The sequence below is a fragment of the Telopea speciosissima genome, unplaced genomic scaffold, assembly GCF_018873765.1.
Source record: "Telopea speciosissima isolate NSW1024214 ecotype Mountain lineage unplaced genomic scaffold, Tspe_v1 Tspe_v1.0015, whole genome shotgun sequence".
NCBI lineage: Eukaryota > Viridiplantae > Streptophyta > Magnoliopsida > Proteales > Proteaceae > Telopea > Telopea speciosissima.
Genome location: NW_025317351.1, coordinates 205,803 through 277,891, shown reverse-complemented (window position 1 = coordinate 277,891; position 72,089 = coordinate 205,803). Strand labels below are relative to the sequence as shown.

General features: G+C 41.6%; 1 protein-coding gene and 1 pseudogene across 4 annotated transcripts in view; both read left to right on the top strand.

The window, feature by feature from the left end:
• The first annotated feature begins 13,021 nt into the window (after positions 1-13,021).
• Positions 13,022-40,117, top strand: LOC122647235 (annotated as a pseudogene).
• A 31,024-nt stretch (positions 40,118-71,141) lies between these two features.
• Positions 71,142-72,089, top strand: part of LOC122647233 (zinc finger CCCH domain-containing protein 11) — a 7,933-nt gene continuing 6,985 nt past the window's right edge. Inside the window, exons 1-4 of one of the 4 annotated variants that reach the window (XM_043840682.1) lie at positions 71,142-71,449; positions 71,558-71,642; positions 71,737-71,873; positions 71,971-72,063. In XM_043840682.1, the coding sequence (XP_043696617.1) occupies positions 71,282-71,449; positions 71,558-71,642; positions 71,737-71,873; positions 71,971-72,063 (483 nt within the window). In that variant the 5' untranslated portion in view covers positions 71,142-71,281. Of the gene's footprint in view, positions 71,450-71,557; positions 71,643-71,736; positions 71,879-71,965; positions 72,064-72,089 lie in introns of all 4 variants that reach the window. The other 3 variants (XM_043840681.1, XM_043840680.1, XM_043840683.1) reach the window with 3 other exon arrangements.

The window sequence follows — 72,089 nt, the reverse complement described above, 5'->3', positions numbered from 1 at the left end:
GTAAAGGCCTTCCAAAAGTCTTACTATGTGCAGTATGGTGGTGGGGCGAACGAGATCGCCGATAGCTACAGCAAAGGTGTGGGTTTGGCAGCTGAATTTATTGATACTTTCATCCTTGTCTACACTGTTTTCTTTGCTTCTGATCCCAAGAGAAGTGCCAGAGACTCCCATGTCCCTGTAAGTTCATCTTGGTGGGTGGGACAACCAGGTTTTTTTATCGCCGCCACAATTGAATTTCTTCCTTCTTCCTCTTTTCTCTTCTTTATTTTTTAGTCATTCCCTCGCAGTGCACATTCTAATTTGTTGCACTATTTTGAAGTGAAGCATTTACTCTAGTCTTTATGCATTTCTTTTTATGTGTGAAACTCGATTGGGTTTTTAGAATCGATTTGTGTTTAAAATCCTTAGTTGGCCTGGAAGATGTATGTAAAATTGCGCGTGGTGATTATTCAGCTTAAGCAGATGAGTCGTACGAAACTACAGCTGGCACGTATCTTTGATGCCACCTCCTCTATATAAATATTTTCCATTGACCTTTTTTGGTTTGCACATGTGACCAATATAAGGCTGGAGCTGTGTCCGTATAACAATGATTAACATCTATATAGCTAATATAATGAAGAAGCTTAATTCTATTCATGTGGTAAGCTAGGTTGATTCTAACAATGTTTTAGGCTGGAGGTCATGGGTAAGCAATTCCTTAACAATATTTCACATTTTAGAGAAACCAGGGGGGTAGACGGCAGCGTCAACTGCATCATTCTTGGGTTTCCAACTTCCACTAATGATTTGGTGGACTCCCTAGGCAAGGATTGGTTTTTTTATTAGGGTAAATTACACGACTACCCCCTAAGGTTTGCCCTAAATACAGTACGATCCTCTATGTTTCTAAAATATACACTGTGACCCCCTGAGATTAGGTTACTTGTTACAGTCAACTCCAGTCCGTTAGATCATTCCCGTTAGTTGCTGACGTGTTGGTCATTGATGCCTTAAAATGACAAATATACCCCTAATGGGGTGTGAGCTTACTATTTTGCCCATAGGGCAGCCTGAACTTCACACGATCGTCTCTGCTTCTTTTTCTTCTTCATCTTCTTCCCCCTCCTGGAAACTCACCTGCCCCCACTCTTTGCAACCCCATCTTCTTGCTCTGCTTCACTTCCTTTACCTGGATTGTTACTGGATGAGGAGCGGGCGCAGGAGGAGGAAGAAAAACTGGTGGACAAAAAGGAGTTGCAGACTTGCAGTGGCGAAGCAGGGCTTTGGCACTTTCAACGTCAAGAGCTTCGGTGCTAAAAGTGATGGACGAAACGACGATAGCAAAGTAATTATGTTTAATTCCTATTCTTTTTTCCTCTATAAATAATTTATTCTTCTTCTTCTTCTTTATCTTGATAAGTTGTGGAGATCTTTAACCCTAAATTTCGTTCTAACTTACGCAGGCCTTCATGGCGGCGTGGAAAGCATCATGTGAATCTTCAGGTTTTGTGAAGCTTTTCATACCAAAAGGGACTTTCTTACTCAGTCCTGTTAAATTCGTTGGTCCCTGCAAGACCATTGATTCCATTACCGTTCAGATGCAGGTTATCATCTCGTTTCTTCATTTCTTTACTTTCTTTTCTTCTCATACAGATTGAATTTGTCCATTAATGTGTCTATTAATTCTCTCTACAAGGTTTGTTGAAGGCAATCGCAGATCTGAACAGGTAAAGTTCTTCGGATGATTGGATCAAGTTTGGATGGGTGGAAAAACCTGGTTGCAAGCTCAAAGGGCCAATCATAATTATATAATTGTTCTCATGGGAATGAAGAATCTCCATTCATCTATGAATCATTGGGGAAATTGATTCAGGAACTATAAGGAAGAAAGCTTAAATCTTTCAGCTCTAAGTGAGAAATAAGGGAGAAATCAGAAAAGAACAAAGATGCAGAGAAAGAGATAAGAGAAGAGGAACAAATGTGAAGGGAAATGGGAAGGTGGGTATCTGTAAATTATAAGAAGGAAAGTTCCGTTTCACTGTTTCTGTTCTTGATGAGCCACAATTGTAGGAAGGAAAGGCACTGAGTCTTGGCCTTTCTCTTTTCCGGCCTATGGGATCCTCATTAGACGGTCGCCGGAGTTTGCGAAGCACTCACTGGTGCTGGTATAGGACGGCGTCGGACCTTGAGGCCTCCACTGTGGGTCCCATAACCTCCCTGTGGCTGTTGAAGTCTCCAAGAGGGGGATTCGAAGCTGTTTTAATTGAAGGGCAAAATTGGTATTTAAAGTTTATTATTAACACCGTCCACTTAAAGGTGCTGAGTTATATTTTAAAAACACGGGGGGTCGTACTATATTTAGGGTAAACCTCAGGGGGTCGCCACGTAATTTACCCTTTTTATTATTATTATTTTTATTATGATCCGAGTTTTCATTGTTATTCCTATCAGAAATATTGCTGTTATCAGCCTGTTTCTCTTCTTTAATAAACTCACTAGTACTTTAAAGCAACAGCCGATCTGTAAAATCCGCAACAAATTTGAATTTTTGGAACTTGTGTGATTTCAGGTTCCAGTCCTGTGTCGATGCTTGCTTCAATGTTATGGGCTGCATCGGTCGAGGTACTGACCAACCATCCGACACACCTATGGAGGATTCCGGGAGGAGTCTTCTCAACCTCGCCTTTCTGTAGTCGAGAACCCTGGTGGGGTCCCGCATCCGAGCTACTCGCGGATATGCTACCCGGAGGGGATGCAGAGCCTATCCCTTAACTAACTTATTGTAAGTATGAACTTATTTGTGTATTCGTATGCCGATTATATGACCAATTAGACTTTTAGGAGTATTCTCGTCATTTTATCCTTGTGGGACCCACATCCCCAAAGGGAGGTTCCAATTCCAAGTAATTACCCGTACTAATTTACCCATGATGTCATGTGACATCATTCTATAATTACATTAAGGTAATAAGTACAAAATTCTGGTTAAAAACAATTTTAAAAATTAGTTTTAAAAGCTGATTTTACATTAAAAGACCAAACATGCCTTAAGTAACTTAACCACTATAAATAGAAACCAGCTTCACTATTCATTAGTGTAAGAAGTTAGAAATCAGTTTTAGAAATATTTAAGATTCAAATTACTATCCTACCCCTTAGTGCTTAAGTAATATATATACATAACCCCTTTTACTATTTCTACTTCTCAATCCTACCTAGACATAAGGAGAATCGAAACTTCGTCTTAAGAGGATTTTGGGGAGAAAATAGAGAAGGGAAGAAAGGAAAGGAGAACCAGACTTGGGAAGCATCGAATTGGGTCTTAGTTGAAGCGGAAATCCTCATTTGAGAAGTTTGGAGCTGAAATTGAAGGCTGCACTTCCAATCCTTGCTGCTACATATCTAGGTAAGCCTTGATTCTTGCAGTCCCCATCTCTTCTTGCCTATTTCTTCCCTTATTTTCCCCAAGATTGCAACCTATATGTTGCTGCCATTAAAGCCTCACGACTTAAGCTTATACCATAGGAAATTCACTTACACAACCTGAAATTAGGTAAATTTTATTCGTTATACCTGAAATTTCAGGGCTGTTTCTACTTAATCTAATTTCAGGTTCCATGAACCAATTTATAAGCCCTAAATCATTAATTTGAGAAGTAATTAACCTAAATCCCTAATTTTAGTATTAAATCTGAAATTCAACAAATTAGTGAAATGACCCACCTTAATTATTATCTCAAACTAGAAATTGGGACTGTGCATGTTAAGATCTGCCCATTTAAAGTAAAACCCCCACTGCCCCTCGAACCGGACAGCCGGTTCAGCCTTTCAGCCATTTGTGACCAAAATACCCCCGATGCCTTTGATCGATCTCGGCTATACTCTAACCTCCAAACATTGCTGATTTTCTGTTGATAGGGACTGCTTTCTAGTCTATTCTGCTGGTTTATGCTTTGTCTTGGGCTATTTTGGAGGGTAATTATTGAGACCTTACCTACGAGAGACAGTAAGGGAATTCCGACCTTAAATCTTTGAAGTGTTTATCATTTTAATTTGTTTTGTTCTCGATTGCCATGTCATACATCATCAAAATTATCCTATTCATATAGTTTATTAGCTTTTATTTATTGCATTAGAATCGCATATGATTTAGGTTGCATTGGCATCTTGCATTGCATTGAGATATCTACCAATTCGATGACTATTATTGGAAAAGTATTGTTCTATTAAATTCAGCTTATACATACATGTGTTATTATGCATAGATTGCACTGGCTAGGTCTGTTTTATCATAACCAAGATTACGCTCCCTTACCAACAAGGGGTAAGGTGTTGACAACCCGTGGTACAGCCAAGGGTATGCCGGGTACCATTCATCGTCCCATGTTAGCGTGTGTACTCCGCTTTGGGGAACAAACAAGGGGTTGGTCATTGAGGGTCCGTTGGGTTAGCCATGCCGGTGATATGCTTTCTGGCGCGGTCCTCACCGTGGTAGAATGGTTTCGCTTCGGGTGACCGATGTCCTGGAACTGCCTGGTGTCATGTTTTCCGGTTGGTCATTAAGGTCATTGGGTTAGCCGCCTTGTGTCATGCTTTCCTGGCGGGGTTCTCTTCGAGGTTAGCATCTACTACATGTGTAGTACTTATACCACATGTGACTTAGTATTCATGTTAGGACATGCTACTTAGGACATTCATCATAATCGATGCGATATGTTTGCATGCATTCCCTTATTGGCTCGAGTTGAGAGCTCACCCCTCGTGATCACTCTATTTTTTACGATGAAACTTCTATCGCCGCTTTATGCTCCTTCGGGGACTCCTCCGCTCAGGATTCTCCTATTGATCGCGGAGTTGGTCCTTATAGTTACGGTGGAGCACGATGCTTCGTGCTCTCCGCGACGACGCTCATTCTCCCGATCTCCCAGCATGATCGGCTCCTCCCTTCCTTTTGTTTATATTACTTTTGTAGTACTTATGTACATAACCTTTTTGGCTTAGTTAGTGTTGCACCTTCATGCGGAACTAACGTGTAACCCCGATGTAAAAGCATATTCATATATATATATAAATACAACTGCTACTACTAGTTTCCTTTAATTATCGTCTTATTTCATATTAAATTGCTTCCACGCTTCTTAATTTAATTATATTGTGATCAAATCGCGAATAGAGAACTGCATGGTGATCTTGGTTGATGTCGGGACATCTGGCACACTTGCCCTTATGAACCGGGCCGGGGTGTGACACGATCACTGGTTTACTCAGTATTCTTTTTCTTATTAAAAGAATTGTATGCCATATGTTTGCCTATTCTATTAGGTCTCAATAGCATCTCTATGTGAAATGTTATTTTCCAATGCTCTCTATAAGCTCTAAAGCATGATGGAACTGTTCAATTCTTCCTTTCTGATATTAATTCTGTGTCATAGATCTCTTTATGTATGTTTCATTTACGGCAAATTAAGTGCAAATTGTGCTATATTTTTTCAATTGACAGGTTGAAACAGCTGCATCTGAAAGGGAGCAGTTATTGCTTGTTAAATCTCAGAGCTTGAAGCCAGGTAGATCATATTGTGAATTAAATAACTGGGTTGAACCTTCATATGTGCACATTATCTCTTTCTGTTGAACTTCGTGTTTGCTTGGCCAAATGGACCAAGAATCTGAATTACAAACAAGACACCAAAGTGATTCTGACATCCTCTCACAAAAGAAAGAGGAATCTCTCTTTCTTCTTATATATTTACTTTCCTTTTCCTTTGATGTAGGATGATTAATCTAACTGATGAGGTAGCTGAGGCAAGGTTGAAACATCTGCAGGTAAGTGGCTGAGGAAGGTTCCTTCGGAGCTCTTCTGAATTGAAAGGTACCGCATGATTTTGTGATAGAAACACTGACTTTCCCAGATAAAGTGTATTTTAAGTTGAAAAAATTTGATTGAATACCCATTCATAGTGATTCAGTCATAAACTTATAACTTGAGAGGGAGGGAGGGAGAACAACTGACTTCCCCCGATAAAATATATTGCTGGACTTAATACCCATTTTTCTGTTTTGGTTCATCAGTCCTAAACAACATGAGAGAGAGAGAGAGAGAGATGGGTAATGGTTTTTTCAATTGGAATTTGAACTGGGCAGGTGCACAGGAGGAACTTTGGGAGTATTATTTGATGGTTGTATATCGTTCAAGCTGACGGTGAACTTTTATGGATTTAAGACCAGCACTGCTTTTCGGAGCTCAACGTTAGATGATGGAAAAAAACATAAGGGAGGAAGCGAACGTGGAAGAAGAAGAAGCCGTTGAGGAGGGGGAGGAGGAAGAAGCCTCGTCTACAAATTCTGTACTGCTAAAACCCTGACTGGAAAAAATCCTTAGAGTCATGAGACGAACTCTGTTAAGGTTCGCTCCCCTCTATACTTGCCGCAATCTGCTCTACCCTCCGAATTGCAGAAGACCAAACCCTTTTTCTGCTTCCATCATCAATGTCACTTCAACTCCTTCTTCGAAGCTGAGGAGGTGGTTCTTCCCATCCATCAACAAATGCCCTCCTCCTGTTCCCGAGACCAGGTTAACCCAACCACAGAATAAGAAAGAAGTTCCGCTCAATTTCGAAAACATCAGAACCGAAGGTAGAAGAAATTGATTCAGGAAATAGGACAGAAAATTGATTCAAGAAATAGGCCTGTCCTATGCATCTTCTTCTACCCCCAATCCCTCCCTTACTATTGCAGCCATCACAATGGCTTCTTCTATGTTTAATTGCTTGCAATTTTATGATCTCTGTTCTTTTCTATGGCGCAAAGTTCAAAGTTCTTGTTTCAGTCCTGAGGGAAATTACCTTGTCGCTACTTCTTGGGACAACCGGGTTTTTTGATCGCCACCTCAATTGAATTTCTTCCTTCTTCCTCTTTTCTCTTCCTTATTTTTTAGTCATTCTAATTTGTGCTATTTTGAAGTGCAGATCGTAATCTACTCTGTTCGCATTTCCTTCTTCCTCTTTTCTCTCCTTTATCTTCATTGAGCTCCAGAAGCAAGCATATTAAGGACCGGTTTCATATTCGTCAGAATCCGTTTTCTAAACCATTGTTGAAATCATCTATGCGTTGCAGTTGCAGAAGCCAACTGCAGAGCCGCCAAGAACAATCCACCTCTTTGCAGCCTTTTGTTCTCAGAACGCCTTTTTGTTGCCTAAATACCGCTCCCCACATGGGAGGCGCCTATACTACCATTGCCGCCGTCAAGAACAATCCATCTCTGGTTTTGTTTCATTATCTTCATCCTTGTTTACTGCACCGCCGGTATCTCTGATGGGTAATCCATTTTGTTCCTTTTTTCTCTGTTTTCTGTTGTTTACAATTTGATTATAAACAATTGTGTGTGTGTGTGTACAGGAGGGCATATTGACCCAGCAGTGACGTTTGGGCTTTTCTTAACCCGTAAAGTTTCACAAATCCATGCTGTGACGTACATGGTTGCACAATGCTTGGGTGCAATGTGTGGTGTAGGGCTAGTGAAGGCCTTCTAAAAGTCTTACTATGTGCAGTATGGTGGTGGGGCGAACGAGAACGCCGATGGCAACAACAAAGGTGTGGGTTTGGCAGCTGAAATTATTGGTTCCTTCGTCCTTGTCTACAATGTTTTCTCTGCTACTGATCCCAGGAAAAGTTCCAAAGACTCCCATGTCCCTGTAAGTTCACTTGTTGTACTTGGAAAATAGAGTATTAGTAGAAGCGATATAGAAAGCATTCTCAATTCTCTTGTTAACCCCTATGGAAAAACGTTCTAATTGAGAACTTTTGCTCCTCTTAATTTACCGTGGGTGAATGATAACCTTATTCTTTTAGGAAAGAGAAGAAACTTATGATACAACACCAACAGAGGGGCAAGATGCTCCATCAGGTAAAACCTCGATAAAACTCCTAGTCCAATACAGTGAGGCCCACTATTACCTGTTTGCATTTTCATTAGTTATTGTTGTTCAATTTCAATGCCTTGCTTACAAATTACCCTTTTATTTTCCTTATTTTGTTTTTGTTTTAATTGCTATGCTTAGGTTATTCTCTGTATCCCTTCTTTCTTATATTTTAAAAAGAAAGATAGTCATTGAAGAGAAAGGATTTTTTTTCAAGTAATGATTAATAACTCTCGTCTCTCTCTTTTTTCCCTCTAAACAGTTGCGTGTGTGTGTGTACAGGAGGGTATAATAACCCAGCAGTGATGTTTGGGCTTCTCTTGGTCCATAAAGTGTCACTAATCCGTGCTGTGATGTACATGGTGCCACAATGATTGGGTGCAATGTATGGTGTAGGGCTAATAAAGGCCTTCCAAAAGTCTTACTATGTGCAGTATGGTGGTGGAGCAAACGAGATTGCTGATGGCTACAGAGAAGGTATGGGTTTGGCAGCTGAATTTATTTATACTTTCATCCTTGTCTACACTGTTTTCTTTGCTATTGATCCCAAGAGAAGTGCTAGAGACTCCCATATCTCTGTAAGTTCATCTTGGTGGGTGGGACAACCAGGTTTTTTTATCGCCGCCACAATTGAATTTCTTCCTTCTTCCTTTTTTCTCTTCTTTATTTTTTAGTCATTCCCTCGCAGTGCACATTCTAATTTGCACTATTTTGAAGTGAAGCATTTAATCTAATTTTTATGCATTTCTTTTTATTTGTGAAACTTGATAGGGTTTTTAGAACCGATTTGAGTTTAAAATCTTTAGTTGGCCTGTAAGATGTTTGTAAAATTGCGCGTGGTGATTATTCAGCTTAAGCACATGAATCGTACGAAACTATAGCTGGCACGTATCTTTGATCCCACCTTCTCTATCTAAATATTTTCCATTGACCATTTTTGGTTTGCACATGTGACCAATATAAGGCTGGAGCTGTGTCCGTATAACAATGATTAACATCTATTTAGCTAATATAATGAAGAAGCTTAATTCTATTCATGTGGTAAGCTAGGTTGATTCTAACAATGTTTTAGGCTTGAGGTCATGGGTAAGAGATTCCTTGACAATTTTTGACATTTTAGAGAAACCAGGGGGGTAGACGGCTGCATCAACTGCATCCTTCTTGGGTTTCCCAACTTCCACTAATGATTCGGTGGACTCCCTAGGCAAGGATTGGTTTTTTTATTAGTGTAAATTTATAAAACCCTGACCGGAAAAAATCCTTAGAATCATGAGACGAACTCTGTTAAGATTCGCTCCCCTTTATACTCGCCGCAATCTGTTCTCCCCTCTGAATTGCGGAAGACCAAACCCTTTTCTACTTCCATCATTAATATCACTTCAACTCCTTCAGAGCTGAGGAGGTGATTCTTCTCATCCATCAACAAAAGCCCTCCTCCTGTTCCCGAGACCAAGTTAATCACAGAAGAAGAAAGAAGTTCCGCTCAATTTCGAAAACATCAGAACCGAAGGTAGAAATTCCTTCAGGAAAATAGGCCTGTCCTATGCATCTTCTTCTACCCCCAATCCCTCCCTTGCTATGGCAGCCATCACAGTGGCTTCTTCCATATTTAATTGCTTGCAACTTTATAATCTCTGTTGTTTTCTATGGCGTAGAGTTCACGTTCTTGTAACGCCCCCAAATCCGTCAAGGAGTTTAGGTCGTTAACGGTCCACAAGATCGATAGTCTTAGCGAAAAGGAGCCAGAATGTGAACCAAAATAAATCATCATAGCCTCAAATTATTGTAGCAGCATATCTAATAACTCTTCTCTTAAACATAGCGAAAGTCTCAAATTTAAACCATAGATCCTTATTTCTGTCATCCTCAAAATCTAAAACTAAAACCTTAATAAAATTCTTCCTTAAAGTCTCAAAATAAAACATTATGTCTAAGAATTTTCTGAACTATTAAAATCCTTAATATCCTCTAACAGCAAATATAATGGTGTCCAACATTATCTCTACGCAACTCCTCCTCTTTGTCCGCCCAATCACCATATACGAGTTCAGGTTCTATGGATTCATTATCTGGAATTTGTAAGGGGGTAAGTAATGTAGCTCACAATAGGAAAAGGATCCTATTAGAGGCCAATCAACAGGATCTAAATACAGCTGCTGGTTTGGCTAGGCAGTTTGGGGCTGTTTAGGGCAAATCTAGGGTTTAGGCTAGGGTTATGGATGAAAGTAATACATGGTAATGATCAGTAGGTCTAGGGGGTTATTTTGATATAAAAATATTGGGATTTGGATCAGTTTAAAATTCCTGCAGAATTAGGGTTAGGGTTTCGGGTTTTAGAAATTAAGAAAAATTACCAAAACTAGGGTTTTGAGTGGGATCTAAGGGCTGGGACTGAAGTCGAGTTTTCTAAACAGTAAGGGGAAGGTTCGACTGTAATATGGGCTGAATTGAATGGCTAATTAGGTCAGAACAGGTTTTGACTATTTAGGGTTTAGTGGAGATGAAGGGGAATTAGGGTTTAGCTATGGAAGAGGAGGCAGCAGGCTAGGTTGAATGGAGGGGTTGATGTAGTGATGTTGTGTCTGAAGTTTGAAGGGATTTGGCTGATAGGATGTGGCTGGACTGAATTTAGAACACTAGGGTTTATGAAATTAAAACAGAAAATAAAGGGATCGCATGGGGAAGGAGAAGGAATGATAAAAAATAGAAATTAAACTCAAACTCACCACTGAATCCACCGGCAGCAGCTTGAATGATGAAGGATGAAACCACCTTCAGAGAGAGATCCTCCCAGCCGTCACGGCGTTAGGAGTCGCAGGAATCCACCCACCCTTTCCACCTTGAAATCCACAAGGATGCACACTCAAAGGAGCAGAACAACAGCAGCCGTCGGCCAGCAGCAGAAAACAGTCTTTTAATTCAAATTTCAATGTGTGGGAGCCCTCCACGATTTACTATATTCATAAGATGGCTTCATGCCAAGTCCTAGTACAATTTAAAGTCTTTTCCTTCAAAAATCGTGGAAGGAAGAGATTTAATCTAACTTAACTAATTTAAAACAGTAAAAGACCTATTTAACCCTACTAACTTAAGTTAAAAGATATCTAACTTAAAATAACTAATTTAAAAGAAGATTCCATATTAGCTAATAGGATATAAGGACCTATTAACCAATAGGAACACTTCACTTAAATTAGACCAATTGAACCAATTGGGTGCAACCAATTCTAAACCGGTTCAATCTAAAAATAGGAAAATAAACTAAGTATTGGGCTAATCCCATATGCAACCTATATACCCCTAGTTTAGGCTCATTAAAGTGGCCTAATACATAAAAAAACCCTTGGGAACAAAGGCCCAACATGTATATAACCCAACCCTAGGCCTATTTCTAAAGAAATAAGCCCTATTTGGTGATGATTCTGCATCAACTCTCCCCAACTTGAAAAAATTCGACCTCGAATTTTGTAGTGATGAGGGGGAATCAACATGTGACCAGCAGCTTTGACCATCCCCAAACAGAATTTCGGTGAAGCAGGAACATTGGGGATAAAATCTCCAAGGCGTGGAGGTTTCTCTTCGAAGAACCATGGTGGCATAACAAATTCTATGTGTTCGCTTTCTGAATCAGCAGCAACTGTGAATGTCCTGTCCATAGAGTCTTCAGTGTTAGCAACCTTCTTATTGAACACTTGAGACACAAGCTTTACCTTTTCAAGAACAGCATCTTGAAGGTTATTGTCTTCCTGTAGAGTGTTCTCAACCACCTCTTCATCTTCTGTTGTTTCTGCTTTGTCTTCTTTGATTTCTTCGACATTGACCACTTCAATAGGGTCTTCTACATGTCGACTTTCCATCTTTGAAGCTATAGGGGCTGTCTTTTTCTTTTCATCACAATTCACTGCCACTTCAGCTTTATCTTCAACTTGTGCTCTCTCAATTTCCTTTGGCAATGTAAATTTGTATTCTCTATACATGTCTTCTTTGTAATCCTTGTGCCTATCCCTGTCTTCCCTATGCCTTCTATGAGGTTGGTGAACTTGGGATTGGACCTAATATCTATCCTCATCTAGGGGAATGTTGATGTCCCGATGACGAGTAACCTGTCGTTGCGCAATCAGGTGCAACCTTTCAGTGATAGTCCTCTGTTTAGCTCTGATCTCTTTAAATATAGCTTTTTGCTCAGCAGTGAACTTTTGAAACATCTTGAACATTGCTGCCATAGGATCAAGTGGTTGTGGCAGCACCGGTTTGCCATGTTCAGCCATGGCTCTGATACCAAGTTAATGTAGCTCACAATAGGATAAGGATCCTATTAGAGGCCAAGCAACAGGATCTAAATACAGCTGTTGGTTTGGCTAGGCAGTTTGGGGTTGTTTAGGGCAAATCTAGGGTTTAGGCTAGGGTTATGGATGAAAGTAATACATGGTAATGATCAGTAGGTCTAGGGGGTTATTTTGATATAAAAATATTGGGATTTGGATCAATTTAAAATTCCTGCAGAATTAGGGTTAGGGTTTCGGGTTTTAGAAATTAAGAAAAATTACCAAAACTAGGGTTTTGAGTGGGATCTAAGGGCTGGGACTGAAGTCGAGTTTTCTAAACAGTAAGGGGAAGGTTCGACTGTAATATGGGCTGAATTGAATGGCTAATTAGGTCAGAACAGGTTTTGACTATTTAGGGTTTAGTGGAGATGAAGGGGAATTAGGGTTTAGCTATGGAAGAGGAGGCAGCAGGCTAGGTTGAATGGAGGGGTTGATGTAGTGATGTTGTGTTTGAAGTTTGAAGGGATTTGGCTGATAGGATGTGGCTGGACTGAATTTAGAACACTAGGGTTTATGAAATTAAAACAGAAAATAAAGGGATCGCATGGGGAAGGAGAAGGAATGATAAAAAACAGATATTAAACTCAAACTCACCACTGGAATCTACCGGCAGCAGTTTGAATGATGAAGGATGAAACCACCTTCATAGAGAGATCCTCCTAGCCGTCATGGAGAAGAAGAGAAGCCATATCCCATTTGGCCATAGACATAGGTGCTAAACCGTCACGGACATAGGTGCTAAGTTCATGGAATTTCAGTAAGTTCTTCATCTCTAATCCTATTACTCCATTTAGAGAAGTAGAAAAGCCATATCCCATTTGGCCATGGCCACGGCCATGAGAGCTCTACTTCTTCTCCCTCAGTCTCCTCTCTCACAGAAACTTCCAACCACTACTTCCTCCCTCACTTCCCATTCTCCAAAATGTTCGCTCCTTAGCTTCCCATCTCTCTATGCGAAACCACTCTATCCCCTGACAAAACAGAGAAACGATTTCCGTGTTAGGGCCGACAGCGGCGACGACAACTACGACCCTGATGAAGAAGAAGTAGAAGAAGTCGACAACAAGAAGGACTACGATGTCGAGTATGACCGCCTCCTCAGCGGTGCTGCCGTTGCCTCCACCACTGAGAGCAATGTCGGCGATGATATAGAGATGGTGCAGAGTAAGAGCTTTGTTTCCATTCAGGGTTGGGACTCGGATAAGGTGGTGGATTATAGGATTAATGAGGATAAGTTCCATAAGGTCAGCTTGTTTGACTGTGATTTCTTTATCAGGAAGCCGCCTGATCCTGACAACGATGTCTATGATTTCAGAGAGATGTACGTTACACCTCCGGACACTGATATTTATGCTATACCTAAAGTTTTAGCTCCGATTCCTCAGAAGTATATTAGATGTTCAAAAAGTGATTATGGATGCTACAATGTTACGGAGCCACCAATTGATGCACCCTGAGATCCGCTATACAATAGTGAGAGGGAATTTATGAAGGTTTTCTTAACAAAGCACTACAGAAACAGAAGATCTGGTGATCCAGAATTTTTTTTTGGTACCAAAGAGAAGAAAGAATTACATGGCCCCTAGCAGGGAGCAACAAAACAAAAAAACTAAGACCAGCCCTTAAGGCATAGGGGCCAGTTCAGTAAGAGTGACAGAAATGAGACCCCAGGAAACAACAATGTGCCTGTTCCTTGGGGAGCCAGTACAAGAAGAGGGAGGAGTTGAGGCTAATTTGGCCTTAATTTCAAAAGAAATGGAATCCCAAATCTGCTGATATGAGCGAGAGTTAGAGGTCCATTTCCTGATATTACGCTCCATCCAAATGTAATTAAGCATAGCACAAAAAGCAAGCTTCCCAACAGTGTCGCATATAGAAGAGCCTGCATAAGTCATATCAATCCAAATCCACTCGCGGGAAAACGGCAAGATTCTGCGGCGGGCAGGCCAGCATTTGAGCAGGACTCCTTTCCAGATTACTTTGGCAGAAGGGCACTCGAAGATTAGATGGTCAATGTCTTCCACATTGTTCCAGCAAAGGCAGCAGGACTGAGGGACGTGGTGATGTCGAAGGAAGGCCTGGGTTGGAAGGCAGTTGGAAAAGATCCTCCAAGTGGTGAAGCAATGCCTAGGGATGTGATGCTTGAACCAGACAAGCTTCCTCCAAGGAACAGGCGGACCCTTAATGTCACACCCCGGCCCGGTTATTAAGGGCCAAGTGTGGCGGGATGTCTCTAACATCCAACCAATCCCCAAGGATCACAAGTGCAGTACCCTATTCACAATCATTGCTCATAGATACAGTAATCAGAGGCAACAGAAACAATTTAATTAATAGAGATATCATTAGTAAGAGAAGTCTAAATGATATTTCATTTATATAAATGATAAGGCTTGTGATACAACTATACAGTTCTCAAAGGTAGCACAGAGTAAAAGTATACAATAAACTATTCTATAAATATATAAAGCATAAAAGAGTGGGGAGGTAGCCTGGACTATCAGGCTAAGATCAGGAGGTTGCCCAATCATCACGTGCGCACGAAATATCGTGCACTTCAAACTCCAGCGCCGCAAATCCAACATTAGCAGTAACTAAATCACCTGAAAAATAAGGATATCCATAGGGGTGAGCTCTCAACTGAGCCCAGTAAGGGGGGTACAAGCATACAAACACAATAAATCCATGATGCATGTGCTAAACTAACATGTTCCTAGCACAGATACTAAGTCTCATGGGGTATAAGTACTACTACTAGTGGTAGATGCTAACCTCGGTCCCAGAACTAACCCTTCGGTCACCCGAGCGAAACCATTCTACCACGGTGAGGACCCGCCAGTTCCGGAACTAACACATCGGACCCCGACAGACCCCCAAATGACCAACCCTGCCTGTTTATTCCCACAGCGGAATTAGGGACCCGCTAACATGGGACAGAAGATGGTATCCCGGAACTAACACATCGGTCTCTGCCACAGGTTGTCCAACACCTTTCCCCCTGTTGGTAAGGGGCTCGATCTTGGGTAATGAATATCAACCTAGCCAGTCACGATCTAAAAACATGATGAGGCAAGACATGATCTGAGTTATAATTTACCGAATTCCATCATCATAATTTCACATCATATAAATAATCAATGCAAATGCAAATGCAATGCAGTATGTCTTTGTGCAACCTATTTTACATGCAGTCTAATGCATTAAATAAAAGCTAGAAAACTACATGCTCCAGGTATAGAGGTAATGATGCATGAGCATGGCATTCAGCATAAAGTTGAAATTAATGTGATAAACACGCAGGAAATTAAGGTCGAATCCCCTTACCTGTAGTTGTAGCTAGCCTAGGTGAATAAACTCCAATAGGCAGGTAAGAACAGACCAAGACAGTCCTAAATATGAGACAAGAATATTATAGATTAGTTATAGAAGGAATTCTAGGTCAGTTACCCACCAACAATCCAACAAACCGACTAGAAAACAGTAGAAACAGCCCTAAACAACATACCAAACACCATGCAATAGGTTCTGGGATGGTCCAAGGTCAAGTCCCAAGGGGTCTAGGTCATAAGGGCATAAAAATGGGGGAGCCGGATGCAAACTTCCAGGGAGCCGGTCAACCTCCCCTGGGCCTGCAACTCCATCCGGGAGTGTGTCCGAATTTGGGGTTTTTCCTTTTTTTGGGTAGATCTTCACATACAAGGAAGAAACTAAGTGTTTTAACATTATATAAAGGTGGGTCTACCTATATGGGAGTTCAATTTTATAAATAACTTCATAATTTTGGTAATTATTCAATTAAACCTTATTAATTAGTTTAGGGTTTATAAATTGCCATCAAGAACAGCAATACAACTTTCAGACTTGGTAATTTCCCAAATTTCAGGTCTTAGAGAGTCAAAAACTGTTTCAAATTAGTCTAATTATGCTCAATTTCACAAACCCAAGCTTGGTCTCCAAGCTTTAATGGCAGAAATTCTTAATAGGTGAACTAGAGATGGAGAAGAAGGGAAATAAAGAGGAAGACAGCAAGTATCCAAGGCTTACCTCAGTTATAGGAACAGATTTAGAGTGCAGGTAGCTTCCTAATGGAGATTCTTGGTTCAGCTCCAAGTGTTGAAGACAAGCCCTAAGGTAAGCTTCCCTTTTTTCCCTCTCTTCTTCTCTTCTCTTTTCTTCTTTCTTTCCTTCTCTCCCAAGCTGGAACGAATTTCTTTAGCTCCCTTAGACTTGTGAATAGTGATCAATTGGAAAGGCTTTTGATATTTATCTAACTACTTAAGCACTAAGGGGTAAATCTGTCTTTTGGACAGAAATTAGATTTAAACTAATTTCTAAAATAGTTTATAAATCTGAATTCGTATTTATTGGTCTATTCTATCCATAACTTGATGCCGGGCGACATTAAAGGTCATCCGAACACGGGTAATTGTCTGGAACAGCATTCCCCACTGGGGAACTGGGTCCCACAGCGACAATTTTACTAAAATACCCTTCTAACCCTATTTGGTCGTACAAAACGTTATATAAATATATTTTAAATTATACTTACATTGTGTTTAATTAAGGGGAGGTCCTGCACTGTCCACCAGCTAACCCGACACAAGTAGCTCAGTGCGCTGGGTCCCACAAGGTAAAAATTACTATTCTGCCCCTAATACACTAATTAATTAAAAATACAACATACATACATCGTAAAATGGGATTCTTACCTGGGATTCGGCCTAAGACAGAGAGAGGCTTCGCAGGCCATCAATCCAGCATGCCAAGCTTATGTGTTATCTTCCGCTAGACACCTCAGACTCATTTAAGGCCACAGTAGTTGGCTGATCGGAATGCCTTTACAGACGAGTCATGAGATAGGTCTGAATTTCTTAATCAAGATGGCCCACAACTTAGAGGCTAGTATGGGCAAAGTTGAACCAGAACTTGAAATCACACAGATTCCAAAAGTTTAAATTTATTATGAAATTTGGCCGGGTTTCACACTTGAGGCGAATAGTATCCCAAGCTGAATTAGAGGAGAAGGAGCCAGAGCTGCTGGCTTTCCACAAAACACAGTCACCCCTGGTAGTGGGCCTTTGAGGAATGGATGCAAGATCATTCCAAATGAGAGCAAGGTCCTGGGAGGCCGGAGGGGGAGGAGACCAACCTACTGGGCCTAAGATATCAGCAACTAAGGAGAGCCTGTGTAGGCCAGTGGCATAAATGGTACGAGGAGATATCAAGCTGATGAGGATCCCCTTAGGGTGCCAGTGGTCGAGCCAGAGATAAGTAGAGAGGCCATCTCCAATCTGATTTCTGATGCTGTGAAGAACCAAATGTCGGGAGTCCAAGATCTTGCGCCAAACCCAAGAAGAGTCTGAGGAAGCAGAAGCAGACCAGATAGAGTCCTGACGGAGAGAGTTCGAGTAGATCCAATCAACCCAGATGCTCTTCTGTTTAGACACAATTTTTCATAAGAGCTTGATGATCCCTACTGAATTAACCTCTTTGATTCTTCTAATGCCCAGACCTCCTTCCTTTTTGGGAAGACAGACAGCTGCCCAGCTAAGAGGGTGAAGGAATCTAGAAGTCTCCTTACCCTTCCAATGGAAAGAGGCGAAGAGGGATTCCAAGGACTTGATTGTAGCTTGGGGAAGACCATAGATGCCTGACCAGTAGATATAGGAAGATTCTAAGACTGAACGAATAAGAACCAACCTGCCTGCATAGGATAGGAGCTTGCCCTTTCCATAACTGCAGTCTTTTGCGGATAAGATCAAGCATCGGGGTGCAGTGATGAGCCCTAAGCCTGGAAGGGATAAGAGGGAGGCCCAGGTACTTGACAGGGAGGCGACCCTCAAGGAATCTAGATTGTTGGCGGAAAGCCAACTTGAGAGAGTCAGAGATTCCTGTTAAAAAAAGCTGAGACTTTGCAGGATTGAGCCGAAGGCCGGACAGCTCATAAAAGTGCTGGAGACAAAGCAAGGAGGCATCAAGGGAAGCCATAGACGCCTTGGAGAAAATCATCAGGTCATCAGCGAAGGCCAGGTGAGTAAGCATGAGACCTTTACATTTAGGCAAAGGGGGGATGAGCCTCTGATCCGTGGCAATTTGGATTTTCCTGGAGAGAACTTCCAAAGCCAAGGTGAACTAGTAGGGGGATAAAGGACAGCCCTGCCGAAGACCCACACTAGCTTCAAAGAACCCCGCCGGACTGCCATTGATCAAGACTGAAAACCTGGGAGTGGTGATACAAGCATGGATCCAGTTGACAAAATTTGCAGGAAAACCCATCTTGATCATCACTTGAGATATGAAATCCCATCTGAGAGAGTCAAAAGCCTTGTGGAGATCAATCTTCAAGAGGATAGAGGGGGCATGGTTTTTCCTCTCAAACCCTCTGACAATCTCGTGGCATAGAAGAATGTTGTCAGAGATGCTTCGCCCAGGAATGAAGGCTGATTGGTTGTCGCTGACAAGGAGACGCACTACACTCTTAAGTCTTCGAGCAAGAACGTTGGCAATAAACTTGTACAGCAGGTTGCAAAGGGCTATAGGCCTGAATTCATTCATGGTAGAGGCTCCCTCCTTCTTTGGAATGAGGCACGGGAAGGTGTGGTTGATACCTTTGACTTGATTCGGATTAAAGAAGAAGCTTTGAATGGCAGCAATAAGATCCAATCTGATAATATCCCAGGAAGCTAAGAAGAATCCCATACTGAACCCATCTGGCCCGGGAGCACCCGACACCTTTAGAGAATGAATGGCAGCAATTATCTCATCTTCTTTAGGAATTGAGCCCAAGGAGTCAAAGAGAGGCTGAGGCAGGAATTTATTGAGCAGGTCATCCGAGAGGGGAGTGGAGTATAAAGGAGTACCACTAAATAAATCCTTGAAGTGCTGAACAGCCAAGTGTTTAATATCTTTTACTGTAGTAGCAGAAGAACCATCTTGAGCATTGAGCTTGACAATGGAGTTATAATTGACACGTGCTTTCAAAAGAGCGATGGAAATAAGCAGAATTAGAGTCCCCCAATTCTAACCATTTTATACGAGACTTCTGCTTGAGGAAACTTTCCTCCTGGGCCAGAAAAGACAAGAGCTCCAGAGATAAGGCTTTTTCCTCAGCAGCAAGGGCACTATCAAGGTGGGAAACCTGCAGCTGAAGCTGAACAGAGGCAAGCCTTGCCTTGCAAATGGAGACCTGCTGGGGGATATTTCCAAAAATGTTAGCATTCCAATCCTTTAGAGCAAACTTGACATTTCTGAGCTTTTTGGAGAGGGCAAGGAGGGGGGTAGAAAAAGCAAGAACAGATTTGTCCCAAGCAGCCTGGACAGTGGGGAGGAAAGTAGGGTGGGAGGTCCACATGTCAAAGAACTTGAAGGGCTTGGGGCCAAAAAAAGTAAGAGGCTGAATAGCAAGGGTGATGGGGGAATGGTCAGAGATATCTGGGTTGTCAAAAGAAGCATGGGAAGAGGGAAAAGCAGAGAGCCAATCTTCATTGACCAAGACCCTGTCCAACTTGCAAGAAATCTGATTAACTCCAACTCTTCTATTGCACCAAGTAAACGGGAATCCTGACCACCTCAAGTCATTTACCCCAATATCCTCAAGACAGTCATTGAAAGAACCCATTGCTTCAAGATCCAAGCTGTGACCACCTTGCTTTTCGTGGCTGTACCTGATGACATTGAAGTCACCACCTAAGCCCCAAGGGCAAGCCCCAATATTGCTGGCAAGAGATCTGAGATCAGTCCAAAGAGGAATTCTCAGAGAATGACTGTTGAAGTCATAAACAACAGTGAAAAAGAAGGAGAAATGGCTTAGAACATCTGAGAAGGAGAGATGCAGGAACTGAGCAGAGGAGGAGATGAGATGAATGGAGACTTTCCCAGGGTCCCAAAGCACCCAAATTCTGCCATTGGGATGATGCACATAATTGGTGAGGAGGGACCAACCGGGGGCTAAGGAGCGAAAGATAGAAAGAGAGAGGTTCTTTTATGTGGGTTTCAAGGAGGCAACAAAAGGAAGCACTAGAAGAGCGCAAACGAGCACGGACTACAGCTTGCTTGGAGGAGGAGTTCAACCCCCTAGAATTCCAAATGAAACCTTGCATCATTGGAAAGAAGCAGGGAGGGGCAGCAAAGGCTCTGAGAGCCGGGACAAAACTGATTTAGAGCGAGATTCGCTACGTGAACGCCTGCGAAAAGAGCAGCCAAAAGGGGAGGTTGGGTGGACGCAACAAGAAGGGTTGTTGCAGGGGATGGGAGGGATGATGGAAACCATCGCGGGTGCAGAAGACAGGGGCCCAGCCGGGTTAAGAGAACCGGGTGGAGAGAAGACCCGAGAACCCGAGAAAGTAGAGGAAGATGGATTAAGAGGGGAGTGGTCCAGCCCTTCGGTTGAAGGAGACGAGCCAGCCAAAGGATCAAGAGCCATCGAAGCCACGTGGGCAAGGGGCAAAGAGGTGGGGCCCAAGGGGTTGCAACAAAAAGCCAAGTTCAAATTTAAAGAAGTGCCATCTTTCACAGTCGAGGCAGAACTCAAGGCAAATGCTGCCTGGAGAGAAGACGAAGGCAGGGGGACAGTCGAGGTACTAGCAACAGACATCAACGGGCAGCTTTTCAAGGGGTTTGGTGAAGACAAAGAAGCTGCAGCAACAGGGGAGCCAAGAATGGAAGGCTCCAAGGCAGGATTTTCCGACATCCTGGATCTGCTGTGAGGAGCAACATCAAAAAGGGGCTTTTCGGGGCATGAGCCAAGCTCGGAGCCGTCATCGTCCTCAGACAGGACCCTGAATCTGTTCGGACCACAGGGTAAAGGATTGATTGCCGACTGGTCCTTCGGCTTAGCCACAGATCGCCGGCAATTACAATGACGTATTTTGGTTCTTAGCTTACCACGAGAAGCAGGACGATCAACGCAAGATTCCGGCACCCCAGCAGCCAGAACACAGGGAGCAGCCGCAGCATCCAGCACCTTGGGAGTGCAAAGTAGAGAATCGTGCCCAAAGGTTTTGCAGACCTCACAGTGAGGTGGTTTCCACTCGTAGTGTATTTCTTGTTCAAAGGAGTAGTCCTCAGCCTCCTTCACAGAGATAAAGGAAGGGAGGGGCGACGACGCCGAGACCTCAATGCACAGCCGAGCGTAAGCCAGTCTATCTTTCCTCCTTATTCTCAAATCAGAAAACAGAGGGGTGCCAATCACGGAGCCAACGGAGCTGAGACCCGCAGTGCACCAATAGTGGAGAGGTAACCCAGGGAGGGTGACCCACAGAGGAATGGAAGTGGGGTCAGGTCGCCGGAGCTGCAGTCGAGGGTGTCATTGCCTCAGGAATAAAGGTTTCTTGCCAACCAACCAAGGTCCTCCCTCCAGAACACGAGTTTTGTCGGCATCAGAGGAGAACTTGAAAAGGAAGTAGCCATTGGCAAGGAGGAAAACATCCAGAGCACCACTCACCCGCCATTGCTTATAGAGCGAGGACTTGACTAAGAGGAAAGGTGGTCTGGACCCAAGAAAATGGCCTACCAGGGAGCTTTCCCAGAGCTTAGCTTCACCGTCAAGACATTCAGGGGGACAGAGAGCCACAGGGGAGGAACCTACGAAGACAGGGGAGATGAAGTGCAAGGGGAGGCCTTCCGAGAGGGGAGCAGGAGCAGGTCGAAGCAGGTTATTCCAAGGGGACTGACGATTCAGAGGAGACGAAGGAGGGGGAGGAGGAGAAAAGGAAGGGGATGGAAGAGCAGGGGGAGGAGGTGAAGACATCAGAGGAGGATCTTACTGGTGAGTCAGCTCACCGGAGATGAATGTGCCATGCTCCAGGCTGTTCAGTTTTAGAGAGGAAGGAGAAGAAGGAAAAGAGAGGGAAAGAGAAGAGCACATACGGTTGTGTTTAATCTCTTATGTCTCAAACTAGAGACAAACTTCCTTATATTGAAAAAGAATAACTAATTACACAGGGGCCCCTGGCCTTATACAAATGACAGAAGAAACATAAAATACATGTGGTTATATACAAGAATACCCTTAAACTCCTATTCTTAACACTCCCCCTCAAGCTGGGTGGTATATGTCATACATACCCAGCTAGTTCAATAAACAGTCAAAGTAATGAGTGCTAAGTCCTTTGGTGAAGATATCGGCCACTTGTTCATTCGTCTTCACAAAAGGGGTACAGATGGTCTTTGACTCAATCTTTCCTTGATAAAATGTCTATCAACCTCAACATGCTTGGTCCTATCATGTTGCACTGGGTTGTGGGCAATACTTATGGCTGCCTTGTTGTCACAATATAAACTCATAGCTCGATAGCCTCAAATCCCAATTCCCGAACAAGTCTCTTCACCACAAGACTTCACACACTCCGTGAGCCATAGCTCTAAATTCCGCCAAAGATTGACCTAGCCACCACAGTTGCTTCTTACTTCTCAAGTAACCAAATTCCCACCAACAAAAGTACAAGATCCTCGAAGCTGGATCTTCGATCGAAAATGATCCAGCTCAACAAGATCGCATGCTTCGATCCTCAAGTGACCATTTCTAGAGAAGAGAAGACCTTTTCCAGGGCATGACTTTAAGTATCCGAGGATCCTATACACCGCATCAAGATGTCCCATTTTGGGCGCATGCATAAATCGACTTACCACGCCAACAAAGATAGGCTATGTCCGGTCGGGTAAGGGAAAGATAGATTAGTCTTCCTACTAATCTCCTCGATATTTTTCAAAGCATCTACAAGGGGCTCGCCACAATCTTCTCCTAGTTCGCATGATTCTCGATCAATAGGAGAGAAGGTCAGTTTACACCCTAAGTACCTTGTCTCTGTAAGTAGATCAAGGACAAACTTCCTCCGACAAACACCGATCCTCGCTTGGATCTCAAACTTCAATCCCTTTAAAATACTTCAATGGACCAAGATCTTTGATCTCAAACTGCCGAGCCAAGTAAAGTTTAAGCTTTGTGGATTTCAGTTTCATTGTTCCCGTGACCACAATGTCATCAACATATACAATAAGAGTCGTAATAGTGTTGCCCTTCCTTTGTATAAACAAAGTGTGATCAGCTTGGCTTTGATGTATCCATTCTCAGAATAGCTTGCACTAAACCTCTCAAACCAAGCCTTAGGAGATTATTTAAGGCCAAAAAGTGCTTTCCTGAGACGACACACTTTTCCATTGCCACTAGGATGCTTGAACCCAGGGGGAGAGTGCATGTAGACTTCTTCTTCTAAGTCACCATGTAAGAAAGCATTCTTTACATCAAGCTGGTATAATGGCCAATCAAGGTTTGCGTACCATCGAGAGGAGTACCCGAATGGAGTTATGCTTGGCCACCGAGCAAAGGTTTCCGATAATCAATGCCATACACCTGGTATAGCCCTTAGCAAACTTGCCGCCAGATCTCTCTACGCACTATCGGACTTAAACTCGACCGTGAATACCCATCCGCATCCAACAGAACTCTCCCCTTTGGGAGTTCAACAAGATCCCAAGTGTGGTTCTTCTCAAGGGCCACCATCTCGGTATTCATTGCTTCTCTCCATTTTGGATCAGCCATGGCCTCTACTACATTCTTAGGAATAGAGATGGAGGAGATAGCCACTGTGAAGGCAATACATGTAGGGGAGATAGAATCATAGGAGACAAACTTGGCAATGGGATTAGTACAAGCTTCGAGTTCCTTTGCGGTGAGCAATAGAAGATCTAAGTCCCGAGGGTGTAGAAGTAGAGGAAGGTATACCTGTCTCGTGATGAGGAGACGAAGGAGGATTTTGGCGTGTCTTCTTTATAGGGAGCCATGAAGGAGGATTTCTCTTGTCCTTTCAGATACACAAGTAGCTCCCCCGCTTCTCTGTTCACCCTCAGACTCGGAGACTCCCCTCAACAACGAGATCCTCGGACCTTTTCTTTCCTTTGTCAAATCTAAATGGAGAAATAGGGGACGAGAGAGGGGAAGGAAATGATAGAAACTCAGGAGCCTCTTCAACCTCACTACCACGACACTCCCCCGAAGAGGCGACTCAAAATACGGGAGATGTTCAAAGAAAGAAACATCTTTGGAGAGAAGCCACCGACGGGTAGGAGGGTGATAACATGTGTAGCCTTTAGAGGTAGAGGAATACCCAAGAAAGATGCACTTCGAGGACTTAGGATCCAATTTAGTGTGGGCAGATTTGCTAAGATGGACAGCAGATGCAACCAAAGACCCGTGGGGGAAGTGAAAAAGAAGAAAAAAGTAAGGGTAAGACCGCAAGAGGTACTTTGAAGTTCAAGACACTGGAGGGCATATGATTGATAAGAAAGACTGCAGCCGAGTAAGGCATCGGACCAAAAGGTTTTTTAAACATGCATTGTAAACCAAAGAGACCGGGCTACTTCCAAAGAAAGGTTTTTTCTTTCAAAGACCCCATTTTGTTGAGGGGTATCAACACAAGCCACTTGGTGGATAATGCCATGGTCAGAAAAAAAGGACTCCAAACCACCATACATATACTCTCCACCTTTATCAGAACGGACAATCTGAATACGAGTTTGAAACTGAGTGTAAACCAACTCATAAAAGTTTTTAAATGCAACATAGACATCACTCTTTTGTTTCAAGAGATAAACCCAAGTAACTCGAGAGAAGTCATCAATAAAGGAGACAAAGTAAGCGGAAGCCACGTAAAGAAGTAACAGGGAAGGGCCCCAAACATCGGTTATGAACAATGTGAAAAGGTGAAATAGATCTATTGCTAGAAGATGGATAAACTGCCTTACAACTTTTCGCAAAAAGACAAGGTTCACAATGAAAAACATTATTGATGGAAAAGAGGTAAATAAATGTGGCAACATTTTTCTCATAATGTAAAAGGAAGGATGTCCTAAACGGCGCGCCAAAGCAAAATGTCCTCCTGTGTATGTCCGCCATGTTGCCCACACACATAAGATTGAGCTATCGTCACAGGGGAAGCACAAGTGTCCAGAACATATAATCCATCAGTCTCACGTCCACTGCCAATCACCCTCTTACCAAATCCTGAAAAAGACATTGGGTAGGAAAAAAGGTGACAAAGCAGTTCAAAGATTTAGTCAATTGGCTAATGGAAAGAAGATTAGTGGTAAAGTTGGGAACATGAAAGACAGATTTCAAAGGGATAAGTGGAGTAACTTGGACATCTCCCTTACCCGAGATGGAAGAAAGGGAACCATCAACAATTTTTACCTTATCTTTTCCAGAACAAACTGAGTAGGAGTTAAAAAGCTGAGACCTACCAGTCATGTGATCCGTGGCCCCTAAGTCAATTACCCAGGGTGTGGTGGCAGATGAAGTAGAGACCTGTAGAGCAGTGGAAGTAGTGGGTGCAGTAGAGGAGGATCCATCCAAGTGTGCTACAATCCGACAAAAAGCTGCTATGTCTTCTTTGGAGAGGGAGGATGAATCAGACTCATGAACCCCAACATGGGCTTTAGGCCCATTCTTCTTCGGTCCTTTTTGTCCTCCAGATGCAATAGAGGGTGGTTTCCCATGAAGATCCCAACAAAACTCCTTCTTATGCCCAGACTTGCCACAATAGTCATAGGAGAATCGGCCTCTACCAGCCCCCTTAGTGAAGGGAGGACGGTCCTGTGGAGTGGATGAAACAAGAGCAGAGCGCTCAACAGTGGGAGTGGTCTCCATAGCACTTCTACGCGTCTCCTCACTCTGTAAATAACCACACACCTCCCCCAGGGAAGGAAGACTTGGTCGGCCAAGTATCTGTACCCGTATGGGTTCAAACTCAGAGTTAAGACCTCCAAGAAGGAACAGGACCCTCTCCTTCTCAAATAACTGATGCACTTTAGGCTCATCAACAGGACACAACTGGAGATCTCTGTAGTGATCATACTCCTCCCAAAGTCCCACAACAAGGCTATAGTACTCAGAGATACTTTTGTCATCCTGGCGCAGGCTAACAATCTGTTGAAGAAGTTGATAAACCTTTGTAGAGTCCCCCACTCTATCAAAAATACGAGCAACACTATCCCAAATATCTTTGGCTTCTCCTCGCTTCATAAACCTTCTTCCAATCTCCTGGCTTCATTGAAAAAATGAGCCAAGTCATCACAAGGAGTTCTCGGTTTCCCATTTAGAGTAACCTGGAACATCAATGGAAGGGGCCTTAAAGCTCCCGGATATATATCCCAACTTCCCCCTACTTGAAGGATAAGCTTCATTGACCGTGACCAATCCAAGTAATTGTTACTATCAAGCTTAACAATGGGGAGCCGAACATTTGATTCTCATATGATGGAGGGATTGGCAAGGTCTTTATGTAATGGGAAGTTCGGATGTCTCAACAGTTTTTTCACCCATTGTGGTTTTAAAACAAACACTGAGAGGAGCAATCAACAAGACTTCAAGCAAGAACAATAGATTCCCAAGTAACAAAGCAGAAATAAAAACAGAGGTAACCTAGACCACAAAGCTTGAAAAAGCTTGAGAGCCTCACACAAACAAAGAAACAAGCAAGGAGTAGAAAAGAAAAGTCTTCCTTACCAAGAAACGACAGTGGGTAGTCCAAAAAGCTCCCAAACAAAGCTCTAGTGAAGAGCTATTGCCAATCCCACACTGCGGTGGCGCGAAAAAAGGCGTAGCAAATCTGGCCAAGATTCACTGTCCCTTGGATGCTCCCAACTGGCTTGAGATGACACAATGGGAAGAAAGGTAACCTCCAAACGAAACTAGAGCACTTGGTTGCTCTCCATTTGGATGAGAACCGAGAGAGAAAACAGATCTGTGAAGAACCGCAGGTTGGAGCTCAAACTCCAGCTGAACAACCAAGTGAGGAAACCACCTCTTGGTCCACTAAACACCCTTGTTGTCACACGGCCCGGTTCATAAGGGCGAAGTGTGCCAGGATGTCCCGACATCCAACCAAGATCACCATGCAGTTCTCTATTCAGCGATTTGATCACAATATAATTAAATTAAGAAGCGTGAAGCAATTTAATATGAAATAAGGCGGTAATTAAAAGGAAACTAGTAGTACTTGATTGTATTTATATATATATATATGAATATGCTTTTACATCAGGGTTACACTGTTAGTTCACGTAAGGTGCAACACTAACTAAGCCAAAAAGGTTATGTACATAAGTACTACAAAAAGTAATATAAACAAAAGGAAGGGAGGAGCCGATCGATGCAGGAGATCGGAGAATGAGCGATCGTCGCGAGAGCACGAAGCATCGTGCTCCACTGAACATAAGGACCAACTCCGCGATCAATAGGAGAATCCTGAGCAGTAGGAGTCCCCAAAGGAGCATAAACAAGCAGCGATAGAGTTTCATCCGTAAAAAAATAGAGTGATCACGAGGGTGAGCTCTCAACCGAGCCCAATAAGGGAATGCATGCAAACATATCGCATCAATTATGATGAATGTCCTAAGTAGCATGTCCTAACATGAATACTAAGTCACATGTGGTATAAGTACTCACGTAGTAGATGCTAACCTCGAAGAGAACCCGCAGAAAGCATGACCTGAAGCGGCCTAACCCAACGACCCAATGACCAACCGGAAAACATGACACCAGCGTTCCGGACATCGGTCACCCGAGCGAAACCATTCTACCACGGTGAGACCCGCCAGAAAGCATATCACCGAGCAAACTAACCCAACAGACCCTCAATGACCAACCCTACTGCTTTGCTCCCACAATGAGTACACACGCTAACATGGGACAAATAATGGTACCCCGTACCCTTCGGCTGTACCACGGGTTGTCCAAACACCTTACCCCTGTTGGTAAGGGCGTAATCTTCAAGGTTATGATAAAACAGCCTAGCCAGTGCAATCTATGCATGATAACACATGTATGTATAACTGAATTTAATAGAACAATACTTTTCCAATAATAGTCATCAAGAATGTAGTAGATATCAATGCAAATGCAAGATGCCAATGCAACCTAAATCATATCAGATTCTAATGCAATAAATAAAAGCTAATAAACTATATGAATAGGATAATTTTGATGATGTATGACATGGCAATCGAGAACAAAACAAATTAAAATGATAAACACTCCAAAGATTTAAGGTCGAATTCCCTTACCGTCTCTCGTAGGTAAGGTCTCAATAATTACCCTCCAAAATAGCCCAAAGCAAAAACAGAAAACCAAGAAGAATGACTAGAAAGCAATCCTATCAAGAAAAATCAGCAATGTTTGGAGGTTAGAGTATAGCCAGAGATCGACCAAAGGCATCGGGGTATTTTGGTCACAAATGGCTGAACCGGCTGAACCGGCTGTCCGGTTCAAGGGGCGTAAGAATGGGGGTTTTACTTTAAATGGGCGAGATCTTAACATGCACATCCCAATTTCTAGTTTCGTATAATAATTAAGGTGGGTCATTTCACTAATTTGTTGAATTTCAGATTTAATACTAAAATTAGGGATTTAGGTTAATTACTTCTCAAATTAATGATTTAGGGCTTATAAATTGGTTCATGGAACTGAAATTAGATTAAGTAGAGAGAAACAGCCCTGAAATTTCAGGTATAACGAATAAAATTTACCTAATTTCAGGTTGTGTAAGTGAATTTCCTATGGTATAAGCTTAAGTCAAAGAAGCTTTAATGGCAAAGAACATATAGGTTGCAATCTTGGGAAAATAAGGAAGAAATAGGCAGAAGAGAGATGGGGACTGCAAGAATCAAGGCTTACCTAGATATGTATGCGAAGGATCGGGAAGTGCAGCCTTCAATTTCAGCTCCAAACTTCTCAAATGAGGATTTCCACTTCAACTAAGACCCACCCGATGCTTCCCAAGTCCGGTTCTCCTTTCCTTTCTTCCCTTCTCTATTTTCTCCCCAAAATCCTCTTAAGACTCAAGTTTCGATTCTCCTTATGTCTAGGTAGGATTGAGAAGTAGAAATAGTAAAGGGGTTATGTATATATATTACTTAAGCACTAAGGGGTAGGATAGTAATTTGAGTCTTAAATATTTCTAAAACTGATTTCTAACTTCTTACACTAATGAATAGTGAAGCTGGTTTCTATTTATAGTGGTTAAGTTACTTAAGGCATGTTTGGTCTTTTAATGTAAAATCAGCTTTTTAAAACTAATTTTTAAAATTGTTTTTAACTTGAATTTTGTACTTATTACCTTAATGTAATTATAGAATGATGTCACATGACATCACTGGGTAAATTAGATACGGTAATTACTTGGAATTGGAACCTCCACTTTGGGGATGTGGGTCCTTATAGGATAAAATGACCAGAATACTCCCTAAAAGTCTAATTGGTCATATAATCGGCATACGAATACACAAATAAGTTCATACTTACAATAAGTTAGTTAAGGGATAGGCTCGCATCCCCTCCAGGAGCATATCGATACGTAGCTCGGATGCGGGACCCCACCAGGGTTCTCCTCGACTCTGGACAGAAGGCGGGTTGAGAAGACTCCTCCCGGAATCCTCCATAGGTGTGTCGATGGTTGGTCTAGTACCTCGACCGATGCAGCCCATAACATTGAAGCAAGCATCGACACAGATCGGAACCCGAAATCACACAAGTTCCAAAATTCAAATTTGTTGCGGATTTTACACTCCACCCCCTTATTAGAATTTCGTCCCGAAATTGACATACCCTGGAAGATCGAAGAGATAAGGGTATCTCTCTTTCATTAAGTCCTCTCTTTCCCAAGACGCTTACTACAGAGTGATTACCCCACTTGACTTTAACAAAAGAGATAATTCGATTCCTCGGGTTGTGTTCCTTTCTGCCTACAATCTCCTCTGGCACTTCTTCATAAGTCGGTCAAAGAATAAGCTCGGGGTGGTTCTTTGAGGCAGCGGTGTGAAGAATCGAGGATAAATTGTCTCAACATAGAGACATGGAACACATCACGCACACCGGCAGAGAGCGGGGCGTGCTAGTTGATAAGCTACTTGGACCAACTCTACTTAGAATCTCAAATGGGCCGATGTATCGGGGTTTAACTTCCTCTCTTCCCAAATCTCACAACACCCTCGATTGGAGACACCTTCAAGAATGCCTTCTCCCCAACTTTAAATATGTGCTGCCTCCTTTTATCTGCATAGCTCTTCGCCATGCAGACTGTGCGGCCTTGATCTTCTCTCTTATCGAGATCCACCTTCTCACAAGTCTTCTGATCAGCTCGGGACCTAAATGCGTGCTCTCCAACTTCATCCCAATACAAAGTGGAGTACGACACGTCTTCCCATACAATGCCTTAAATGGGTCATATCAATAGATGCGTGTAGCTATTATTATAAGCAAACTCTATCGTGAGAAAGGTGTTCATCCCACCGCCACTCATCTCTAATACACAAGCCCGAGCATGTCTTCCAAAGTCCGGATTGTCCTTTACGATCGTCCATCTGTCTCGTGGATGGTATGCTGCGCTAGACTCAACTCGGAACCCAAGCCTTACGTAGACTCTTCCAGAACTCAAGTAAACCTGGGGTCTCTGTCGAGACACAATATTCAGGTACCCCTGAAAGTCCGATAATGTTATCCACATAAAGCTTAGCTAGCGATCCATGGAGTAAGTAATCTTCATAGGAATGAAGTGGGCTGTTTTGAGTCGACTGTCACAATTACCCGGATTTATCCATTCCCTTCCTAGTGCGAGGAAGGCCATGACAAAATCCATGGTTATATTCTCCCATTTCCACTCTGGTATAGCTAGGGGTTGCAAAAGTCCTTGTGGTCTATTCCTAACGACCTTAACTCGTTGACATGTAGAACACTTGGAAACAAAGGCTGCTACATCATTCTTCATACCATGCCACCACATAAAGTGTTTCAGTCTCGGTACATCTTGGTACCACCAGGATGCACGAGATAGGGAGATCGGTGAGCCTCTTGTAAAATGAGCTCCTTCAGTGACTATCCGCTGGGTACACATAGTCTATCTTTAAACATAAGCACTCCATCAAGTCGGTGAAAAATCTGCACTCTTACGGGCCCCCAGATTAATACTATTCACAATGTGTTGAAATTCTTCATCGTAGGATCAGTCTTTTATTATCCGAGCTCAGCCGATGGTTGCACCATCAATACAAATCAATTCTTGATTTCACCAAATATCATTTCCACTTCCATAGCATGTAAGTCCTTCGCAATTTCATCCTCAACCTTAAATCTACCCATATCCCATCTCAGACTTCCTCTCGAGTGCATCACCACTCATTGGCTTTACCTGGTGATATGAGATATCAAACTCATAATCATTAATGAGTTCAAGCCACCTCCTTTGCCTCGTGTTCAACTCCTTACGTGTGAAGAAGTACTTTAAACTCTTGTGATCCGCGAAAATCTCAATTTTCTCACCATACGGTAATGCCTCCACAACTTTAGTGCAAACACAATCTACCGCCAATTCTAGGTCATGTGTAGGGTAGTTCTTCTCATGGTCCTTTAACCGCCGAGAACCATAGGCAATAACCTTCCCATTCTCGCATCAACACACATCCTAACCCCGACTTGGAGGCATCGCAGACACCACCATCCCTTCGTTCCATCAGAAGAACAAGAACCTGGGGCTGTTACCAATCTTTTCTTGAGCCTCCTGAAAACTATTTTCACAATCCTCATTCCACTCAAACTTGGCGCCCTTCTTAGTAAGGCGTGTCGGGCATAGCTATCTTTGAGAAGTTTTCAATAAACCTTCGTAATACCCAGCTAATCCCAGAAAACTTCTAATCGCTGTTCTTGTTTTGGGGCTCTCCCAATTTACCACGCTTGAACCTTCCCTGGGTCCACTTGATCCTCCGGCTGAAATAATATGGCCTAGAAACCCAACTCGAGGTAACCAAAATTCACAGCTTGTTGAATTTTGCATATAGTCTGCTCTCTCGGTCTTTGCGAGAATAAATCTCAAATCTTTGGGCATGCTCTTCTTCATTCTTGAGTAAATCAAGATATCATCAATGAAGACTATCACAAACTTGTCCAGGACATCATGGAAGACTCGCTCATCGCTGGCCATAAATGCTGCATTGGGGCATTAGTAAGCCCAAATGACATAACCAGGAACTCATAGTGCCCATATCGAGTCCCGAGCGGTCTTACTAACATCGCCTTCCTTAATTGAAGCGATGGTACCGATCCGAGATCTATCTTGAAAAGACTTGGCACCTGGTGATCAAAAGATCATCAATCCTTGCGAGAGGATACTTGTTCTTGATTGTTAGCTTGTTTAGCTCTCTATAATCAATACACATCCTCGTGGAGCCGTCTTTCTTCTTCACGAACAAGACTGGAGCACCCCGAGGAGATACTCGGTCTTATAAAGCCTTTCTTCAATAAGTCTTGAAGGGAGCTTGTAATTCTTTCAATGCAGTCGGTGCCATTCGCAGAGGTGCTTTAGATCTGCGCGCCGATCCAGGTTTAAGATCAATCACAAACTCATTCTCTCTTGGTGGAGGCAGGCTTGTCAGTCATCGGGAAAGACATCGGGGAATTCCTCAACAATAGGGATCTCGGTCGTTGGCCTAACTCGTGTCCTGGTATCCAAAACCGACACAAGGTATCCTGCATCCCTTGTTCAAGCGGTTTCTTCATTTCCAAGCTGAAATCACCATCTTCTTTGGCCTTTTCTTCTTATCACCCACGAAGATGAATCCTTTCTTGCCCTTTGGCTGAATACTATCTTCCTTTCAGCACATAGTACATTAGCTTTGTAGTACAACCAGATCCATACCCAATATGACATCAAAGTCACTATATTGAAGCGAATCGATGTGCATTCATGATTCTACCAAAGCAATTCTCACCGCACACGGTTCATATAAAGTATTCAAGTCTATTCTTGACCCGGTAGGTGTCTTGATCGCTAAACCTTCTGATAAACTCTTAGGTAACACACCAATCCTCTTAGCAAAGGACGGAGACACAAAGGAGTGCGTCGCTCAAAGATCGAACAATGTATATCTTGGATGATCACATATAAGGATGGTACCTATATGCCATGACACGATGATTATGTATGCATGACAATAATTATTGAAATTTACCATCAAGCTTGAGTTTAGAAAGTTACCAGAACTACGACTGATTGGCTTCACTCACTTGCGGTCCAGAGTAGACTCGACCTTGAGGTCTACCGGCCGGTTGTCGAGGAGGAAGCATGGGCCTCTTGTGATGGCAAGTCCTAGAGTATGACCCATCCGGCCACAGGTGAAACATTTGTACTCAAGAACACCCGATGGAGCAAGAGAAGTAGTATCGACACCTTGGTGCCTGGATTGGCATACACCGGTGCAGTTGCGATGTCTCGGACTCACCCATTTTGTGCAGGATGAGACTGCACTAGATCCGGAAAACCTACTATACTTGTTGAATCCTCTGCCAGGGAATGGTGTTGCTCTTTTGCAAGCCGACTAACATAATAAGCATCCCTCTGCTTATCCTCAACCCTCTTTGCTTGTTTGCACGGTCTCCGAATACCCTTGGGTCGGTCTCAGTGGCCATAATCGAAGCAATCGTGGCCTTAATCCATCTTCGAACTTCGTGCTTTAGCTTCATCTGTTCCCAGTGAAGAGGAGCAAAGAAGAATAACTCTTCAAACTTCTGTGGTACTCCAAAGACGGCTTCGATCCTGAACCAATTCAGCCAATTCAATCTCTTTCCTCTTCCTCACACTTTGGTGGGGAAGTAATTCCCAAAGAAAGCTTGTTTAAAAATGTCCCAAGTTAGGACGGGGTGAGCCGCTTGCAAGATAGGCTTTGTGGTTTCCCACCAGCCTCTCGCTTCATACTTGTAGCTTATATCTAAAGAGATGAGTTTCGCTGGTCATTGCATCCCGTAAACTCAAAGGCTTTCTCCATCTCTTTCACCCATTTAACAGAAGCAGGGTGTCCTGGCGATCCCAAAAGTTAAAGGCGCATCTTGAGGAACCGTTCCATCGTACGGCCTTGAGTGTCTGTTGTGGAGCAGAGGGGGAGGGACAGCAGGGGCTGCAGGAGTTGCGGGGCTGCTTGTGAAGTTTGGATACTCCGATGGCTGCTTGGAATTGATTACCCATATCGGTAATCATCTCGATGCATTTCTTGTGCTTGCCCTTCCATTATAGCCCTTATAAGGCTAGCTTTGTCGTGAGCAGGCATATCGGGGGAGGAGGATGATGATTTGCTTGTGTACCCCACCGGAGGATCATTATGGGTAGGATTGAGGATGAGGCTGCCGTGCACGGCCTTCGGTGTTATGCCTCGATATGTAACAGGAGGCCGAGGATCCATAATGATCACTGAGAAAGAAAATAAACATCAAACTATCGGCACACGCAGCAGTTTGATATACATATATGCACAAAATAGAGAAAGTAGTAATAAAGGCAAGATAAGCCTTATCGTACTCCACAGTAATTCAAGGGAGGCCTTGAAGATATCTCGCCCATCTGTGGAGGATAGATTCTATGCGAGAAATGTGGGCCGAAGGTAATCCATCCTCCGATCGATGATGTAAAAATCTCGGCCCACAATGATTTCTTTGTCATTCCATAAGACAAACCGTAGATATACCTGGTCATTAACAAGCAACTCAGCGCTCGATTGAGTTCATCAATGTTCTCGGGGTTGTAATTGTACTCCTCAATTGGCCTTAACACATAACTCATCTCGAGTTGGTGTTATATGTTAAACCAAAAATCGAACTCCTATAAAGAAAACTCACAAATCATGCTACATATTAAAATATATTAGATTATAATGAAACAAATAATAAACACTCACTTCATAGCCATTTAATAAGTTTAAAATCATATAACACAGCATTTAAAGCATAAAAGTATGATTTTTACACCCAATTTATAAATATACAAGCCTTATATTACACAAACATAGTTTTAAGAATTTTATATCATTTTTAAATAATTTTAAATAATAACTTTTTTTTTTTTTTTAATGTATATATATATTTTTTATTATTTATTATTATTATATTATAAAGATATAATTATTTTATTTTAATATATTATAGGGTACAATTCATTATTTATCTAAGTATTTTTTATAATTTTTCAAACCATTTTAGAAGGCAAAAGGGATGAATTGGATTTACTAGCAAAAAGGGCAATCGGATTTACTACACGAAGTTGAATCGATCATCCGGTTCACTCGCGAGTGACCAATTTCTCTTAAAAGTGTAAAAACCTGCATCTTTTCTATTTGAAACCCATTCGGCTCTTACTTCTCCCTTTCTCTTTTCTAAGTGTCTAACACCCCAAAGAGGGTTCCTAAGAGCATTCACGACTAAAGAAGGGATCCTAACACAAGATTTCACCCCCAAATCAAATGTAAGTGATCAAATCCCCATTCCTTCTCTTTCTCTTACTTCATTTTAGATCTAAATAAGCATCTCTTCCTATATTTTTTTGTTCTTCAACCAAAACAGAAATTTCTTGTTCTCTTCTAGCACATCCACTTTTCTTAGCTCATTTTGTCACAATGTGCTATGTTATCGCTGATTTCACTCTTTTGCTTCCATTTCCTCAAGATCTATATGCAACATTCACTCAGTATACGACTTGTGCTCAAGAAGTGTTTGATAAAATGCTTATGACCTTCCTAACTAAATTTTTTTTTTTTTTTTTTTTTGGTTTCTATTGCAGCTTGATCTATAATGGCTGCAGCCCGAGGGCGAGGTCCCGCCACGCTTATTGACGCCCACGTTGTCTCGACTGCGAGATCATTGGCATCCAGTGCCTCTTCTTCTTCAAATGCTCCAGAGTACACAGTGATGGTACCACATGGGCACAACTGTTCACAGATTAGAGAGCATGGAGAGGACCATGAAATATGGTTTTTCCGGTTGGGTGGAAGGATGAGTGCAGTGGAGAACCAGTTGTCAGAGCGGAGGTCACACTTCTCGGACAAGGCCCACAACCACAGTGACTATCCGATGTTACTATCTAGACTAGGTGTTAACTTATATGTAATTTTCTTTTACACTTTGTAAGGACTACGGTCCTCAACTTAACCTATATCAACCTGATGTAACCAGATCAGCCTATGCGCTGAAATTTTTGTATAAACTCGGATCTATATAATAGAAGTTTTATCTTTATATCACGGTCTACAGTCAATTTTTTTTTCCATTTGTTTTTACTTGGTAACTTTTAGTTGAGGTTTTTATTTAATCTTAAGTTGAACTCACCTTCAGGTCAATGAGTTCAAGAGCTGCCAATCATGAATTTGACTGCGAATAGAAAAAGAGCGTGGCATGCTTTGATACCACTTAAATGTCACACCCCGGCCCGGTTCATAAGGGCCAAGTGTGCCAGATGTCCCCGACATCCAACCAAGATCACCATGCAGTTCTCTATTCGCGTTTGATACAATATAATTAAATTAAGAAGCGTGGAAGCAATTTAATATGAAATAAGACAGTAATTAAAGGAAACTAGTAAACAGTTGTATTTATATATATATATGAATATGCTTTTACATCGGGTTACACGCTTAGTTCACGAAGGTGCAACACTAACTAAGCCAAAAAGGTTATGTACATAAGTACTACAAAAAGTAATATAAACAAAAGGAAGGGAGGAGCCTGATCGATCGGGAGATCGGGAGAATGAGCGATCGTCGCAGAGCACGAAGCATCGTGCTCCACCGTAACATAAGGACCAACTCCGCGATCAATAGGAGAATCCTGACAGTAGGAGTCCCCAAAGGAGCATAAACAAGGACGATAGAAGTTTCATCTCAGTAAAAAATAGAGTGATCACGAGGGTGAGCTCTCAACGAGCCCAATAAGGGAATGCATGCAAACATATCGCATCAATTATGATGAATGTCCTAAGTAGCATGTCCTAACATGAATACTAAGTCACATGTGGTATAAGTACTACTCAGTAGATGCTAACCTCGAAGAGAACCCGCCAGAAAGCATGACACAAGGCAGCTAACCCAATGCACTCTGACCACCAACCGAAAACATGACACCAGGCGTTCCGGACATCGGTCACCCGAGCGAAACCATTCTACCACGGTGAGGACCAGCCAGAAAGCATATCACCAGGCAAATAACCCAACAGACCCTCAATGACCAACCCTACTGCTTTGTTCCCACACCGAGTACACACGCTAACATGGGACGTGAATGGTACCCCAAATACCCTTCTGGCTGTACCACGGGTTGTCAACACCTTACCCTTGTTGGTAAGGGCGAGTATCTTGGGTTATGATAAAACAGCCTAGCCAGTGCAATCTATGCATGATAACACATGTATGTATAACTGAATTTAATAGAACAATACTTTTCCAATAATAGTCATCGATCTTGAGTAGATATCAATGCAAATGCAAGATGCCAATGCAACCTAAATCATATGCAGATTCTAATGCAATAAATAAAAGCTAATAAACTATATGAATAGGATAATTTTGATGATGTATGACATGGCAATCGTAACAAAACAAATTAAAATGATAAACACTCCAAAGATTTAAGGTCGAATTCCCTTACCTGTCTCTGTAGGTAAGGTCTCAATAATTACCCTCCAAAATAGCCCAGAAAAGCAGACAAACCAAGAAGAATAGACTAGAAACAGTCCCTATCAACGGAAAATCAGCAATGTTTGAGGTTAGAGTATAGCCGAGATCGATCAAAGGCATCGGGGGTATTTTGGTCACAAATGGCTGAACCGGCTGAACCGGCTGTCCGGTTCAAGGGGCAGAATGGGGTTTTACTTTAAATGGGCGGATCTTAACATGCACAGTCCCAATTTCTAGTTTCGATAATAATTAAGGTGGGTCATTTCACTAATTTGTTGAATTTCAGATTTAATACTAAAATTAGGGATTTAGGTTAATTACTTCTCAAATTAATGATTTAGGGCTTATAAATTGGTTCATGGAACCTGAAATTAGATTAAGTAGAGAAACAGCCCTGAAATTTCAGGTATAACGAATAAAATTTACCTAATTTCGGGTTGTGTAAGTGAATTTCCTATGGTATAAGCTTAAGTCAAGAGGCTTTAATGGCAAGCAACATATAGGTTGCAATCTTGGGGAAAATAAGGGAAGAAATAGGCAAGAAGAGATGGGGACTGCAAGAATCAAGGCTTACCTAGATATGTAGCCAAGGATTGGAAGTGCAGCCTTCAATTTCAGCTCCAAACTTCTCAAATGAGGATTTCCAAACTAAGACCCAATTCGATGCTTCCCAAGTCTGGTTCTCCTTTCCTTTCTTCCCTTCTCTATTTTCTCCCCAAAATCCTCTTAAGACTGAAGTTTCGATTCTCCTTATGTCTAGGTAGGATTGAGAAGTAGAAATAGTAAAAGGGGTTATGTATATATATTACTTAAGCACTAAGGGGTAGGATAGTAATTTGAGTCTTAAATATTTCTAAAACTGATTTCTAACTTCTTACACTAATGAATAGTGAAGCTGGTTTCTATTTATAGTGGTTAAGTTACTTAAGGCATGTTTGGTCTTTTAATGTAAAATCAGCTTTTAAAACTAATTTTTAAAATTGTTTTTAACCAGAATTTTGTACTTATTACCTTAATGTAATTATAGAATGATGTCACATGACATCATGGGTAAATTGGGTACGGGTAATTACTTGGAATTGGAACCTCCACTGGGATGTGGGTCCCACAAGGATAAAATGACCGAATACCCCTAAAAGTCTAATTGGTCATATAATCGGCATACGAATACACAAATAAGTTCATACTTACAATAAGTTAGTTAAGGGATAGGCTCGCATCCCCTCCAGGTAGCATATCCACAGTAGCTCGGATGCGGGACCCCACCAGGGTTCTCCGACTCTAGAAGGGCAGGTTGAGAAGACTCCTCCCCGGAATCCTCCATAGGTGTGTCAGATGGTTGGTCTAGTACCTCGACCGATGCAGCCCATAACATTGAAGCAAGCATCGACACAGGACTGGAACCTGAAATCACACAAGTTCCAAAAATTCAAATTTGTTGCGGATTTTACACTTGTAACACCTTCAAACTCCAGGAAGAGTAGGCTTTGATACCATGTTCAGTTTTAGAGAGGAAGGAGAAGAAGGAAAAGAGAGGGAAAGAGAAGAGCACATACGGTTGTGTTTAATCTCTTATGTCTCAAACTAGAGACAAACTTCCTTATATTGAAAAAGAATAACTAATTACACAGGGGCCCCTGGCCTTATACAAATAACAGAAGAAACATAAAATACATGTGGTTATATACAAGAATACCCTTAAAACTCCTATTCTTAACACAGGCTTCATGCATGGATGCTTGATATTACTCTAATATCCATTTTGAATTTTATCTTTTTCTTTTGTATAACAGGGTTGTCTCTCTCTCTTCCCCCCCCCCCCCTGTGCATGATAATAATGTGATCCAGAATTTGTATTAGATTTTGAGGAGATCTATGTCATTGATTCAAAAACTAAGTCAATTACCAAAGCAAAAGTTTTGGTTACTGTTCCAGGAGGAAGAAATAGGGATAGAAAGCGGGACTCGCTTATCATTCGTGATAATGGGAACTCCTTCAAAATAGTTGATCTGAGTGAAAGAGATGATCCCACTACAGTCATTGAGAGGGAAGAATGGATTAAAACAAGACAAGACATGGACAGACACCTCAGAAAGTTGAGGGACTTCAGTAAATTGAATTGGTTCTAAACAATCGGTACTGGTACTGGTACTTGAAGTTCTCTTTAAGAAACGTGCAACGTACTAACTATAGATGTTCTTGCTTCAGCTACAGAGATGCCTTAAGCATAGACAGACGCACATATGACTGTTAGAAGGTGAGGTTTGCCAATGTGCATCACCAAAGGCCTGGTTTCCATTTTTGGTCTCCCCACTAGAAGGATGGAAGGGGTTTCTCCAACCTTGGCACTTCATTTTTTTTTTTTCTTCTGCTACTCTAATCAGCAGCTGCTATTTCAATGGTGTTATTTTGTGGTTGGATCGATGATTCAGCAGCTATGATTTCAGCAAGAATGAGACTGTGACTTAATTTTTTCTTGTTCAAAAGCAAGGTGGCAATGTCTGGTTGGAATCTGGTTGGAATAAGTAGATCAATAAGATCAATAAAAAATAAAAAAAAATTCCTATTACTCCATTTTTTCATGGTTCTGATTGTTTCAGGTGTTTCGTTTCATGCATATTTATAAGGAGATCATGTAAATGGTGTTACTTGTATGGTTGATCATACTCAGGAAACCTTGGAGATTTGCACATTTAGTTGGATGCATTCCTCATCTTGTCTCTAGCCTGCATTGCTCTTTTCAATGACAGCCTAGAGTGGTCAATGAGATGGCTGATGAGTTGACCAAGCAAGGCATTATACTTTTGAGATTCTGTTATGGGAATACCATTTCATTATGAGGTGTGGACTTTTATAGGGGGCGGGTGTGTTGTTCTTTGTTGTTGTATATTATCTGTGGTCTTGCCTCCTTGGAGGCCTGTTATACCGTATTATCTTTCTTTTAATAAAATTTATGTTAATTAAAAAAAATATATTGTTAGTGTTACCAATTAAAGTATTCCATATGTTTCAGATATTCTTTCTTCCCTTCAAATTTTATCCCTCATAGATATCTTCTGAACTTTTGACTCATGAAGAGGTTTGATTTATCTGTTGCTTGATATACTTTCAGAGCTTGTGTGGGTATCCCTTATTCATGTACACCATACTTTTGCAACATCAGGTTCTGATGGTGCTTCAATTTTTGGGACAAGGACAGTAAACAGAGACTTAAGGTTTGGTTACCTTCTTTCTGTTTTATTCTTATCTAACCCCAATGGTTGTTATTGGTTTCATTGAATGGCAATTAATTTTAAATGATATTTCACTACTAATAACCAGCCTGTTGTGGAGGATAAGCAAATTCTTAATGAGAAGATGATGTAGAGAAGATTCACCAGAATCTGTGGAATATGAGTTGGAACCTAAGAAAAATGCTCACTTTGGATAATTCTCCTGGTGCATGATCTGAAACCCAACCCTAAATTGAGATTAGGGCAGAATTTGCAAAGGTTCTAAAAGGACAGAATAGGCTAATTAGGAAACAAGAAACACTGACTACAAGAACTGGGAAGGCCACAGAAACAGCATATATGATTAGAAGATTAAAACAGAAATGAAGGAAATAGAAAGCTCATTCACAGAATGGGGGATATTTTGTTATTCAAAACTACAGAGCTGTTGAGCCTGAAACTTGGGTTGAGTAACCCTTTAGATCAAACCTATCAGTGGTTAAAACAGGACAGATATCTCTGGCTAATAATAGCAGGGTGTGATTGGGGCTGATATGGAAAAATGGTTTGGTGGTTCTGGAGGCTTTTGCACTAGTGATGAGAGGTTGCAGTGTTGCAGTTAATGTTCGAATTGGTTAGTAGTTGCATCCGATTTTAATTTTCTTTTCTTTAACATGATCCATGAGTTTTAACTTTTTCATGTTTTTCCTGACAGGGAACATAGGTTTAGTGTTGTCTCTTCATTCTGTGGTGTATAACAATGCTTTTTGGTTTTGTAGGACATAGGTGCTCCATTAGGCAAAACCTCGATAAAAGTCCTAGTCCAATACAGTGAGGCCCACTATTATCTGTTGGCATTTTCATTGGTAATTTTTGTTCAATTTCAATGCCTCGCTTCACTTTGTTCTATTGGGTTCATTTTATTTTCCTTATTTTGTTTTTATTTCAATTGCTATGCTTAGGTTATTCTCTGTATCCCTTCTTTCTTATATTTAAAAAAGAAAGATAGTCATTGAAGAGAAAGGAATTTTTTCAATAATGGTTAATAACTCTCGTCTCTCTCTTTTTTCCCTCTAAACAGTTGTGTGTGTACAGGAGGGAATAATAACCCAGAAGTGACATTTGGGCTTTTCTTAGCCCATAAAGTGTCACTAATCCGTGCTGTGATGTACATGGTAGCACATGGCTTGGGTGCAATATGTGGTGTAGGGCTAGTAAAGGCCTTCCAAAAGTCTTACTATGTGTAGTATGGTGATGGGGTGAATGAGATCGCCAATGGCTACAGCAAAGGTGTGGGTTTGGCGGCCGAATTTATTGATACTTTCATCCTTGTCTACACTGTTTTCTTTGCTACTGATCCCAAAAGAAGTCCCAGAGACTCCCATGTCCTAGTAAGTTCACCTTGGTGGGTGGGACAACCAGGTTTTTTTATCATCGCCACAATTGAATTTCTTCCCTCTTCCTCTTTTCTTTTCTAAATTTTTTAGTCATTCCCTCGCAGTGCACATTCTAATATGCGCTATTTTGAAGTGAAGCTTGTAATCTTATCTTTATGCATTTCTTTTTATGTGTGAAACTTGATAGGGTTTTAAGAACCGATTTGAGTTTAAAATCCTTAGTTGGCCTGGCAAGATGTATGTAAAATTGCACATGGTGATTATTCCGCTTAAGCACATGAATCGCATTTAAACTATAGCCGGCACGTATCTTTGATGCCACCTCCTCTATATAAATATTTTCCATTGACCATTTTTGGTTTGCACATGTGACCAATATAAGGCAAGTGTGTTCGTATAACAATGATTAACATCTATTTAGCTAATATAATGAAGAAGCTTAATTCTATTCATGTGGTAATCTAGGTTGATTCTAACAATGTTTTAGGCTGGAGGTCATGGGTAAGAGATTCCTTGACAATATTTGACATTTTAGAGAAACCAGGGGGGTAGACGGCAGCATCAACTGCATCATTCTTGGGTTTCCCAACTTCCACTAATGATTCGGTGGACTCCCTAGGCAAGGATTGGTTTTTTTATTATTATTATTTTGGTTATGATCCGAGTTTTCATCGTTATTCCTATCAGAAAAATTGCTGTTATCAGCCTGTTTCTCTTCTTTAATAAACTCACTAGTACTTTAAGCAACAGCCGATCACTGGTTTACTCAGTATTCTTTTTCTTATTAGTAGAATTGTATGCTATATGTTTGCCTATTCTACTAGGTCTTAATAGCATCTCTATGTGAAATGTTATTTCCAATGCTCTCTATAAGCTTTGAAGCATGATGTGACTGTTCAATTCTTTCTTTCTGATATTAATTCTGTGTTATAGTTTTCTTTATGTATTTCTAATTTGACGGCAAGTTAAGTGTAAATTGTTCTATATTTTCTCAATTGACAATCGAAACATTTGCGTCGAAAGGGAGCATTATTGCTTGTGAAAATCTCCAGCTTGAAGCCAGGTAGATCATATTGTGAATCAACTAACTGGGTTGAATCTTCATATGTGCACATTATCTCTTTCTGTTGGACTTCGTGTTTGCTTGGCCAAATGGAACAAGAATCTGAAATACAAACAAGACATAAAAGTGATTCTGACATCCTTTCACAAAAGAAAAAGGAATCTCTCTTTCCTCTTATATATTTACTTTCCTTTTCCTTTGATGTAGGATGATTAATCTAACTGATGAGGTAGCTGAGGCAAGGTTGAAACATTTGCAGGTAAGTGGCTGAGGAAGGTTCCTTCTGAGCTCTTCTGAATTGAAAGGTACCGCATGATTTTGTGATAAAAACACTGACTCTCCCAGATAAAGTGTATTTAAGTCGAAATAATTTGATTGAATACCCATTTTGCTATATTGATTCAGTCATAAATAAATAACGTGAGAAGGAGGGAGGGAGAAACATTGACTTCCCCAGATAAAGTGTATTGCTGGACTTAATACCCATTTTTCTGTAATGGTTCATCAGTCATAAACAACATGAGTGAGAGAGGGAGAGAGAGAAATGGGTGATGGTGTTTTCAAGTGGAATTTGAACTGGGCAGGAGCAGAGGAGGAACTTTGGGAGTATAATTTGATGGCTTTATTCCGTTCAAGCTGAAGGTGAACTTTTATGGATTTAAGACCAGCACTGCTTTTCGGATCTCAATGTTAAGAGATGAAAAGAAAAACATAAGGGAGGTAGGACAAGGAAGAAGAAGATGCCATTGAGCATGAGGTGGAGGAAGAAGCCTCGTCTTCAAATTCTGAACTACTAAAACCCTGACCGGAAAAAATGCTTAGAGTCATGAGACGAAATCAGTTAAGATTCGCTCCCCTTTATACTCACCACAACCTGCTCTCCCCTCCGAATTGCAGAAGACTAAACCTTTTTTCTGCTTCCATCATCAATGTCACTTCACCTCCTTCTTCGAAGCTGAGGAGGTGGTTCTTCTCATCCACCAACGAAAGCCCTCCTCCTGTTTCGGAGACCAGGTTAACCCAACCACAGAAGAAGAGAGAATTTCCGCTCAATTTCGAAAACATCAGAACCGAAGGTAGAAGAAATTGATTCAGGAAAACAGGCCTGTCCTGTGCATCTTCTTCTACCCCAAATCCCTCCCTTACTATAGCAGCCATCATAGTGGTTTCTTCTATGTTTAACTGCTTGCAATTTAATAATCTCTGTTCTTTCCTATGGCGCAGAGTTCAAAGTTCATGTTTCTGTCCCGAGGAAATTACTTCGTCGCTACTTCTTGGGACAACTGGGTTTTTTGATCGCCGCCTCACTTGAATTTCTTCCATATTCCTCTTTTCTCTTCGTTGCTTACTCATTTAGGTTGTTTTCTGATGGTTTTTTGGTTGAATTTTTAACAGGCCCAAGCCCAACCCTAAGGGTCCGGCTCCACCTGGTGCACTTCACCTTATTCAACTAATCAAAGCACAAACCTGCAGCCCTGCACTGCAAAAAAAATTTGAGACGGAGAACCCATCATCGTCCACGTCAAAACGCTGAGGTTATCTGGTTGAGGTTCTCTACTTCACTCAGACCTGCATCACTAGCCACCACCATTTTCATTTCATTCAAGACTGTTTCACTGTAACTCGAACTCATCACTATTTTCTTATTTGTTTTTAATTTTTTGGTATTCTTTTTATTTCCTTCTCAATGCTTGGCACCTCATGACCGCTGCTCAAATTTTCTCTTATCATCCAGGACATAACTATGATATCTGGTTTTGTTTCATGATCCTCATCCTCGTTTACTGCACCGACATCTCTGATGGGTAATCCATTTTTTTTGCTTCTTTCTCTGTTTTCTATTATTTACAAGTTGATTATAAATAGTTGTGTATGTGTTTTTAAAGGAGGTCATATTAACCCAGCAGTGACGTTTGGGCTTTTCTTAGCCCTTAAAGTGTCACTAATCTGTGTTGTTTCCTCGTATATTTTTACTTTCCTTTTCCTTTAATGTAGGATGATTAATCCAACTGATGAGGTAGCTGAGGGATTGAAATATCTGCAGGTAAGTGGCTGAGGAAGGTTCCTTTTGAGCTCTTCTGAATTGAAAGGTACCACATGATTTTGTGATAGAAACTCTGACTTTCCCAGATAAGAGAGAAAGAGATGTGTTTTCCTATCTAGTTGTTGGATGTCTTGTACCCTTGTTTGAGATAGACGCATCTATCTTCTTGTTACATGGTGTTATAAAAACAGAGTAGTCCTACGTATCTTTTTAACATCTAGGATAATGATGTCTTGCTATGTAATTTTGTAGAAGGGTGCTCCAAATGAATGGAAAATTGTTAAATTGTGTAAATATGCCTACCAAGAACCCCCTTCGAATTCCAAAGTTACTCCCTTCTTTCAACATAATTATAACCTTCTTGTGTTATTTGTGTATCAATGGCTTCTACTTGGAGGTTATTTTGTTCTTCTTTTCTTTGATGTAGATTGCCAAGTATCTTGAACAAAGGTGCTCAAAAGAATTGAGGTCTGAGCATATCAAATATATCAGTATTATCACAGAGGCATACCATAAACTGCTTTGCATATGCAAGGAGCAGATGTAAGTGTAATGGTTTTCTTTTCCCATCTTATCTTTCTTGATTGTTTTACTTTAATTTTAGTTGTGGAATACAGTTTTTTTTTAATTAAAAAAAGAAAAAGAAAATAAGTTTATTTAGGACTTAATGTTCTTCTGAAACTAGTCTCATTTCCTATTTTCTTAGAACTTCCAACTACTCTTAGTTCCGTTTCTGGCTCAAGGCAACTCAAGAAGTGAATTCAGTCTCATTTGCTTGACCCGGATTTGGTGTCATTTAAATATTCCCCTCATTTGGATTTATGGAGTAGTTTTTAAGATTTTTTTTCTTTCCTTTTTGTTCTTAATACTTTATTTAGGGAATTTTGTCCATAAATTCTTGATACTGTATCTATTCTAGTAGCCGGAAGGTGGGTCTGTTTGCATTCTTTTGCTGCTAGGCCATAGGTGGTAGTTCTTTGGCATTATCTCAAATAAATTTCTCATGTATGCATTTTGTTCTCTATGGCATACTTCGCTCTCAGTCTACTGATTGTTGTAATTGAACTCTTGGACTTTAGGACCCACAAAGCAAGACAGTGTTCGTATTCTAGGATGCAAAACCTTGACCAGATTCATTCATAGTCAGGTGATTTTGGGATGTAATTGATATCGTTTTCTAATAAGTTACTTATATATGTTGCTACTTTTTCTTTGCATTAGACAAACTGGTTAATCCCTTCAAGACTTCAATGTAAGTGTTGTGTTTGCTCTTAACAATCCGTTGTTGAGAAATCAGGAGATTTTACTGCTTAGTGAAACATCCATTCAGTGGAGAAACTGATCTTAAATTACATTTTCCCCCATTGTTGGTAGACTGTGTTGACTTTTTTCTTGTTCTTATTGGTTGTGGGGGAAAACATAGAGTTTCCTCGTATTGAAGGGAAGTGCAAAGATCAAGCAATTGGAAGAAAAAGATATAAACTTTGAACATTTAACAGCTTGATAGGCATTCTGCACTTAGAGATGCACATATTTATTTTTTTCTTCCTTTCTTTGAATTTTTGTAACTGGAAACTTAATCAGAAATTGAAGGCAAAAGTGTAAAAGTTGAAAGGTTATTGAGCTTATCCTCCAAAATATTGGAACTAGCGATAGGTTTTTCCTTGTCATGGACAACGTAACCTGAATGGAAAAGGAGGCTCTTGATCCCTATATATGTTTTTTTTTTTTTTTTTTTTTTTTTTGAGGGGGGGGGTTTTTTGGATTGGTTTACAATTGTTATAAAGGGATTCTCTTCAATCACTTGATCTGAAAGTGGAGCATTCATTTGAGCATCTGATTAGATTTGGGATGATGCTTGGATTGTGGATTTGTGCCAACAGTTTGTGAAGTGCTTGCTTACTTGGACCATATGCCATCAAGTTATGGATTTGGTTTTTGTCCTAAACAAAGTTTCTGAATTTTGTTTTACATTTCTCATTTGATGTGTATTTGGCATTGCTTTCCTCTTTTTTCCCCAACAATGAACTTTATTTTATTATTTTATGTCTCATTTTTTGATTGTTGATTCCACATTTCTTGCTTACTTTTTTCTAATAAATGAACAATGATTGGCTTCTTTTATGATTTTACTCTCATCTTTACTTTTATGGTTACTTCTCCATATGTTTTATGCTGGTTCTGTTCTTACCTTTGTGCATGAACAGGTAGATGGAAGTTATGCTCACAATATTAAGAAATTGGTTCCTAGAGTATGCATGCGTGCACGTGAGCATGGGGAGGAATATAGCAAGTGCTGTTGGTGGGCTTCAAGTTTGCAATGCCTTTCAGCCATGGTAGTTGGTGGATTTTTTTTTTTTGGGTTGTAATGTTTTCTTGTTAGCGCAACATGAGCACAATCATTTTTGAAATTTAACTCCCATCTATTGAGTCAAATTGATTTTTCACATCTCAGGTGTGGTTTATGGTAGATTTTTCACATGTTCTTGATGGTTTTGATGAGGTGAGTGGTTTTCTAATGCTTTAGTTTGTGTTGGCAATTGGACCCAGTGTTTTATGACTTGTTTCCTGGCACAATATGAAGAAATTAAGCTTTGGAGCTAGTAGCTTCACAAGGAAAACAGGTTAAAGTTAGAAGCAACAATTTGGAAATATTTTAATAGAGGAATGATTAGGGGCTGTGGTACTTTCCACGACGAGAGTAGTTTCTTCTGAAATAAATTTAGGTGTAGCTCTTATCTTGTGTCTCGGGCTGGCTTTCCATGACTTCACACTCTCGTTAGATTTTTGACATGTTTACTCATATTGATGCACGTTTGACATAGTATGGGTGTGTCTGCAGACTGCATTTAGTTCTAGGAGATCATTGAGTTTGATATGTATCCATCTAACATTATTTGCATCTGACGCTAACACATGTATGTTAGAGTTTATAGTAAATATGTATCAGGGGTAGTTCAGGAACTAGACTTCTAACTAGTTCCCTTATTATGTATTTTTAACTTTTTATGTCTTTTTACCTTTTACCTCCCTAGGGAGGTGATTGTAATACTTTTAGTAATTCTATTTGAGCAATATAGGTGAGTTGGAGAAGTCTCTCTAACACACACAACTTTCAACCGTAACTCTCTCTTCTTCCCTCTCTTGTCTCCTTCTTCTCTAACATCTTCCTTCCTTCTCCATTGTTTCCCTAATCTGAAACTCAACTTGGTATCAGAACAGGTTGGTTTGAGAGTTGTATTTGGTTGCTCTTCTCTATTCTTTCCTTCTCTTTGGAATCCTAGGATTCAAAGGGTTTCAAAGAGAAGCTACCAATGTAAAAAATCTGTGGTATAGAAGTATGAAATAGTTGGAAATAACCTACTCAGCTGTTTGGAGGTGTTCTTTGAGCTTGGTTGAAGCTATTATGAAGTTTTGAAGCCATTCCATCACCTGCAACTATTACTGCCAGCTTCAAGTTCGAGCCCCTGGTTCTCTCTCTCTCGGCCTTGGTTTCAGCCTTGGAATGGCTCCATAGAATCGCCCAAGGGTGCTCTTTTCATCCCATCTGGCCTTGGTTTCAATCTTCCACTACTGCTTGAGCAGTACTCTCTTTCGTGGAATCTCTGTTTCTGCCCAGGTAATATCGGGACTGCAATTTCTCTGCTCCTCTTATTTCTGGACTGCTATGTATTGCTGCCTTTGCTGAGAAATGTTTAACATCAGCCTGTGTGAGGGCCTTGAGATTGTTTCAGATATGTTATTTCTTGGTGAATGCTAGGGTGAAGCCCCTTTTTCCTGTTTTTCCTTTACTTGATCCTCTACAAGCTGCCTTTACTTGCTGGTTCTTTTTATCGACTGCTTTGGAAGTTTTTTTATTATTTGGGTAGAGTGTGTACTCCCCACTTGAACAATGGCTGATTCTGAGATTTCGGGACCTGGTATAGCTGAATCACAGCCTATCCCTTCTCCTCAATTTGCCTATGAAAGCACACAGTTTCAGCTTTCCTTTGTGAAACTTGATGAGACAAATTACTTGGACTGGTCACATTCCGTGAAGCTTTCCCTTAGGAGCAAAGGGAAGCTTGGGTACATCATAGGTGCTATCAAGCCTCCAGAGCCGAATGCACCTACTTATGAGAAATGGGAGACTGAGAACTCTACAGTCATGACATGGTTGATCTTCTCCATGAAGCCTGAGATTGGGAGAAGATTTATAAGAAAGGAGACTGCCAAGGCCATCTGGGATAGTGTCTCTCAGGCCTATGACAGAGTGGGTGACTCTGCCAAAGTGTATCAGCTGCACCAAAAGATTCATTCCATGAGGCAAGGGGACAGAACTATCTCTGAGTACTATAATGCCTTCCTTAGTCTTTTGGAAGAATATGACCACTACCGGGACCTCCATTTGACTAACCCGGCGGATGAAGCGAAGGTGTATCAGACCTTTGAAAGGAAGCGGGTATTCACTTTACTTGGTGGTCTGAACCCAGACTATGAACCCATCCGGCTCCAACTCTTAGGCCGATCTCCTCTTCCATCTCTTAGTGAGGTCTGTAGTTACCTACAGAGTGAGGAGACTCGCCGTGTCACTATGGACTCCACATCAGCATCATCTCATGACAAGTCAGCTCTCAATTCCAGTTCTTTTCGAGACACCCGTGGGGGTAGTAGAGGCTCAGGGCCCAATCGTGAGGCAGCCAGTGTAGTAGAGACAATTGGTGCCAGTGGAGTTAGGAGAGACAGGTTTAAATGTGATCATTGTGGGAGAATTGGGCACACCAAGGATAGGTGTTGGTCCCTTCATGGTCGCCCCCTTAGCACACGTAGTCGTGGTGGTCGTAGAGGGGGAGCTCGAGCTCACTCTGTGAAGACTGAGGCAGATGCTCCACAGGATGATCCTATCTTGGTTGATACAGTCCGCCGGATTATATCCCATTTGAGCACATCTCCTGCATCTACTGTGGCCACCTCATCTTCGTCCTCAGCCTTGCAGGTCTCCGCTACAGCCTCTACTGCAGCCCAGTCTTGGGTCATTGACTCTGGTGCCACTGACCACATGACTGGTATGTCCTCTACTTATGATTCCTATACCATTTGCTCGGTAAGGATAAAGTCGGATAGCCGATGGATCCCTTTCCTCGATATCCTCGTAGCGGACGTGAGGAGAAAGGCCTTTACCTTTTTATCCTGGTGTACCCACAGCTCAGTCCTATGTGTGTGGACGTGATGACAGTAGTTCAGTGGAGTCTGTTATGTTATGGCATCGGCGTCTAGGCCATCCATCTTTTGTTGTAATGAGGAAACATTCACCTCACTTATTTTCTTCTGTTGCATCTTCCCATGTTTTTTAATGTGAACCATGTATGTTAGCCAAACATTGTCGCTCCTCTTATCTATATCATGGTAATAGAACTGCTGCTCCTTTCCATATTATACATACTGATGTTTGGGGACCTTCTCCCACTACTTCTTTATTTGGCTTTCGTTACTTTGTCTCTTATGTTGATGATTTTTCTCGTGCCACTTGGACTGTTCTTCTGAAAAATAAGAGTGATGTTTGTGAGGCATTTCAGAATTTTTATCAAATGATCCTTACTCAGTTTGATACTTGTATCAAAGTTGTCCGGTCTGATAAAGGGGGAGAATATATGTTTAATGGTCTCCAAGCTTTCTTTACTAAGAATGGCATTCTCCATCAGTTAGTGTGTGTTGACACACCCCAACAAAATGGGGTTGCTGAGAGGAAAAATCGTCATTTATTGGAGGTCACCCGTAGTCTCTTGTTTGGTATGCATGTTCCCAAGACTTTTTGGTCGGCTGCTCTTCTCACTGCTTCTTTCCTCATCAATCGCATGCCAACCAAACTTCTTGGTTTCAAATCTCCCTTAGACATCTTATCTCCACAGGTTTCTGCTTTCTCTCTTCCTCCTAAAATCTTTGGCTGTGTTTGTTATGTGCATGTTAACAAATCACATCGCACAAAACTTGATCCCAAAGCCCTCAAGTGTCTTTTTCTTGGCTACTCTTCTACTTCTAAAGGTTACCGGTGCTACCATGCTTCCTCTCGCCGGTGCTTCACCTCCAAAGATGTCACCTTTCTTGAATCTGTTCCTTTTTTTGCCCCATCTCAGCATCCTCTTCAAGGGGAGAATTGTGGGGATGAACAGGCTGCTGATTCTCTCCATTACCCACTACCTATCTCTCCCTTTATGTTTGACATTGGGAAGTCTGTGAATCTGGATGATGTGCATACTGATTCGGTGGTTGACAGAACTGCCAGTGGTCCTAGTAAGGAGAAAGATTACCACATTACATACAGAAAAGGTGAAGGCTTGCATAATGAAAGAAAGAAGACCTACCAAGAGTCCTCTTTGGATCCAAATCCACAACCTGAGATCCACTCTTCTAACTCAGGTGATCTCCCTTCTCCTTCTTTATGTGATTTAGACCTCCCTATTGTTGTTCGCAAAGAGAAAAGAGCTTGTACTAATCCTATAGCCCAGTTTGTTTCCTATGATGCTCTTTCTCCTACAGGTCTTGCCTTTGTTACTGCCCTCTCTGCTACTTCTACTCCCAAAAATGTTATTGATGCTATGTCTGACCCAAAGTGGAGACAAGCTATGTTTGAGGAAATGATGGCACTTGAGAAGAATGGTACTTGGCAACTGGTGGATCTTCCTAAGGGACGTGTCCCTGTTGGATGCAGATGGATCTACACAATCAAGTACAAATCTGATGGGAGTGTTGAGAGATACAAAGCAAGGTTGGTGGCTAAGGGATACAGTCAAGTCTATGGAATTGACTATCAGGAGACATTTGCTCCGGTTGCCAAACACAACTCAATTAGAGTTCTTTTGTCATTGGCTGCCAATAAAGAATGGCCATTATACCAGTTGGGTGTGAACAATGCCTTTCTCCATGGGGATTTGGAAGAGGAAGCGTACATGCAAACTCCTCCAGGCTTCAAAATGCCATCAGCTGAAGGGAAGGTGTGTCTCCTCAAGAAGGCATTATATGGTCTCAAACAGTCACCAAAGGCATGGTTTGAGCGCTTTCAGCAAGCCATTCTGAAGAATGGATATTCCCAGAGCCAAGCTGATCATACTCTCTTTACTAAGAGGGGCCATGGTACCATTACAGCCTTTATTGTTTATGTTGATATTGTGGTCACAGGAGATGATATAGTTGAGATAGATAACCTGAAGAGTTACTTGGCACGACACTTTGAAATTAAAGACTTGGGTCCCTTGAAGTATTTCTTAGGCATTGAAGTATCAAAGACCAAGAAAGGAATTAATATATGTCAACGGAAGTTTATTCTTGACTTGTTGACAGAGACAGGAATGTTGGGCTGCAAACCAGCCAATTCTCCTATTGAGCAAAATCATAAACTAGGAGAAGATTGTGGTTCTTCTCTAGTTGATGCAGGAAAGTACCAAAGGCTAGTGGGGAAGCTTATCTATCTTGCCATGACACGTCCAGATATCTCCTATGCAGTGGGAGTAGTGAGCCAATTCATGCATGCTCCCAAGAGTGGCCACTTAGATGCCGTGTACCATATTCTTTGATATTTGAAGTCTTCTCCAGGGAAAGGATTGTTGTATGCCAGACACAACCACTTGAAAGTGGAAGGTTTCACAGATGCTGATTGGGCTGGCTCCATTACAGACAGGAGATCCACTTCCGGTTATTGCACCTTTGTAGGGGGTAATTTGGTTATATGGAGAAGCAAAAAACAGCATGTTGTAGCTAGATCCAGCGCAGAGGCAGAATTTAGAGCTATGGCCCATGGAGTATGTGAACTTATATGGTTGAGAAGACTTGTTCAGGAACTGGGATTTGACACTGAAGGTCCTATGAGACTCTACTGTGATAACAAAGCAGCCATCAGTATTGCCCACAATCCTGTTCAACATGACCGAACCAAGCACATAGAGGTTGATAGACACTTCATCAAGGAGAAGATAGACTCTAGCTACATTTGTACTCCCTTTGTGAAGACTGGTGATCAGTTGGCAGATATCCTCACCAAAGCTCTTGGCTCTCCTCAGTTTAATATCCTTCTAAGCAAGTTGGGAATGCATGATATATATTCTCCAGCTTGAGGGGGAGTGTTAGAGTTGATAGTAAATATGTATCAGGGGTAGTTCAGGAACTAGACTTCTAATTAGTTCCCTTATTATGTATTTTTAACTTTTTATGTCTTTTTACCTTTTACCTCCCTAGGGAGGTGATTGTAATACTTTTAGTAATTCTATTTGAGCAATATAGGTGAGTTGGAGAAGTCTCTCTAACACACACGACTTTCAACCGTAACTCTCTCTTCTTCCCTCTCTTGTCTCCTTCTTCTCTAACATCTTCCTTCCTTCTCCATTGTTTCCCTAATCTGAAACTCAACTATGTAATGGTAGTTACATAGGATCAACAGTTTGTAAACCCGTAGCAAGTTATGATTAAAGCATGCGTATTCATGTATATATGCAAGTCTGATAATCAAGTCTCTCTACTTGTGAATATACTTCCAATTAAAGCTTCTGTTTTTACTTCTCAAAATTTTGGCTATATTAAATTTAATTGGGTTCCTTAATCATAAATTTCTTTTGATTTAAGGATTTATACTTTGCGCAGATTGTGCATGCCACACTGGATAACTACGAACCAGATATAAATCTTGTAGATGATGGTGAAAGGGGGGAGCCAGATCAAAATTGGGTTGATGAAAGATAGGTGTGAAGCAAGAGGTGGTGTTGGTGTTGGTAGTGATCTCAGCCTGAGCTACCTTAGGCCAAGACGAGGGAAAAAAGATTGCACTCTATTGACTCGGTAATAATGAGCAACCCCACATGTTTAACTCCAAAAATGAGGTCCTTCAATATCATATTCTTGATTCATTATGTATTTTTCTGATGGAACTTTTTTCTTTCCATTCCTCCAAAGATTAGAAAAATAATAATAATGTAGTGGACTGTGGTTAATACATTGGTTTACTTGTACAACAGAGAAGAGATTGAAAATCCAAAAATATGGGCTCAAATTTGTGTCCAGAAAATAGTAGAATTGGCCAAGGAGAGTACGACAATGCACCAGGTTTTAGATCCAATGTTTCGTTTACTTTGAGAATGGGAAGCACTGGGTTCCTCGGCAGGGGTTAGCTATGGTTGTTCTGTCTGGTATGTGCTACTTTGTGGACACTGCAGGTATTTTGGTGCCTTTTCTATTCTCTCTCTCTCGCTAAAACTTCTTTTTCCTTATACTTGATGTGTGATACTGATGTGTTTTTGCCAGTTGGATGTTGTAGGAGTTTTACAGATGATTTGTGATTAAGCTTCTGATATGAAACTCTCCACGATCTGCAGGAAGCTGCTTATTGACAATTTTAATCTTCAATTCATGTTTTATTTCTCTCATGCATTCCTTTTTTTTTTTTTTATAAATAAAAAAAAATTATTAGAAGAGAGACAAGCTATGCAGACAAAGTAACTTGAATCTTCTCTTTAATTGCTATTGAAAATTTTTCTTTAAGTCATTAACCACTATGTACATATTTTTTGGACCTCATCACTGCCACAACTTTTTCTTTTGGCCACACTGAGGCATTCCATTTATTTGAGTTACCATTTCAGAAGCTCATAGGAGACAGTTTTAACAATCCTATCCAAACTTCTGTACCAGCTCTTTTATTTATTAGTTATAATTACTTACAAATAATGTGGTCCAAATATATAATTATCTACCTACTGTTCATTTCTTATGTATTTTTTACCTCATTTATTTATTTATTTATTTTTATCTTTATTGTTGCCCGGTAATCATACAGTAGGGTTGAGCATTGGGCTTCCTGGTTCTATTTGGTCTGGTTCCTTGTGAGTCTTCTATTCTAATTTCTAAGCATTGATTTTTAGGTTTAACCACATCTTTATTCTCATTTGAAATTCTCACATTTCATGTTTATACATCTCTGTACCCGACTTATTATTCCCCCTCCAAATATTTCTTCCTTCTCTGTTTTCTGTTGTTTACTATTAGATTTTAAACAGTTTTGTGTGTTTGTGTTTACAGGAGGGCATATTAACCCAGCAGTGACTTTTGGGCTTTTCTTAGCCCGTAAAGTGTCACTAACCCGTGCTGTGATGTACATCATGGCAGAATGCTTGGGTGCAATGTGTGGTGTAGGGCTACTAAAGGCCTTCCAAAAGTCTTACCATGTGCAGTATGGTGGTGGGGAGAACGAGATCACTGATGGCTACAGAAAAGGTGTGGGTTTTGCAGCTCAAATTCTTGGCACCTTCATCCTTGTCTACACTGTTTTCTCTGCTACTGATCCCAAGAGAAGTGCCAGAGACTCCCATGTCCCTGTAAGTTCACCCGTTTTACTTGGAAAACAGAGTATTATTTGAAGCGATATAGAAATCATTCTCAATTCTCTTGTTAACCCACATGGAAAACGTTCTAATTGAGAACTTTTGCTTTGGATTTACAGGTATTGGGACCACTTCCAATTGGGTTTGCAGTTTTGTTCCCCCCCCCCCCTTTGGTGGGTGGGACAAGCAGGTTTTTTTATCGCCTCCACAATTGAATTTCTTCCTTCTTCCTCTTTTCTCTTCTTTAATTTTTAATCATTCCCTCGCAGTGCACATTCTAATTTGCACTATTTTGAAGTAAAGATCATAATCTAATCTTTTTGCATTTCATTATATATGTGAAACTTGATAGGGTTTTTAGAAACAATTTGAGATTAAAATCCTTAGTTGGCCTAGCAAGATGTATGTAAAATTGTGCGTGGTGATTATGCAGCCTACGTACACGAGTCGTACGAAAGTACAGTTGGCATGTATCTCTGATGTCACCTCCTCTATATAAATGTTTTCCATTGACCGTTTTTGGTTTGCTCCGTTTCAAATCAACTCTATTTTATCTTCTCCCATTCTTTCTTTGTTCATCAGAAGCAATATAGGAGGGATCAGATTTTTTTAAATATCATTTTTGAAGATGTAGCAAGGGCTGAAAAAAGATTGAGAGTTCTTTATAGCCATTACTCTTTTCCAAGGCAAATGTGACCAAAATAAGGCTGGAGCTGTGTCCGTATAACAATGATTAACATCAATTTAGCTAGAATAATGAAGAAGCTTAATTCTATTAATGTGGTAAGCTAGGGTACTTCTAACAATGTTTTAGGCTGGAGGTCATGGGTAAGAGATTCCTTGACAATATGTGACATTTTAGAGAAACCAGGGGGTAGACGGCTGCATCAAGTGCATCATTCTTGGGTTTCCCAACTTCCACTAATGATTCGGTGGACTCCCTAGGCAAGGAAAAACTGTTGTTATCAGTCTGTTTCCTCTTCCTTAATAAACTCACTAGTACTTTAAAGCAACAGCCGATCACTGGTTTACTCAGTATTCTTTTTCTTATTAAAAGAATTATATGCCATATGTTTGCCTATTATATTTTTTTTTGGATGAATGAATATATTACCATAGCCCAAGAGGGGGCAGGGAGAAAAAAAAAAGGGGGGGGATTTACAAGAGAGAGAAGAGAGGGGGAAGGGGGGAAGGGAAGGCAACCAGCCCATATGCAGAAGAGGGGGTCCTCAAAAGAGACAAATCAAGTCCCCAGGAAACAACAATATGCCTGTTCCTAGGGGAGTCCAAAAAATGACGAATGCGACCATAGTTGACTTTAGAAGAGACGTCGAAGGAGATGACCTTCCAAATCAGATCAAAAGATCGGGAGTTGGAAGTCCATCTCTTAAGGTTTCGCTCCATCCAAATATGATAGATAGCAGCACAGAAAACCAGCTTGCCAATAGTGTCACAGACAGACTTCCCTGAGAAAGCTTTCACCAACCAGCGCCATTCCTGATCAAAATCCAATGGTCTTCTATTTCGGGGCCAAATGAGGGAAAGGGCCTTTTTCCAGATGGTGGAGGAGAAGGGACAAGCAAAGAAAAGGTAGGCTATATCCTTATGACCACTCCAACAAAAGATGCAAGAAGGGGAGACAGGGATGTTACGGTGCAGCAGGAAGGCTTGTGTAGGGAGGCAAAGTCTAAGGGATCTCCAGGCTATAAAGCTATGGCGAGGGATGTGGCCCTTGAACTAGATTACGGTGTGCCAGGGGACGGATGGGCTGGGATCACGCACAAAGTTCCAGGCTGACATAGAAGAGAAGGAGCCAGAGGAGGAAGGAAGCCAAATTAATCTATCAACAAGGGTGGGAGAAGAGGGGGGAGGGGGGGAGGGACTGCCAAAATAAGGACAAGGTAGATGGGGTAAGGGAGGGAGGGGGAGTCCAAGATCCAGAGACAATGAGGCTGGAAAGGGGAGAGGCTTTTGGGAGACCTGAAGAATAGATCGTCCTGGGGCCCAGAAGATTGTAGAGGATACCAAGTGGGTGCCAAGGATCAAGCTAAAGAGAGATGGCGGAACCATCAGCAATAGAGGCAAAGGTGCCTCGGAGAGCAAGAGGCCTGAGGAGGAGGATTTTACGCCAAATCCAAAAGCAATCCGAGGGAGTCTTGGCAGTCCAAATGGAGTCCGATCTGAGAAGATAGGAGTAGACCCAAATGGAATCCTGACGGGAAGAGATCTTCCAAATCAGCTTAAGGATACCCGCAGTGTTGGAGTCTCAAATGCGACGGATACCCAAGCCACCTTCGGATTTAGGAAGGCAAATGGATTTTCAGCTAGAGGGATGGAGGAATTGGGAGGAGTCGGACCCTTTCCAGAGAAAAGCGTAAAAGAGGCGCTCCATAGCCTTGATAGTGGCTTTGGGGATACCAAAGATGCCAGTCCAATAGATGTAGGAGGCTTGGAGGACAAACTTAACACATTCCAACCTGCCAGCATAAGAGAGGAGTTTGCCTTTCCAAAGTTGGAGTCTCTTGCGGATGTTGTCAAGCATGGGAGCACAATGGTGGCTGGATAGCCTAGCAGGAATGAGGGGAAGGCCGAGATACTTAACGGGGAGGGAACCAATGGAGAACCCCGTCAGATCCAAAGGGGAGGCTTTGACAGAATCAAGGATGCCAGTGAGGAAGATTTTGAATTTGAGGAGGTTAATGCGCAGACCGGAAAGGGATTCAAAGAGGTGGAGAGAGTCTATGATGGCAGAGATAGAGGAGGTGAAGGCCTTAGAGAAGATCATCAGATCATCTGCAAAGGCCAGATGAGTGAGGTTGATGTGCTTGCAATTGGGGATAGGGGAGATGAGATGGAGATCGGTTTTGGATTGGAGGCTTCTAGAAAGGACTTCTAGAGCCAGGGAGAAAAGGAAGGAGGATAAGGGGCATCCTTGACGAATACCCACTTTGGAATGGAAGAAACCAGCAGGGGCGCCATTGACAAGGACGGAGAAGGAGGGGGAGGAGATGCAAGCATAGATCCAGAGGATGAAAGCAGGGAGGAAGCCCATTTGGGCAAGCACATCACAAATGAAGTCCCAACGAAGGGAGTCAAACGCCTTATGAAGGTCGATTTTCATGAGGGCCGCCGGGCTGTGAGCTTTGCGGTCAAAACCTCTCACAATCTCAGAGCAAAGAATGATGTTGTCAGCAATGCTTCTGCCCGAAATGAAGGCAGATTGATTGGGGCTGACAAGGGAGGGGATGACAGCCTTAATCCTGTTGGCAAGGATCTCAACAACGAACTTGTAGGTGAGATTACAGAGGGAGATAGCACGAAAATCAGACAGGGAGGTGGCTCCATCTTTTTTAGGGATGAGGCAGATGAAGGTCTGATTGACGTTAGCAAGCTGGCTAGGCTTGAAGAAGAAGCTGTGGATAGCTTTGAAGAGATCACCTTTGATCGCGTCCCAGCAGCTAAGGTAAAAGCCCATACTGAAGCCATCAGGACCAGGGGCTTTATTGGATTTATGGGAGAGGATTGCTTTGGAGATTTCATCATTAGAGGGAATGGCAAGAAGCAAGTCAGAAAGATGGGGAGGGACAAACTTGTCGATGAGGCTAGGGGGGAAGGGGGAAGGGGGAGGGGGTAAAGAGGGGGATTGAACAGATTTGAGAAGTACGAGCTAGCAGCCGATTTGATGTCCGAGATAGAGGAAAGAGGGGTACCATCCGGAGAGAGAAGAAGAGAGATGGAGTTGGATTTCAACCTGGCTTTAAGAGATCTATGGAAGTAGGCAGAGTTGGAGTCGCCAAGGTCCAGCCACTTAATGCAAGATTTTTGGCGAAGGAAGCTTTCCTCCAGAGAAGAGAGGGAAGCGAGCTCTTTAGAGAGGTTCCTCTCATCGAGAGCAAGCGAGGGGTTGAGGGGGTCCGACTGAAGCCTAGATTGGACAAGGGAGAGATTGAAGCGGCGGGAGCAGAGCTGGGAGGGGATGTTGCCAAAGGTGGAGAAGTTCCAACTTTTGAGGGCAGACTTGGTGTGGCAGAGTTTCCTAGCCAGGGCAATAAGGGGGAGGGAAGGGGGAGGAGACAGTGGTACGCCAAGCTTTCAGAACGGTGGGCGAGAAGAGAGAATGAGAGGTCCACATGTCAAAGAATTTGAAAGGCTTGGGACCAAAGGAAACATAGGCCTGGATGAGAATGTGACAAGGGCTATGGTCCGAGATGCCAGAAAGGAGAAAGTTGGCAGAGGAGTGGGGGAAAGAGGTAAGCCAGCCTCATTAGAGAGGAAGCAGTCTAGCTTACAAGCAATACGGTCGGGCCCTACCCCACGATTGTACCAGGTGAGGGGGGAGCCAGACCATCTAAGGTCATCAACACCAAGGTCTTCAATGCAATCATTGAAGGCATTAACCGAGAGAGGGTCAATAGGCCTCCCACCCAATTTTTCTGATTGTGAGCGGACCACATTGAAATCTCCACCACCAATACCCCAAGGAATGGAGTCCAAACCAGCCTTAATGAGAGAGAGGTCGGACCACAAAGGTAAGCGGTCTATAGCCTGGTTATAGGCATAGACCACCAAGAGGAAGGAGGAGGGGGAGTTGGGAGGAGGAGTGGGAAAGAGTGGGAAAGAGAGACATGGAATTTGGAAGGGTCCCAGAGAAACCAAATACGACCATTAGGGGAATGGTTGTAGTTAGAGAGCAGGGACCAAGAAGGGGCAATGGAGGAAGCAATGCGGGAAGCATTCTCCTGGAGCACACGGGTTTCAAGAAGAGCACAGAAGGAGGAGTGAGTAGACTTAATGAGGGATCTGATGTCCTGGTGTTTGGCCAGAGAATTAAGACCCCTGACATTCCAGAAGAAACCGGAAGACATGGCAACTAGATGGAGGGGGGCAGGGACCTGGAGGGAGGGGTGCTCCTATACCGACTTTGCCCATTATATTAGGTCTCAATAGCAGCTTTATGTGAAATTTTATTTTCCAATGCTCTCTATAAGCTCTGAAGCAAGATGGAACTGTTCAATTCTTTCTTTCTAATATTAATTATGTGGTATAGTTCTCTTTATGTATGTCTCATTTGAGGGCAAGTTAAGTGCAAATTGTTCTATATTTTCTCAATTGACAGGTTGAAACAGCTGTGTCTGAAAGGGAGCAGTTATTGCTTGTGAAAATTTCGGAGCTTGAAGCCAGGTAGATCATATTGTGAATCAAGTAACTGGGTTGAACCTTCTATAGGACTTCGTGTTTGCTTGGCCAAATGGACCAAGAGTCTGATTAATACAAGACATAAAATTGATTCTGATGTCCTTTTACAAAAGAAAAAGGAATCTCTGTTTCCTCTTATATTTTTACTTTCCTTTTCCTTTGATGTAGGATGATTAATCCAACTGATGAGGTAGCTGAGGCAAGGTTGAAATATCTACAGGTAAGTGGCTGAGGAAGGTTCCTTCTGAGCTCTTATGAATTGAAAGGAACCACTTGATTTTGTGATAGAAACACTGACTTTCCAAGATAAAAAATAGAGAGAGAGTATATATACAGATGTGTTTTCCTATCTAGTTTGTAGGGTTGTCAAGTTGGATATCTTGTATCCTTGTTTGAGATAGACACATCTATCTTCTTGTTACATGGTGTTATAAAAACAGAGTAGTCCTACTTATCTTTTTAACATCCAGGATAATGATGTCTTGCTATGTAATTTTGTAGAAGGGTGCTCCAAATGAACGGAAAATTGTTAAATTGTGTGAATATGCTGCCAAGAATCCCCTCCGAATTCCAAAGGTACTCCTTTCTTTCAACATAATTTAACCTCCTTTTGTTATTTGCGTATCAATGGCTTCTACTTGGAGGTTATTTTGGTCTCCTTTTCTTTGCTGTAGATTGCCAAGTATCTTGAACAAAGGTGCTCAAAAGAATTGAGGTCTGACCATATCAAATATATCAGTATTATCACAGAGGCATACCATAAACTGCTTTGCATATGCAAGGAGCAGATGTAAGTGTAATGGTTTTCTTTTCCCCTCTTATCTTTCTTGATTTTTTACTTTAATTTTAGTTGTGGAATACAATTTTTTTTTTTTTAATTAAAAAAAAAGAAAAAGAAAATAAGTTTATATAAGACTTAATGTTCTAATGAAACTAGTCTCATTTCCTATTTTGTTAGAACTTCCGACTACTGTAAGTTCCGTTTCTGGCTCAAGGCAACTCAAGAAGTGAATTCAGTCTCATTAGCTTGACCCGGATTTGGTGTCATTTAAATATTCCCCTCATTTGGACTTATGGAGTAGTTTTCAAGATTTTTTTTTTCTTTCCTTTTTGTTCTTACTACTTTATTTAGGGAAGATTTTGTCCATAAATTCTTGATACTGTATCTATTTTAGTAGTCAGAAGGGGGGGTCTGTTTTCATTCTTTTGCTGCTAGGCCATAGGTGGTAGTTCTTTGGCGTTATCTCAAATATATTTCTCATGTATGAATTTTGTTCCGTTAGCTAAACAGAGAATGAGAGAATGACTTGAGTGAGTTGAGTCTCTCCTCAGTCCCTCTATATAGATTTCATTAATTAGGACAGAATTACAACTATACCCTCCATAGCCGACTATGAGAGCTAAGGAGAGAAATAAAGAAGCAAAATAACAAAGGAAAATGCCCAAAGTACCCTTATCGGGTTACATAACTTAACCTCCCCTCAAGTTGGGCATGGGTGCATATATATCATGCATGCTTAACTTGACTAAACTAGGATGAAACAACTTTCCACATAGCCCTTTGGTGAAGACATCTGCAAGTTGATCTTCTGACTTCACAAAGGGTATACAGATCTGTCCACTTTCTAACTTTTCCTTGATGAAGTGTCGGTCGATCTCCACATGCTTAGTACGATTATGTTGCACTGGATTGGGAGCAATGCTGATTGCCGCTTTGTTATCACAATACAACATCATTGGATGATGAACAGAACCACCAATATCCTGGAGCAAACTCTGAAGCCATAATAGTTCACATATTCCCTGGGCCATGGCACGGAATCCTGCTTCAACACTGGACCTAGTCATCACATTTTGATTTTTACTTCGCCATGTGACAAGGTTACCTCCGATAAAAGAAAATAGCCCGAAGTGGATTTCCTGTCAGGGTTACCACCCCAATCAGCATCTGTGTAGGCCTCAATGCGGAGATGATAATGTGGAGATAAGAGAATCCCTTTCCCTGAAGTTGACTTTAAGTAGTGGAGAATACGAAGAATAACAGCCATATGGGTAAAATAGGGATCATGCATGAAATGACTGACCAAACTAACAACCAATGCAATGTCTAGTCTCGTGTGGGAGAGATATATCAGTTTTCCCACCAACCTTTGATAGCGCTTCTTATCAACTGGATCACCATCCTTCTCTTGTAGTCCAATAGTAGGCTCCAAAGGACTGTCACATGGGTGACATCCTAACAAACCAATCTCTGAAAGTAAGTCTAGAACATATTTCCTTTGAGAGAGGAAGATGCCTTTGGGAGAACGGGCAACTTCAATCCCAAGAAAGTACTTGAGCTGTCTTAGGTCCTTGATTTCAAATTCTCGACCCAAGAATGTCTTTTTTTTTTTTTGTGAATAAATAATGTATTACCAAAGCCCGAGGGGGACGAGGAAGAAGAAAAAGGGGGGGGATATACAAAGGGAGGAGAGAGGGGGGGGAAGAGGAACCAGCTAGCGGTTTCTCAAAAGAGAGCTATCTAAGCCCCAGGATACAACAATATGCCTGTTCCTTGGGGAATCCAAAAGGACCTTCAAAGGTAATACACCAAGCTTGGAGGAGACATAAAAAAAGATGGCTTTCTAAATCAAGTCGAATGAACGAGAATTGGAGGTCCATCTCCGAAGGTTTCTTTCCATCCAAATGTGATACAGGACCGCACCAAACACAAGCTTGCCTATAGCGTCGCAGATAGTGTGCCCAAGGAAAGTCGTGTCCAACCATAACCACTCTCTAGCAAGGAGGAGGGGTCTACTTCTGCGAGGCCAAATAAATGAAAGGGCTTTTTTCCAAATGGTAGAAGAGAAAGGGCAGTCAAAGAAAAGGTGTCTAATGTCTTCATAGCCAGTCCAACAAAAGATATAAGAGGGGGAAACTGGGATTCTTCTGTGTAGAAGGAAATCTTGGGTTGGGAGGCAGTGGTTGAGGGTTCTCCAGGCAAGGAAGCTGTGACGAGGGATGTGACCTTTAAACCAGACAATCTTGTGCCAAATGACAGACGGGGCTTGGGGTCTAATTAGATTCCAGGCAAAACTGAAGCTGAAGAGGCCTTTAGGAGAGGGGAGTCAAATGGTCTTGTCTGTATGGGTTGGGGGGGGGGGGGAGGGAGTTCCATATCCGAGAGAGGGTGGGGGGAAAAGGAAAGGGGGTCCAAGTTCCATGGGATATGATAACGGAAAGAGGAGCAGACTTTGGAATGCCGGAGGCATAACCTGCTCTTGCACCAAGAAAGTTATACAGGACACCGTTCGGGTGCCAGGGGTCGAGCCAAAGGGAGATTGAGGATCCATCCACGATAGAGGAGGAGGTGGCTCTAAGGGCCAGAGGGCGAAGGAGGAGGATCTTACGCTAGACCCAAGAGAAATCCGAAGGGATGGGAGCAGTCCAGATGGAATCCTTTTTTAGGAGGTGGGAGTAGACCCAATGGACCCAAATGGAGTCGTGCTTAGAAGAAATTTTCCAAATCAACTTCAGAATACCTGCAGTGTTGGAGTCGCGGATACGGCGAGATTTGGGGAGGCAGATGGATTTCCAGCTGATGGGATGAAGGAAGTGAGAGGTTTTCTGTCCTTCCAGAGCAAGGCACAAAAAAGGGATTTCATAGCTTTGATGGTGGCTTTAGGAAAGCCAAAGATGCCACACCAATAGATGTAGGAGGATTAGAGAACCGAACGGATGCATTCCAGCCTGCCCGCATAGGAGAGGAGAGGGCCTTTCCAGAGTTGAAGGCGTTTGCGGATATTGTCCAGCATGGGGGTGCAATGGTGACTGGAGAGCCTAGCAGGAATGAGGGGGAGGCCAAGATATTTCACTAGGAGGGAGCCTAGGGAAAACCCAGTGAGGCGAAGGAGGATATCTCTGTCAGAATCCGAGACACCAGAGAGAAAGACTTTGGATTTAATAAGATTAATGCGAAGGCCAGAGAGACTCTCGAAGAGGTGGAGGGAGGACAAGATGGCCGAGATGGAGGAGGGGGAAGCTTTGGAGAAGATCATAAGGTCATCCGCAAAAGCCAGGTGAGTAAGGTTAAGCTTTTTGCATTTAGGAATGGGGGAAATAAGGTGAAGGTCAGTTTTGGCTTGGATACTTCGGGAAAGGACTTCAAGGGCCAAAGAGAAAAGGAAAGGGGAAAGGGGGCACCCTGACAAATTCCGACTTTAGAGTTGAAAAAATCGGCAGGGGAGCCATTGACAATAACAGAGGAGGGGGAGGAGATGCAGGCAAAAATCCAACGAATGAAAGGGGGGGAAGCCCATCTGAGAAAGTACCTCACAAATGAAGTCCCATCTAAGAGAGTCAAAAGCTTTGTGGAGGTCAATCTTCATAAGGGCGGCGGGAGAGTGAAATTTTCTGTCGAAGCCCCTCACAATTTCAGAGCAAAGAATGATGTTGTCAGCAATGCTTCTACCAGAGATGAAAGCAGATTGGTTGGGACTGACCAGGGAAGGGATGACAAGCTGGATTCTGTTTGCTATGATTTTGGCAATGAACTTATAGAGGAGGTTGCATAAGGAGATAGGTCTAAAATCGAACAGAGAGGAGGCACCTTCCATTTTGGGGATGAGGCAGAGGAAGGTCTGGTTGACCTGTGCAAGCTGGCGAGGGTTGAAACAGAAGCTGCGGATAGCTTTAATGAGGTCTTCTTTGATGTAATCCCAGCAGCTCAAGAAAACCCCATGCTAAAACCATCAGGACCAGGGGCCTTATTGGATTTATGGGCCCCAAGAATGTCTTTAGGTGGGAGACTTCCTCAGTATCATTTTCAGTCACCACTATGTCATCAACATAAACTATGAGAAGAGTAACCTTATCTCCATTCCGCTTGATGAACAAGGTGTGATCAGCATTGCTCTGTTTGTATCGTACATAGATCATTGCTTTATGGAACCTACCAAACCAAGTCCGAGGAGATTGTTTCAACCCATATAATGCCCTCTTCGGTCTGCAAACCTTCCCATTAGTCTTGTCACAAGAAAAACCTGGAGGGACCTCCATATAGACTTCCTCCTCCAGTTCTCCATGAAGAAATGCATTTTCACATCCAATTGCTGCAAATCCCAACCGAGATTGACAGCATATGATAGCAAAACTCAAACGGCATTCAACTTTGCCACTGGGGCAAATGTCTCCTGATAATCAATGCCATAGGTCTGGGTAAAGCCCTTGGCCACCAGCCTGGCCTTATATCTGTCTACTGTTCCATCAAGCTTCTGCTTGACAACAAACACCCATTTGCAACCCACTGTTTTCTTGCCCGAAGGAAGAGTTACCAGCTCCCATGTCTCATTTTTTTATAAAGCCATCATCTCTTCCAACATGACTGTCTTCCACTTTGGATCTGTTATTGCCTCCTACTATTTTTTAGGAATAGAAACAGAGGAAGAGAGGACACAAATGCATAATAGGAAGGGGACAAAGCATTATAGGAAACAAAGTTGGTGATAGGATGTTGGGTGCAAGATCTAACGCCCTTACGGGTAGCAATAGGTAAATCAAGAAAGGGATCCTTACCAAGCAACGCCACGGAATCTAGATCTGGATCAGGTTCTGACAGTTGGAGAAGTGGTATAGTAGTGGTGATCTCAACTTGCTTTTTGTGTTTCCGGCTGAAGACTTGATCCACAAGAATTTCACTCACAGGTCTTCGTTTCCCCTAAATAGGAGGCACACTAGAAATTGAAACTGGAGCTCAGGAGAAGAAGGCTCCCCCTGAGTAGGAACTAGTAGAAGAGCATGAAATTGTCAGACAGATCGGGTTGCATAGATTGCAACAAGTAGGACATCAACATGGCATCATTAGACATCCACTTTGTTTGCGAAGGCCCCGCTATGGTAGGCATGGGGTCATTCCCAAGTATGTGTCCAATCAGCCCACGACCGGCAATGGCCAAATAGGTGGTCCGAGACCACTTGAGATAGTTGCAACTATCAAGCTTAATAGGAGCAGAAAGAGGTAGCATATCTTTCTGGGGCTGGCCATCTTGCCCAGAGGCTGCAGAGGAGGCATCCGAGCCTGTCATTGGGGCAGCCAAACAAGGAGAGCTGGAGTAGACAATTTATCAAACACCTGGTAGGCACCCTTGAAAATGGCCAGAATCTGAGGCTGAAATTAAGGTTGGAGATAGCTCTTGATAGTAGTAAGTAACCCCGAAGGTATCAGCTCCAACAAGTAGCACAACAGCCCTAACCAAGAAAAGTCGATTGGAGTTGAGGTTTTGAGAAAAACCTGAAAAAAAGGATCGATTAGGCTGGAATCTTCAAGGAAAAAGGGAAAGGATGATGGCTGTTGGTTAGTTAGGATTGTAAAGGAGTTGGTTCACAAATGCAAGGTGACCTCCTCCAAAACAAACCAGCAGCAAAAAACAGCCAAAAACCAGATGTCGATAAGTCTCAGGTTTTGGGGGAAAACCTGAAAGAAGGATCGATTGGATTAAGGAACAGAAAACGGAAGTTGTAAAGGGGGATAGATGCTGTAAAAGGTGCAGGTGAAGCTCCAATAGTGAGAAGAAGAGCCTAGAAGAGAAAAAAAGGGCCAAATCTTCAAGAACTTGGAAGCTTCAATATCGCAGGGAAGGAGGCAGCATCTATCGAACAGAAAGGATTCAAAACATATGAAAGAAAGGAGGTGGGATTGAAGGCAGCAACTAGATCGTAAGATCACCTCATTAGTGCTGCCCTAAGGTGAAGGATGGGAACCAAGAAAAGGAGAGAACGGATCGAAGGTAGAAGAAAGGGAGGAGAGAAGAGAAGAGATGGAGGGTTCGGAAGATTGGATCAGAATAGGTTTAGCTCTGATACCGTGTTAGCTAAACAGAGAATGAGAGAATGAGAGAATGACTTGATTGAGTTGAGTCTCTCCTCAGTCCCTCTATATAGATTTCATTAATTAGGACAGAATTACAAATGTACCCTCCATAGCCAACTATGAGAGCTAAGGAGAGAAATAAAGAAGCAAAATAACAAAGGAAAATGCCCAAAGTACCCTAATCAGGTTACATAACTTAACATGTTCTATAGGGTATACTTCGCTCTCAATCTACTGATTGTTGTAATTGAACTCTTGGACTTTGGGACTCCACAAAGCAAGACAGTGTTCGTATTCTAGGATGCAAAACCTTGACCAGATTCATTCATAGTCAGGTGGTTTTGGGATGTAATTGGCTTCCTTTTCTAATAAGTTACGTATATATATATATTTTATTTTTTTTTGGGGGGGGGGGGTTGGATTGGTTTACAATTGTTATAAAGGGATCCTCTTCAATCACTTGATCTGAAAGTGGAGCATTCATTTGACCATCTGATTATGGATTTGTGCCAACAGTTTGTCAAGTGCTTGCTTACTTGGACCAGATGCCATCAAGTTATGGATTTTGTTTTTGTCCTTAAGAAACTTTCTGAATTGAAGGGATTAACCAATTGCAATAAAAGATGGATGGCATTTGGTTTCCTCATTACAACAAAAGATGGATGGCCAAGACAACGATGCCATAACATAACAGAATCCATAGAACTACTATCATTCTGTCCACACATGGGACTGAGCTATGGGCAATAAAGGTTCAAAAAGATAAAGGCCTTACAACTTACGACTACTGCGAAGGACAAAAAGACAAAAAGATTGACACACCGTCAGTGTGTAGTTTTCTTCTTACATTATTTTTTCTTTTTAAATTTTTTTCACCTATAATAAAAATGTAGGCCCTATATGACTGATTGCTTTTTCAAGCCAGCCATTGGTGTAGACGGTAGATTCCTCCCCATACTATTCTCTAGAAAAATTTAAGGGCAAGAGATCTCTGCCTGGTCGTGTAGCCCTTGCACCAACGTGGGGGCCAATGAAAGAGCATACAAGGGTATCTACTTGGAATATTTTATATTTCATGGTAATTTTGTGCACTCCTATGTTTGGGCATAGAAACCATGCGACCAAGTAGTGTTTTTTTTCCCAAAAAACTTTGGCAATTAGTACATAGTGTAACCTACATAAATTTCTCTACTATACTCAGTAAACTTTGGCAAAATTTTCATGGCAATTTTGTGCACTCCTATGTGGGCACAGAAACCATGCGACCAAGTAGCATTCTTTTCCCCAAAAAATTTAACTTTAGCAATTAATACCTAGTGTAGCCTACATAAATTTTCTACTATACTTAGTAATTATACTTTTCAAATCATTGGGATTTTGTTGTAAAGTAAATTAAAATTTAATACCCAAATTTTTTAAGGATTTGGAGTTAGCCATTTTAGGTAATGATTACAAAAGTTCATTTTTTAGGTTTGATTTGATTTCACTTTCTTTCCCTTAATGTCCGTAGTAACCAAAGCTTCATTGCATTTCGTGGAGATGAGTATGTGAGCTTTGTTTGATTGCAAGTAAAAAATAGGAAGTGAATTAAGTTTAAAAAGGAAAATGAAAACCTTTTGTGATAAGGATTGTATAACTATTTTAACTCTTACTAAATATAATGAATTTTTTTTAGGGGAAAATATAGGGACCCCCTCAACTATGGCATGTTTTCATGTACACCTCATTTTTAAAACCTTTCATACACACCCCCTCATCTATTGAAAGTAAGTAAATTAGTCCATCAAACTAATTGCCGTTAGTTTTAAATGTTAATACTCACCCACCTATTTTTTTAGGACCAAATTGCCCAAATTAAAACTTTGAAGATGAAAATACCCTTTAGGGGTAAATACTAGAATGAGGGTGCTATACACAATCAATAGTTTCTAATCTTTACCTACTTGATAAGTCGGGGCCCATCGATTGATTCGTCAGCGTCACATGATTGTTGGGTACCTTTCAGATGATGGGACAGATGTCGATCGAGATTGGCACAGCAATTTCATCATAATCTGTCAATGGCACAGTGTCTTGAGCGTGGCACTCGATCATTTATCCGAGTCTCGAATCGAACTTGGGCTATTTTATTATAATCCGACGATGGCACAGTGACTATGGGCAGTGACTATGGGCATGACACTTTATCATTTATCCGACTCCAGAGTTGGGAGGATCTTTTCCTTGTACTACTACTATAATGAGAATGGAAAAAAAAAAAAAAAAAAAGAGGGGAAAATATAGGGACATCTAAAGGCTGACTAGGGGGGAAAAAGGCATGATTTGTATTTAGTATTTACCCTTAAAGGGTATTTTGGTCTTCAAACTTTTAATTTGGGCAAATTGGTCCTAAAAAATGGTTGGGTGAGCACTAACATTTAAAACTAACAGTAGTTAGTTTGATGGACTAATTATTTACTTTCAATAGATGAGGGGGTGTACATGAAAACACGCCATAATTGAAGGGGTGTCCCTATATTTCCCTTTTTTTTTTCTTTTTTTTTTTTTTTAGATTTAAGGAATTTGATGGCAAAATATAGTGAAATTTAACCCTTTTTTTTCCTTTATTTATTTATTTATTTTTCGGATTCAAGCCTTAAAGGCTGTCACAATTTCAAAACATGTAGATAATTGTGTATGTCCATGCATGTGTAATAGTACTCTTGACCTTGCGTAATACAAAATGCTCAACTCAACTTAAATATAAAACAACCCTAGAAAAAATTCATGGTAGTATTCTATGACCAAAAAAAAAACCTTAATTCGGCCATATCCCAACTAAAATTGGATCGGTTGCATGAATCCAATTTCTCCCATCATACATATTCAAAGCCTTTTGTTATTAATCTTAAGTGTTATGATTTAAATTGGAAAAAACTTTACCCAAATCTTTTATATGGATCCTATCCTCTTAAAATTCTGCGAAGGAAACAGATATATATGATTTAAATTGGAAAAAAAAAAAAATGGACGGCTCAGATATGTCTAGTGATTTTTGAATCTCATACATTTACCCTTTCTCTCTCTTTTTTGGGTGGGGTGTAGAATTAGTACATTTACTATTTTACCCTTTCACAAACAAAATACGTGTAATTGAAAATCAGACATTGCTCTGCTAGACCCAAAACTCCAAACGCAAAATCCCACAATCTCTCCATCGCTTTGCTTTTGCGGTAAGATTTCGAATTAAGATCGACGGACTCTCCTTTCTCCTGCAACTCGTATTTCATTCTCTTCGCGCTACCTTCGATAATCCCATTTTGTAGAGGAGATTGAAGGTAGCCCTAGTTTGTCTTAACAATCGAAGCAGACTTCTCTTCGGAGGAGACTAAACAAGCAATCTCCTTATTCTATAGATTAGGCAGAAGAAACAAAAGCAGCGGCAGAAGGAGAAGTATTGGAGTTGTTGGTGTTTTTTTCATCTTTTGATGCTGATCCAGGATGCCTCCTAAGCAGTCCAAAACCGATTTAGCGAAAAAGCAGAAGGTTGTTGAAGACAAGACCTTCGGACTCAAGAACAAAAACAAGAGCAAAAATGTTCAGAAATACGTTCAGAGTCTCCAGCAATCTGTCCAACCAAAACCTGACGCTTCGAAGATCGCCGCCAAGGTTCCTTCTTCTTTTCCTCTTTTGCGTCTCTCTTCTTCGAAACCCTATTCGCATGATTCTTTGTTATTTCAGTGATTGTTCTTGATAACCAATTAATTCGACCGACAGAAGAAGAAGGAGGAAGAGAAGGAAAGAGAGAAGGAGCTGAATGATTTGTTCAAAATTGCTATTAGTCAGCCTAAGGTTCCAGTTGGTATGTCTTTCATTACCGTAGCGTGGGATCAAGGGTATATTGTCTTCAGATTTTATGTATGAACTCTTATTGTGCATTATTGGAATATGGTCAGGTGTTGATCCAAAGTCTATATTGTGTGAGTTTTTCAAAGCGGGGCAATGTGCCAAGGGTTTTAAGTGCAAGTTCTCTCATGATTTAAATGTCCAGAGAAAGGGTGAAAAGATTGATATTTACAGTGACAAGCGTGATGAAGGTGATTGATTTAATATACACATACAGTTACGCTTTATTAATTTTGTTAGCATTATGTGATTTGGCGAGTTTGTTGACTTCTGTGTCAGACAAAGACGAAACAATGGAGGATTGGGATGAGGAAACGCTTGCAAAGGTCGTGGAATCAAAAAATAAGGAATACAACCAGAGCAAACCAACTGAGATCGTATGTAACTCTCTCTCTCTCTCTCT